The sequence below is a fragment of the Talpa occidentalis genome, unplaced genomic scaffold (assembly GCF_014898055.3).
Source record: "Talpa occidentalis isolate TD23 unplaced genomic scaffold, MPIMG_talOcc4v2.1 talOcc4.11, whole genome shotgun sequence".
Classification (NCBI taxonomy): domain Eukaryota; kingdom Metazoa; phylum Chordata; class Mammalia; order Eulipotyphla; family Talpidae; genus Talpa; species Talpa occidentalis.
This window is the reverse complement of record NW_023601104.1, coordinates 81,639,922-81,712,010: the sequence shown is the minus strand read 5'-3', so window position 1 is coordinate 81,712,010 and position 72,089 is coordinate 81,639,922. Positions and strand designations below refer to the sequence as shown.

Here is a 72,089-nt window from a genome sequence, read left to right as displayed (position 1 = left end):
CTCCATGTGCCTCCTCCAGGTCTTCTTTCTCCTCTTTCCTCCTGTTCACCCAAGTCCTTTGCCCAGTCTGTTCTAGTCTTCTCCCTGCCCAGGTCCACCCTTCCTGGGGTGCAGAGGGACCCTGGAGCCTCCCCTTTCTATGGATATCACGCGGTCTCACTATGACCTAAGCAAAGGTGGCTGTAACTTCTGCTTCATTTCAACTACCCACAAGATTTCTGGCTATTCATGTCTTTCTACACATTTGATTTTGAATACTGCTTCTGCAGAATTCAATAAATTTCCAGGTTGTCTTCGCATCTAATCCCTGTTCTGTAGTACAGCGACCCTCCTCCAGGGAATCAGTGCCTCTTGCATCCACACAAACACTTTGTCTCTCTCTCTGTCACACACACACATTTACATACAGAACGCAGACACACGTGCATGCACACACCCACACACACCAGCACACTACTTAGAAAAGGCAACAGAAGACACCTGACAAAAGTTCTCAACACACTGGGAGCGTTACATTGCAAAGATGTAGCCCCTTCAAATTAAAGCTCCATCACGTCTGTGCCAGTAATTCCTTGAGTTTCTCACCCAAAAGGGAACTGTGATAGTTCACGACATATGTCTTAACGTGTCTCTCTGCTCCACTGGGTTATGAGGTCTCATAATTGGGCTATGAGATCAATCCAGCCTTCTAGTTATTTTGGGGTGTGTCCATCAGGGAGTTTACCAAAGAGATTAGCACTTGAATTGATGGATTAAGCAAAGCAGAAGGCCCTCCCCATTGGCTAGGCATCTCCAATCTGTTAAGGGTGTGACTAGAACAAAAAAAGTGGAAGAAGTTTGAATTAACTATTTGAGTTGAGACACTGATCTTCTCCTACCTTTAGTGTCCCTGATTCTTGGGCCTCCAAACCTGGACTAGGACCCACACTATCTGCTCTCCAGCCCTCAGGACTTGAAATTACACCACTGGCAGCCCTGGGTCTCTAACTTGCAGATGGCAGCTAATGGGATTCCTCAGCCTCTGTAATCATGTAAGCCAATTCCTCACACAAATCTCTTTCTAGATATAGGTATAGATCTATGCATACCAATGGGTATGGAGGCAGAGAGCTAGACAAACATAGACAGAGACATAAACATAGAGACCCACATGCATACATACCTACCCATCTCCTCCTGGTTCTCTTTCTCTGCAGAACCTTAACTAATAAGACAGACACTCCGCTGGCCTGTGGACCCTTCTCCAGCTCCTTTCCTTCCTCCCCTTCCCTCCCAAACCTCCCCACCCCCCAAGTCTTATCCCCACCACTTATAAAAATCCATTGGTTGGGAGTCCCCCTGGTGGTGCAAGGGGTTAGGCACCACACTATGGGGCAATCCAGCCTAGCTACCCACGTGGCAAGGTAGACCTCTCCTGTCTCACCTGCTGCTCCCCTCAGCAGTGTATTTCAGTCAGTCTGCCTGTTCTGTTCCCCACTCTGTCTCTGGTGAATCCTCTCACCCCCCACATCTCAGGCCTGTGCCCCAGCTCTTGTATGCATAAATAAATAAATCTTAAAAGAAAAAAAAATCCACTGGTTGTCTTAACACCTGTAAGTCCTCACTTCTTCCCCTTCAAGTTCCAAATGACATGTCAAGATAGTTCCCTAGCACAGCTCCCTTCCTGGGAATAAATCTGGAAGCAAGTATTATGATCATGCGTTCTTACACCACTTCTTCCCGATCTCCTGATATCCAGGACAACAAGCTAATGCTGGACATGATAAAGCCCCATAACAACAAAGAAGCATCAGAGAACTTAAAAACCATTCCAATGTGATGGGTATCCCACTCATTTAAAGGTTACCCCTGTGTAAAACACAGGGTCGACCTGGATAGTCCTTACGTTGAGATCCAAACTATCCAGATGTCCCATCATTCCATGGCTCTCGGCTCTACTGTCGGCTGCTCATCCATCAACCACAAGATCGGAAGCTCAGAAACTCACCAACCCAAAGAGACATGGGGAGGTGGTGCACGGTTCTGTGCCAAAACAGAGATCTGTACTGACTATGCTTAGCGGGAACCAAAGGAAACCAAGGCATGAGCAGAGGCAGGCACGAGTGCCAAGTGCCATCTTTGCTGCAAAGAGAAAAGGAGAGAGACAGGAGGGGACCAATTTCCTGGATCCATGGCCTTAAATGTGAGCAATTCTAGGTCAAAGACACTCAAGGTGCTGCACAGAGAGGACTGTCACACCCTTTGCCACTGTTTTCAAGCGGGTCTTGCTCCTTTGCCAACCTCCTGGACATGCAGGCCATCTCCCTGCCCTCTGCCACTCTGCTTCTCACTCCACGTCAGCCCTACACACGCACCCACTCCTGAAAGGCCCTTCCTGCTGATTTGGCCTCCATGTGAAGCCAGAATGTGTCCTATACTGCTGGGGTGGGGGAGGGTCTTGAGGGGGGGGTTGCTGTGGGCGAAGCCTGTTTGTTCTGCCAGAGGAAAGCTGCAAACTTGGCCTGGAGATTCCATCCTGCCCTGAGGGAGAGAAGGAGGGAGGGAGCAGGGGAGGGGATAGCAAGTGCCTGTATTTTTGTCAGAAAATTGTCCTCTTCATTCCAGAAATCATTCTGTGACTACTCTCCTGGCTTCCTTTCTCAGTACAAAAGGAACAGCTTAGTCAAGGATTACGAGCAATTTGGGTTGGGAGGTACAATTTCCCTGCCAACTTGCCAAGTATCAAAGAAAATGCAACTTGTCTGGCAATAAAGGGTTCAGGAGAGGGTGAGGGCCAGAGGGAAGCCTCAGGAGGGAACCCAGAGGGACATGAAAGGCACTAAGAGGAAACACAAACAGCTCTGCTGCATTTAACCCCGGGAAGCCCAGTGTGATGGGGGTTGGAGAAGCAGAAGTTCTCAGCTGTGAGCATCCTGGTCGCCCTGCCAGCAACAGGGGACACCCCGTCACACTCACCATCCTGACCCCCTATGCCCCTGCCTGCCGCCCACCCCACAGTGCTGGCCACTCCTTCCCAGAGTCTTAGGCTAGTGCCTCCTCTCCCTGACCTTCAACCTTGACCTTGGAGCACCTCAGCTTTGCAGGGCTCCCTCCCTGGAAGTCCCTCCACCTCACTTCTCACTCCCCAGCCAGCCAGTGTCACCCATACTTGCAGTCCCATCCACAGGCTGATGACTCTCCAGTGGTAAGAGCAACATCGCCCCTTCATCTCAGACTCACATCCAGCTGCCTCCTCAATCTCGTTACCTGGGTGTCTGGCAGGCACCTCAAAGTTAGCAGGAGCAACACAGAACTCTCCATCCTCTGCCCAAAACCTGACCCTCAGGCTCACTCCTTCATCTCAGTCCAGTATGTCCTCCCTAAATGTCCTGGGAGGTTTTTGGAAACTGCAACTTTTAAACAAACATTGTAGAAAGGGCATGGCCCATCTTTTCGTTCAATGTCAGCTCAGGATTGTTTTCTTCTCATCCAGGTTATAACAAAACAACAGTGAACAAGGTGACATATGAACTGTGCGTGGGGCAGGCATGCCTTCAAACACTCACACTAAAATCTGAATGTCATCTTTGAACTTCCCTCTCTCTTGCACACCCTTTCTCTAAACCATCTGCAGGGCCTGTGGGCTCTAACTTCCCAGTCCATCTATAATAGGATCCAGGCAGCCACACCACCTCATCACTCTACCTGGATTCTGTGGTTCTACAGATTCCACACCACCTCATCACTCCCATCCTGGCCCCAACCACCACACTCTCCATCTGGACTGTGGCAATAACTGCCCTGGGCTCCAGGGTCCCCTCCAGCCCAAGTGTGCTTCCCACCACAGCCACATCTGGGAGTCAGATGGACCTTGTGCCTGTGCAGACCATTCACCTCCTGCTGTTGCCCACACCTTGATTTATCCTCAGCACTTGATCACAAATGCTGAGTAAGAGACCTCTTTTATGGTCTGTATTATTTATTTTTAGAACAGGGGATGGCAAACAACCACTCCCATACATATCCTCTATCCCCCCTCCCCACCCACTTTGGCCACCTGTTTGTAAATAAAGTTGTCCTGAAGACAATCGCGTCCATTCTTTTCCATCCTGTCTCTGGCCACTAGGGCTGAAATGGCCCAGGTGAGTCATCACATACCAGAGATCAATGACCTGCAAAGCGGAAAATATTTGCTTTCAGACTTACGTAACACGTTTGCAAATTCCTGCTCTACGAATGTGAACACCATGAAAACAGGGACTGTGTAAATGTTCAATAAGTATGTGTTAAATGAATAATAAACCAATAAAGGTGTGAAGTAGTGACTGGATTTCTAACAAAGGTATCAGAATGGAGCCAAAGGAGTGTGGTCCTGCAAAAGACAATACTTCTGGTAGTAAGTTAGTAAGAGGGAACTCACTGGAAAATAGATGCAAAAAGTTTTGATGTTGCAAATGGTTTATGCCCTGGAGGGGAGTTGTGTTGGATTTACTTTCAGGGAAGACTACATTTTGATTTAGCAAGCTGTCTCTCAGCAGGTTCTCACCTGATGCCCCTGGAGAAGTCCTTTGTGCAGTAGATAAAATGAGCGCTAATGTTCTAGAATGTTTCATTTAATAATGCAAGTGACCTGCATCTTTCAGTATATGTATAGATATGCTTCAGAATAACGTAAAAAAAAAAAAAAAAAGAAAGAAAGAAAAGAAAGAAACCTCTTCTTTCCAGAAGCAAAGGGAATGCCAAGGAAAGCTAGCCTGGACCTAGAGGCAGGGAGATGCTGAAAGAGAAGCTGCTCCCTGTTGGGAGGTGGCTCGCCAGGAGGTGGCAGGGAGAGGCCCATAGGGAGAGCTCTGAGGACAGGGCTAAGCCACGTTGTTCATGGGTTCTGAACACAAGGTCTGGTTTTAAGTTATTCTCTGTGGTTCCGGGTCTCTGGTGTGCTCCTGAGAATTAAAAGAGGTTGTCCCAGGCTAAGATGGAAGAACAAAGAAGAAAAAAGCAATCTATGCCCCCACGAAGCCAGATGAGATGCCAGAGAGGGACCCCCGCACCAGGAGTGATGTCCACCATAGGCCAAGCTATCCAGGTGTCCAGGAACTGAGGCAGCAATGCGAACACATTATGGTGGGGGTAAGGGGGCTGGAAAACACCAGCGAGAATGGGGTAAACTATCCTGAACCATTGAGAGACAGTCCCTTAGACAACTCCCAGAATTCTCCTGGGGAGGGAACTCCCAAGATCAAGTCAGAGATGGAATATTACAACATGGAGATTTGAAAGGGGAAGGTGACCTCATTTTGCATCGCAATTTTAGTGAGATCAGGACATTTCACTTGCAATAAAACTAGCAATTTAAAGACAGTATTTCAGTGACCACCATTGAGTGCTCATGTATTCATTCATCCAATAAGTGTTACGTGCCTGCCACATGCCCATCATCAGATGGGTAACAGATGGACCCAAAAGACAAGTTTAAGGTCCAGACGAAGTTTAGGTTGTGATGCCTAGAAGTTTAGGAGGCAGATGATAAAAATTAAACAAACATTCACGTACTTGTTATACATTCTACAAAGGAGAAGCATAAGGAGGGAAATATTGGATGGATAAATGAATGGATGGGTTTTTTGACTTGCCTGATTCCTAAGTTGCCCTGACTCTGGTCCATTATGGTTTTCTGGTCTAAGGAACATACCTCATTCAAGATTAGTTGCCTGGGGACTCCATCTTAGACTCCTATTGCATCTCCTTTCTTTGCCAGAAGTACCCCACTCCCTGAGGCCCATAAGGCCTGTTCCACACAATCAGATCTCGATGACCAGACAAAGTGATTTCAGGTGACTGTCTAGAAATGAGAGGGAGACCCAGCTCCCAGCAGCCTCCATGGTGTGCAGATGCATGGAGACCTCAGTGGTTGCAAACATTCCCAAAGAAGTCCATTCTCTGATCTCACTCACTAGTGGGGCAAATATGGAATGTTCTTTTTTTCCCCAGGAACTGCCCTCCCCGAGATAATGTGTCCTACAAGCACAACCCCATTGCAAAGAAGATTTTAGTAATATCTCAGCCCACTTTCATCATTTTGTGGCCACTTTCAATTATTGGAACAATATAATTCCAGTTCTTGGAGACATTTCTTCATTTTAACTCTTCATTCACATTTGATCAGAAGTCCTCTCCACAACAAGGAGAGATGGACAGCCCCAGGGAATCTGGGGATCAGAGAGAGACGGGGGCTCTTCTCCAACTTAGTGACTGTCAGTCTGATGAAAAAGACAGATCTGCAAAGAAATACCACCCCCACCTCCACCACCCCTACCCCGCCCCACCCCACTCCCACCACCCCCACCACCACCAAGAAAAAGTGTAGCTTCATAGGTGGGCAACACCCGAGAGAACCAAGTTCTTCTCAGGGACATTATTTGGCCTATTTTTGAAGACTCACTAGATCGAAAGGAAGATGCTAGGGGGAAAAGAGGAGAAATTAAATCAGTTCTTCAGACAAGACTATCAAGGGAGTGTGCCTGCTTTTTCTTGCTATCCCTAGTACTTAAAAATTCCTAAAATTCCCTATCACAGATAAATCAATGCCACTTTCCAAAAACAGTCTATGACAGTGACCTTTATCTATTTGAAGGCTCTTAAAGTGACAAAATACCCAAACTATATTGGAGTTGATTCTGATCTAGAACTAGAATCAATTGGTGGAAGTTCTAGAAAGGCAGATTTGGGGCTCCAAACAACTAATTCTCAATATTTGTCACTCTCCAGAATTGAAGACATCGCTGTAGACAAAGACCGTCACCTGACCCTGGCAGGGTCGGGCAGAAGGTAAAACCATCACCTGGCAGAGCTGCAGAAGGAGCCTCTGACACGCCTTCCAAATATGCAAAGATTTACTAATTGTTTTGAAGAGAGCACCACGAATTATGATGTCTCATTTTCAACATGTTTATTAAACAATAATCTCCAGAATCCACACATCATCAGAAAAGGAAAAATCTTCCAGAGGATTGCTTATGGGAAGAGCTGCTGCAACAAATCATTTGCAGTTTGAACCTAGAGGCAAAGGACTGAATTCTTGTTCTGGGACTTCGGTAATGGAGGAAAGAAGGTTGCTGTCAAATATATAAAAATTACAAGCTGCTTATTTTTATGCCCCTGATGATAAAGAGGTGCTTTTTCCACTCAAAACTACTTTTGAAACTTTCCACTGTGGTTGCCATGGTGATCTGAGCTGGTGCTGGACTCCTGCTAGGAGACCTGGCTCCCTGCTGTGGTCCAGTGTGTTTCCAAGCAAGACCCACACACCCAGCACCTCTGCAGGGACCTCGGGGCCAGTCTGCCAATAGGGGGCTGTGTCTTATTTTAGTCAAAGTAATAAAAGAGGGGAATTTAAACCCTGGCCTTTGGCATCTTTTCTTTTCTTTTCTTTTTTAAGATTTATTTATTTTACACATACAAGAACCGAGATACAGGCCAGATGTGCGGGAGGGTAAGAGGATTCACCAGAGACAGAGTGGGGAGCAGAACAGACGGATCTACCAAAATACATTGCAGAGAGGAGCAAGGGGCAAGACAGGAGAGGTCTGCAGCGCCATGTGGGTATGTCCCTGGCTGGCCGGGATTGAACCTGCGCTTCAGAGGCTGGGGACAGCTTCACAGCACTGCGCTCAACGGCCTGTGCCACCAGGGAGGTCCCTGGCATCTTTTCTTTTTAATAACTTTTTAAAAATGCTTTAAGACACATTATAAACACATATACATACATTCACACACACAAAGATAGGACAAAGCAATGAAAGCGCAAGCACCTGAAATTCCATTCAAAGGAAACCTGTTAATATCTTGAACACACTCTGGAAAATTCTGCTGTTGCTTCTATCACTTATGCTCATGTGCTCACACGTACACTGCCTTTTATATAAAATGGATCTAATGTGCCTGATCTTTTGAAGCCTTAATCACCCAAAATGTTAAGTCACGGTCATTGATCTCAAGCTAAAAAGGAGACATTAACTCACTTGATTTTCATAAAACCCCAGCCCAGAAGGTGATTGTCTGTTATTATGCCCACTTTACTGTTATTATCTCTAGTCGATAAATGGAAAAACTGATCAAGTTCCAGGATCACACAGCTAGTAAGTGGCATAATCAAGGTTCAAACCCAGGCCCTTTGGTTCTGAAGCCTATGTGCTGAATTGCCACAAGACATGGCCCTGGGTAATGCCTTTCTTTCTCAAAGGCACTGTGGTTTTGCAGACTAAATGCACCATCACTTATTTCTTCAGTACCTATGTGATGGGCACTTAATTGTTTGCAATGTTTTTCATTGAAGAGAAACACTCACTCTGTCACTGGTGCTTGGATGCGCCGCTTTTGCCTTCACAGATCATCTCCTTCTAGGGTACATGCTCCCTGCAGAAGGGTAGCTAAGTCAGGGTTTGACTCAGCCCTTTATGAAAGTCTTTGACTTTACAGTGGCCTGAGGGTGTCTCTTCCCATCAAATCCTTGATAAGACTGGGTTTGTCACTGGTGATTTCAGTTGCAATTCTTACCTACAATAAGGTTGAATAGCTTTTGAGGTTTTTCGACCCCTTGATTTTCTTCTTTTAAGTTTCCTGTCTTTCCCTTTGCCTGTATTTTGTTTTGTTTTGTTCTGTTTTTTAATTAGAGCACTTACCTTTTCCTGGTTAGCTTCTCACAGCTCTTCTGAGGTACCTGTGAGGGTGCATAGTTACAGACCATAGAGGTTCCTAGAGCATCGACCCTAACTTCCTTCTGTTCCAAAGAGCTAAAAACCAGACTGCCCAGACTCCCTTGCAGCTGAGATTTCAAATGTGATGTCTTTCAACCAATGGGACACATGGGCAGGAACTTGAGAAACTGAGTCAGCACAAGAGGCATATACTCATTCACGTTGGTCACTAGGCTTGCTGGGGCTCTTGAGCCAACACTTTCAGCTGCAGCTCCCAAATCTTGGCTCACAGCTTGTCTCCAGGACCCAGAGAGCAGCAGAGGAGACATCAACTTCCTTGAAGCTTCCCAAGTGAGCCAGAGCAGCAACTGCTCAGGCATCTCCAACTCTGGCCCATCCAGTGATTCAGTAACCACTTAATAATCCTTTGTATTAAATCCTTTCCTGCTTAATGAGGCACAGTAAGATCTGTTACCTGCAACTGAACTCTGACATCTAAATGCTAAGCCATGCTGAACACATATTATTTTTTCAAGTTTGCATTTGCATCCTTAAGTTCAAAATATTTCCACTGTTACTCTGCCATTATAAATAACTTTTTGTTTGTAGTCCTATTTTTAAAACTCTTTATCCTTTTTTACCATGCCTAAGAACACTTCTTCCATTCCAGGTTATTACAGTTATATTTTCTTTTAATGCAATTACAGCTTACTATTTGCAATTTGTATATGTGTATGGAGGGGTAGGTATAAGAAGTAAGACAAGTACTGTAATCAAATAGTCTCACTGATTTTTAAATGCCATCTATAGACACTGGAATGTGAACTTTATTCTATGCCAGGGGTTGGCAAACTTCTTCTGTTTGCCTTTGCTGACTTTGCTGGTCTGTGCTGCAACTACTCAGCTCTGCCTGTGCCAGGGGAGTAGTGTAGGTCTGTGTAAATGGATAGGCAGAACTGGGTGGGCCTGCTCGCCTTAGTTTGCCAACTCCTGTCCTCTGTGCCCCACTTGCTTTTTTCCTGGGACTTCACCATGCTTATTGCATTGACTATAAATTCCTTTCTCAATATATATATACTTTACAGATTTTTAATAGCTATTCTTGTATTTCTATTCCTCTAGGGGAACTTTAGAATCATTTCTCAAGTTAAGAAAATATTATTGGAATTATAATTGGAATATAACTTCACTTATTAATAAATTTAAAGAGAATGCCATACTTATAAAATTTTCTTCCACTCTCCATTTATTCACATCAACTGTTATCAAGAATTTGCTTCTTAGTGGGGCACAATAAGCACAGATTTTAATCCAGCTTTGCCACTTCCAGGCACTGTGTCTTTGGGCAAGTCACTTCTCTGGGTTTTTATTTTCTCATCAATAACCTGGAAATAGTAGCATCTTTCTTGGGACTTGGAAAGGGTTAAATGCTATACCTGGAACACAAGTAGCTCCATTCACTTGTGTTCCACATTTTGCGTTATGTCTGTTAAATCCCAGTGGTTACTGAGATGGGCATCCCTGTCTACTTCTGACTTAAAACTTGCTTCTCATCACTAAACAAAATGAAATAACTCCCTCCTACAATCTGTTACTGCTTTCTATATACCTAACACATATTGGCTTTCATCAAATGCCTTTGCTGCATCTGTTAAAAAGTAACATACTTTTGCCTTCCTTTATTAAAATGGAAATTTACATGAGCAGATTTCCACTGAGGACCCATCTTTGACTTGCTGAAGTGAACCTCAGTAGGCCATGGTGCTCTCCTTTTACGCACTGATGCATCCTATTTGCTTAGACTTAATTTGGGATTTCCATATCTCTGCTCATAGGAAAGATTAGATTGCTTTGCTGATTGTTTGAAGTGCCACACTCACCCATTATTTTATACCAATGTGGTGCTTCCTTCATACAGATAATTCAGAAACTTTACTTCTCTGTTCTCCAACATTTTTAAACAACTTCAAAACCATGTGCCCCTCAGTAATATAAAATTCTCCATCAGGCTGTTTGAGCCTGATGTTTTATGGCAAGAGTTTCATTTCTTCCATAATAATTGGTCTTTTATTTGTAAATTCCGCCTGCATCACTTTTATTAGAAACCTTTCTTAGAAAAGCACTTATATTTTCCACTGTTAGAAGATAATCTATGCTCAGACTTACTGGTTATAGAAAACACAAAACTTTTCTAATTCACACTTGTTCCATTTTCATTATCTATTTCCTTTGTTTAGTCACTAATTTGTAATGTGAAAGAAAAATAATCCATTGCTATATACAAGTCATTCCAAGGTTTCAATAAAAGTCCTCTGCCCTCCCTACCCCAATCTTTGATGTCCTCAGAAATGAGGTCCAATAAAAGGAGCAGCCCCCTGCCAGATAAGTCAGAACACAGGCAGAGGAGAAAGGCCAAACAAACAAAAAAACACACAACGGTTGTGGGGACAGGAGCCTTTGGAATCTATAATAAAGACTCTTAATCCCAGCTACATTTCAGAATCACCCGAGATGCTTCTAGAAGAAATATTGATGCCAAGTCACTCCCAAACCAATGAAATCAGACCTGACTCAGGCATTGAGATTTGGGGCCGCTTCAGACGATCCTAGCAGGCTGCCACGGTGGAAAATTAGAATAGAGAAATATGCACAGAGGGAAAAAACAAAACCTTTAAAGGAATGTGACCACCTAACCTCTGCTCCACACCCAGCACCCAAGGACAAGCCCTGGGCCAAATCTGTCTCCGGGGTCAGCTTCAGGAATCCTTTCTGGTCTTCTTGGCTTAGATTTCTCTGGAGAGGTCTGAGACACAGGATCACATCTTCACCCCCTACCTGGGTGTCTAGCATTAGAAATATCTCAGGGGCCTCCCCTGGTGGTACAGGCAGTTGAGCGCCGCACTGTGAAGCTGTCCACAGCCTCTGCAGTGCCGGTTCGATCCCGGCCGGCCAGCAAGGGTCCCACATGGCGTGGCAGACCTCTCCTGTCTCGCCCGCTGCTCAGCAGTGTATTTTGATAAGTCTGCCTGTTTTGCTCCCCACTCTGTTTCTGGTGAATCCTCTCACCCTCCTGCGCATCTGGCCTGTACCCCGGTTCTTGAATAAAAACAAATAAATAAATCTTTAAAAAAAAAATAGAAATGTCTCAGGAAAAGAAAATCACACTCACAAGAATACAGGCATTGTGACCCCGGAGGCGAGTGGGTAGTGCCCAAGGCATGAAGTCACAGAGGGTCCTTTCATGTAGCTCCTGCTCCTCCCACATTGAAACCTGCCATTTCTTTTGAACAAGATTTAACGTGATGGAAATAAATCCCTCTCATCCATGGTCCATAATACCACAGGATGGCATTTTCAGATTGGACATTTAGCTCATTGGAAAGTCTCGCCATTTCAAACCATTTCTCATCATTTCAAGAATAGTTAAACCTTTATTGAGTAACTAGTCTCCCCTTTACTTCACCCCACTCTCCAAAAAAATACCCAGTTCACTTTGGCCAAATTAACAGCTTCATCTTTTCCTATTTTCTTCTTCCATTTTTTGCTCAGGCTAACTAACTACTCTTGAAGGCTGGATAACATATAAGTTTATGAGACTTTTAAAGTTCCCCACGTGTAACCTGACAGTAGTTTGATACATTCCATGTGATAACCCAGCCTCCAGCTTCCCCGATAATTTGCCTGGAGTCAGATTGCTCCAAGTTTCCGCCACTCACTGTTTGAGTATCCTTGGGCACGTTTTCAAGTTTAGTTTCAAATATTACCTTTCTCATGGGGTTGTTCTGAGAAAGGCAGGTGATAACTCTTGTAAAGTGCTTAACGTGGCGTCTGCCACCTCGTAAACACCCCTCCCCCTCGGTCAGCGGGTATTTACTTGTTGTATCATAGATTATGCATCAAGGACCACACTAGGCCCCACAGACGTGGCAGTGCATCAAATCAAACTTGATCCCCACTTCCACGGAGCTTACAAAGGAATTCTCACTAGATGCAGGCTGTTATGAGTTCAAGATGCTCACAGTGGAAGCCATCTTGTCACGGTACAAGTCCTAGAGTGAGTAGAATGGCCAGAATTTGCAGCCTTTTCTCTGGGCTCCTGATTCCCCAAAGGCAGGTGCTTGTACACTGAAGCCTCAAGGAGAGAGACAGCGTGGAAGGGCTGTGTAACTTTCTGTCTTTGGAATGGAAATGACAGGCATCAAGGGTGTGAAGCCACAGCCAGGGGCCACCAACTTCCTGCTCCCAAAACATCTTCTCAGGGCATTTGAATGTCCATTCAGGCCACCTGCCCTGGCCGTGCTTTTGTTTTGTTTCTTCCTCTCTAAAATGAAGGGGCTGTGCCACGTTATATGGACCCCACCCCCACCCTCAGCCTCCACCACTGCCCCCCCAACCCCAGCTCCAACATGTTCCATTCATATTAAGTATGTGTGGGATATTTTTGTTTCCCTAAAGACAATAGCAATTCAGGTCTGCCAGCTTTAATACAGTAGATATGTGGGTCTGAAGTGCCAAATGCCTTTTGACAGATAGAGATTCTAAAGAACATTAACAAAAATAGGCCCCTGTGGCAGAGGCTGTGAGCTGCCCAACGTTTACTGTCTCATTTGTCCGTAGTAACTGAACCCCAATTGTATTTGAAGTGTCAATGTGTCTAGCTGAAAAACCTCCCTTCCAAGCCTCTGTGGCTCAGGCTAGAATTTTACTCAATTCCAGTCGGCAACATAAATTGGTGTTCCTGGCACCTCTTCTGAAGTGGGAAGCACAGCTCTTTCCCTCATGAACAGCAGCAGCAAAAGGAATATGCTGAAAGTAAAGTGCCCCTGATCATTGTGAAAGAGGAATTTTCAAAAGTCAACTTTTAAACAGATTTTAGTTTACTTAAACATCAGTGCCAGGGAGCTACCCACATGGTGCAGCAGACCTCTCCTGACTCGCCTGCTGCTCCCCTCAGCAGTGTATTTCAGTCAGTTTACCTGTTCTGCTCCCCACTCTGTCTCTGGTGACTCCTCTCACCCACCACACCTCTAGCTTGTACCCCAGTTCTTGTATGCACAAAAAAATAAATAAATCCTTAAAAAAAAAAACAGTGCAACCCTGCCAGCCGCGCATTCCTGCTAGACAAGCAAAGGAAAGGCTTAGTCAGACTGACGAGACACTTTCCTCCCCAGCTCATTCACAAATGTCTATTGAAGATTTCCCATGAACTCTGCTCTCCTCTGTAAAAAAGAGCCAAAATTCTTTTGCTCTAAGTTAGATTTTGATTAGAAAATATATTACAGTACTCCAAATAGAAGACTTTACCCACTTTCAGTGAGGAATTCCAAGATGCCCTTCTGGATGAGAAGGACCCTGTTTCCGTCAGGGTTCTCCAGAGGAACAGGACCACCAAGATGTAGGCATAGAGGGAAATTTATTCTAAGGAACTGGCTCACATGATTGTGGCAGCCTGGCAAATCCAGAAGCCTCAAGCTAGCTGGCCAGCTGGAGAGCCAGAGAAGCAGGACTGTTTGAGCCCCAGGCAGCCTGCTGGCAGAATTCCCTCTTCTCCCCAGGAGGTCTGTCTTTTTTAAATAAGGCCTTCAACTGATTGTGAGAGGCCCACCCACATGATGGAGGGTAATTTTAAATATTAATCCCTTAAAAACAAAAACCCTTCACAGAATCATCTTAATCGATTTTTGTCTAGAATGGTGAAATCTAGAATAATATTTCACCAAATTTGACCTAGCCAAGTAGACATACAAAATTATACATCGTAGTATCTTGATTTTTCAGAGGGAGTTTGATAAGAGACTTCTGGAGGATCTATGGTTTGGACTGAGAAAATTACCTTCAACTCACCCAGTCTTGCAGCAAATATTCATATTGTCCTGGGATTGCTGCCATGTATACAAAGGAAGGAGCCATGCTCCTATCTAGAGTCTTCAAAGCAATCAAAAAGAGGTAGGAGGGTAAAGGCACCCCAGATCCTCCCAGTCTGACTGGATTCCCACCTCCAACAGCAGAATCACCAGCAGCCAAGAAACCTGTGAGGCTTCAGGTCAGAAGTTGTGCAACCTCACTGGGAGGAAGCTACTGTGGGGACACAGGAGAGTTAACAACCTGCCGGTAAGTTTTAGCATCATTTATTTACATTTAGGGAACTTGTACCCCTGCCTCTGTCTAGGAGGGTCTTCCCCAATGACAGCTTCTGTGTGACTTAGAAAGCATATATCTGACTTAGAGAAATGAAACTTGCATCTGAAATATATAAAGAGTTCTTGCAACTCAATAATGAGACAAACAACCTGATTTTTAAAATGAGCAAAAGAGTTGAACAGATGTTTCAGAAAAGAAAATATATGAATGGCAAATAAGCCTGTGGGGCCTCCCCTGGTGGCTCAGCAGTTGAGCGCTGGGCTGTGAAGCTGCCCACAGCCTCTGCAGCACTGGTTCGATCCCCGGCCACTGGTGAGGGTCCCACATGGTGTGCAGACCTCTCCTGCTGCCCACTGCTCCCCTCAGCAGTGTACTTCATCAGTCTGTCTGTTCTGTTCCCCGCTCTGGCTCTGGTGAATTCTCTCACCCTCCCACGCTTCTGACTGTACCCAGTGCTTGTATAAATAAATAAATAAATCTTTAAAAAAAAAAAAGCCCATGGAAAGATGTTCAATAACTAATGCAACTACTATACCCCCACAAGAAAGGGGTTAGAATTTAAAAGAACAACAATATGAAGCAGTGATGAAAATGTGGAGCAACTAAAACTCCCAAAAATTGAGATGAGAGGATAAAATCATGCAATCATTTTGGAAAAGTTTGGCATTTTCTTATAAAGCTAAATATAATTCCCCTAAGATCCAGAATTTCACTCCTTGGCATTTACTCAAAAGAAATGAAAACATGTATATCCACACATGACCTGTATGCAAATGTTCCTCAGAGTTTTATTTGCAATACCAAAATCTGAGGGGGAAAATTGTAGCATAGCCATACAATAGATATTAAAAATATGGAGCAAGTCACTGAAATGCACAGCAACAAAGACAAATCTCAAAAGCAATTATGCTGACTGAAAGAAACCATTGACAAAAGAGTACACAGCATAAGATGCTGTTTTGGAACAAAAAAAACCTTATCGATAGGGCCTCCTTGGTGGTTCAGGGCTTAAAGTCTCAGCACTATCAAGCTATCACCAACACTGAGACATGAGTTTGATCCCCGGCCAGGGAGCTGACCCCACATGGCACAGCAGACCTCTCCTGTCTCGCCCACTGCTCCCTTCAGCAGTGTATTTCAGTAGATCTGCTTGTTCCGCTCCCCACTCTGTCTCTGGTGAATCCTCTCACACACACCCCCCCACACCTCTGGCCAGCACCCCAGCTCTTGTATGCATAAATAAATAAAATAAATCTTTAAAAAAACTTACCAATAATGAGAAAAATCAGATCAATGGCTGCCTGAGATGAGCAGAGGGAGGAGGGTAGGGAAATGACTAGACAGGTGAACAAGACAAATTTCTGGGGGTGGAAATGGTCACTATCTTAGAATGGAGTGTTGGTTTACAAGGTTGCACTTTAAGTAGTAATTTTTTGTATATAAATGCAACCTCAATAAAGTTAGTTTTTAAAACTATGCAGGAATCTGAACTGGAACTCATTTAGACATGGCTTTAAAATTTTTCTCTGTAATCTGATTTATTGTAATATTTGGCTTCTTGTGTTTAATAGCCTTACAAAACTTCCTGTCAGTTAAGTCTATGTTAAACCATTACAAATTCCCAAACTGTAGAACTAGTTCAATGAATTTGCAAATGTTCATAAGTTGTTCATTATCAGTCATTTCTAAGCAGTATACTAACGCTTATGTATAAATTATGTCACATGAGAAATATACTCACCTACACTTAAATATAAACACATTTGTATTTTAATGAAATTAATGCATTAATCACACAGAATATTAGGGATGATCCAATTCCATGAACTAGAAAAAAGTTAAGTGCTTCCCTCCTTCACACAAAAGGAGACACAAGACTTCAATAGCTATTTTCAGCTGTAACCAGTGCTACATGAGGAGTCAGACCAGGAAAGGCACAGTGAAATGAGACACAGCAAAACTACTACAAGTTTGTCTCTAGACCCACTAACAGCACTGATTTCATCGATTTTCCTTCTTCCTTCCAGCCACAGAGAATGTTCACAGAAAGGTATATGGGCAAGAAGACTAAAAGTCGGATCTGAAAGAATTAAAAATGCAGATAACCCAATTAGTCTGTTAGCAATCTGATATTCTTATTGCAGAAATAGCTTCAGAGGTAGTTTGTTAAGCAGGCATATTAAATTACCCCATTCACTACATCTATAATTCAAAAGTGTCATCTTTAAAAGAAAAGGTAAAAACACTTTGTAGAGTATACATATAACCTGTTGAAGTGGTTTTCAAAAAGCAGCACTTCCAGTGTCCTCCAGCTTCCTGTTACAGCAGCATTATGGTAAGACGAGGCCTCACCTCACAGATACACAGTCAGAGTTAATAAATCCACCAGCGCACTGACTGAGTTAGTGCCATCTGCATGATCACTTGCCAGGCCAGTAACGTGAAGAAAGCTACCTCAGTGCTAATGCTGAGGCCAGGAGGGCTGAAGCACCCAAAGCATCCTAACGACAAGGACCAAGTACAGTTTGAGTCTTAGGGCACACATCAGGGAATGTTAAAAGATTCATCTGTTTCTCCTTGAAATTATTTCTAAAATATCCTTCGAGGATCAAGCAAAACCAGAATGTCTACCCCATTTCTTCTTCATTATTTTATGCCTCCAAAAGGCTTATATATTGGTCCATCAAAACAAGAACTGGCTCTGAACCCAAATCAAAAAGGAAGAAAATCCAAAGCATGTGCTATGGTGCTGTGCATTAGTGTGAAGCGTTCACATAGAAGTTGTCAAACTGTGCAAATTCAAAGGAGTGCGTTCCAATGGCAGCCCAGCCATTCTTTGGGAAGTTCACATGGACATTTTTCCAGAGAATCTTGTCATTCAACATGCCAGAGGAGACATGACCCTGGAGTAGAGAAAATCATCCATTGAAAACATGAAAATGACCATCTGAAGTCTTTTTAACATGCACAACCCACTACTGTAATGAAGAAAACATCATTTTCCTCAAGAGTTAACTGCCCCAAGACATAATTCCACAAGTCTGAGAAAAAGTCTGAAATACAGGAAAAAATTTCCCAGAGCAAATTCTTATCTATGCATAAAAATAGCTTCTGTGGCACGTGGGATACCTCAGTACTTTTATATTCCACCAAAGATGCTGTAAAACAGAGAGAAACATAAAAATTTTTCCTAACATTAAACATCTATGAATCAGTAACTCGTGATCAACCAGTGATTTCTGACAAAAATCTTTAGATTTCCAGGATACAATTAATCTAGTATCTTCTCTGACAAAAAAAATATTAATGAAAAATAACTTGTAAAAAAGTGTTCTTAAAACTGAAAATCAAACTATTCTCAACCATCAAAGGTAAAAGTATAAAACTTTGCTTATAACTATAAATTCCACTTATGGTAGTGGTTCAAGCAAACATGCACAAATAGCTCAGTTATTGATTTTATCTACCAACTGGTCCCTAGTTTAACAAAATCTAAAAAATAGTGGGGTGATAAAGTCAACTGCTGGTGGTTCTCATGTGGGTCCTGCGTACACCCTGTCTTCCCAGGGACTAGTGGTTTGCTGGTATCAAGGCAGACCCTCTGCCTCTTTCCATTACTTATTACACTCTGCCCCTCTGAGTGGACAACACACAAAAAGGCCAGGCTCCCTGATCAGTTCTTACCTTAATAGTTAAAGTGAGAGTATACCATTCTCTTGCTGTAACATCAGCAGATCCTAAAGCATATACGATCCATCCAGCTGTAACACAGAAAGATTACTCTAACTGATATATCTTTGATACCTAAACCACAGAATCACATAACTCCATGCAGGTTTGCAGATGGCATCTGTATATAGTAAAGTTCACCTTAATAAAAAGTGAGGTTCCTTCATTTCCAGATCTGCAGCTGATTTCAAATGAAACATCTTTCACTCAGGCATACCTTCAACAGACATGGGCTAGGATCCTACTCTGAGCCCTAGACTACATGGGCGCTCACTAGAGAACCAGTGAAATAAACTCAGAAGCCAACCATAGTGCAATGTGGTCATACTTGTAGGTATAGATTTATACCCAGCTGGGTTAAATCTGGAGGAAGGGAGAAGTCAAAGACTATCAAAAGTGCTCCAGCTAGTCTACTTGGTTACATGGAAATGGCATTAACCAAGAATTAGAGCGAGAAAATAATAACTTGGGGATTTACTACATTCGAATACCTGAGGAAAACCCAGGATGAGAGTTAAGGTAGGCAGCTTAAAACATAAAACAATGGGGACTAAAGATATAGACTTAAATACCTAGTTCCAGTTCTGCCACTCACTCATTTTGAGGTCTTAGACAAATCAGTGCATCTCTCTGGTTTTCTGTTTTGGATTGGAAAAATCAGTCAAGTACCTTCTAGATCAGTTATTTTAAGATTATGCAATTCCTGCTCTAATGTCCTCACTGCCCATTCCCTCATTAATTTTTATTTCACGTGTGAGCCCTTTTCATCTCAGGAAGAGGCAAAGGGCAGCAAACTGCAGGAAAGAAGATTCTTTATTAATGTAGGAGGAAAGTCAAGAGGCTGAGTATCAAGAAGTCGCCACCAAAAAAAAAGGTCCAATTTCAATAGGGCAGTATGTACCAATATCAAAGTGAACAGGATAGATATTGACTTGAGTTTATTCTAAGCACCCACTCTGGGCAGAATCCTATGCTGTGTGAAATGATGGCTATTCGGATGAATGAAAAAAAAGTCAAGCTGTTTTCAAGTTATCCATTATAAAGAAATCCCATTAAACTGGGAAATGAGATTTCTCCATGTTGAGCCCATCAATCCCGCTCCTTACACTCCCATAAGCATAACAGCAGCACGTTCTTTTGTCTTGCGGTTATTTATGGCATTTGCCCTCCACCACCTTAACTCTGGCTATGCAAATCCCACCCTGACACCACGTTCAACTCTCTAACACCCCATAAAGCTTTGTGCAATTTCCTCTTTTCCCGAGCTTCTTCTCTCTGTTACTTATTAAATAAAACTTTAATTTTGAATTGTTATATCTTACATGTGTTGAATCTCCTCCCAATGAGATGTCCTAAAGGTAAATACCAAGCAGCGGCTCACAGTACCATATTACATAGTAAGTTATGTGCTATCAAAGTCACTTACCTAGATCACCTGTAACTCTGTATGATCCATTTGCAAAAATCCAGAAGAAAACACCTCTGGCACTTCTGATCAAAATTCCACCTTTATTTACTCTTCCTGCAATGAACACACCTCCATTGTCAGGGTTCTCTATGTAAACATCACACCTTACAGTCAGATCCGACCTGTAGAATGAAACTGCTGGTCAGTGCACTCCATATGCCAGTCCTAATGCAGCACAAATGTGCCATTTTCACAGCATGTGCTTCCAACCTGTCAGGGAGGCGAGTGTGTGACACACTGAGCCTGCACTTGTAGCAGGACGGGTTCTAAGAGTCTGCATTGATGATGGTTTTAAATGTTACCTGATTTAAGTCATTTCACTGACTCCTTTCAATGAACCACTGAAAAATAATATTTACTCTTTTAAAGTTTCTTAACAATGTATTTCTTGTCTCTCTATGATAAAAAAACAACTTCTCATGCCAAGACTACACGAATACAGGTCAATTTTGCTAGGGATCCATAAAAGACACATTGCACACAATTTTCAAGAAAATGGCTTCTTAAATTTCCATCAGCAAAGAGAGGCAGTGAAGACAAAATCAGGAGCTTCTGGGAGAAAAGAAACTACCTCTAACCCTAAAAAGAATTAAAACACAGAAGATCTAAAATTATCTCTCTACTAAGACAGTCAACCCTGTTGAATCTAAAGTTGAGATTTTTAGACTTGAGCACCACTGAAACCACCTGGAAGGCTTTCCTCTGACCCCCAACAGTGCCTGATGCAGTAGGTCTAGGGTAGGCCCTGGAAGCTGCATTATGAAAACATTCCCAGGAGATGCTGATACTGCTGGTGGGAATACCACGGTGAGAAACATTTCCCCATACAGAACATCTGTCCACAGAGAGACACCCAGTTCTAAATCCCTGCTGGCTGGAGTACCTCCATCTGAGGAGAATGCAGCCAGCCGGAAAGCACTGGCACTTTAACAAGGAGCCCCTCCCAGGCCCTCTTTTACAAATGCTACAGGTACGTTCTGTATTGAGAAGAAAAACCCAAAACATCAGGATCTCTGAAAATATCTGACCTCCCACTCAAAATCTAATTACAAATGCCAATGAAACCTGCACACAGTCAAGTTGAAACTCAAGCAAGAAACTCATCTAAAAAGTCAAACTAAGAACGTCAAGAAATACACTTTGGAAATGGGGGGTGGGGACTGGATCTAGAATGATGTGACTTCTACATCTCTTAAAGTTTCTTCTTGTAGGTGAAGTTTTGCACAGTGAAACTTTTATGTAGAGAAAGATATTCTTGAAAAGCACATGCAACAGGAAAATAACAATCAGGAAAAGCCACATTGAATCATCTAATCCAAGGTGGGCTATGGGACAGGAAAAATCAAACTTTAAGCAACTAGAGCCAGTTTCTCCTGCATGCCCTCATGTCCTCCCACCTTAGAGGGAGCTTTTCTCTGTGGATTATCACCAGCACAAAACCACCACGAGGGATCAATTCCTTACATCCCCTGCCTAGTTTCTGGCTCATCTGAAATTTGAAAGGGCTCCAGGTCCTGTCAGCGCTGTAAATTTGTTAGATTCAGAGTAGAGAAAATAATATTTTTCCCTTTATTTTACTTCACATGCCTAAATATGTGATTCCTGCATCAGCACTTGCAGGCTTACAGATAATAATTGAAATAGAATAAAAGTGTGGTTTAGTATTCCACAGCCACAACCTCTTGCTAAGAGAATGAAAAACAATGTAAGAAAATTGGGTCAGAAGGAATGCAGGTTGAGATGTATGCAGCAAAAGGTACTTTTGTGATTGTCTTCAGATCCTAAGCAAAATTTACTGGCAAGAAGGGAAGTATTACTTAACTTTGGTAAAATTTTCCTTTTGCAGTCAAATTACTGTGCTGGTACTTAAATCCAAGTATGAGAGAAGGTCTATGGCAAATACACTTCTAGAAACTGATGGAGATGTGTACAAATCAAGAGCAAAAATACTAAAACAGGGCCTCCCTGGTGGCACAAGGGGTTAAGTACCACACTATGAAGCAATCTGCAGCCTCTGCAGCACAAGTTTGATCCCCTGCCTGCCAGATAGAAACCCACATGGTGAAGCAGACCTCTCCTGTCTCGCCCGCTGCTCCCCTCAGCAGTGTATTTCAGTCGGTCTGCCTGTTCTGTTCCCCTGTCTCTGTCTCTGGTGAATCCTCTCACCCCCCACATCTCTGGCCTGTGCCCCAGTTCTTGTATGCATAAATAAATAAATCTTTTAAAAAATAAAATAAAATAAACTGCCTTAAAAAAAACATACTAAAACCGCATCACAGAAACTACACTACTTTCTCCTTCTCTACTCTATGAGAAAGACAGTAATTAAAACAAGGCTGTGAGGTACAAGCCAAAGAATGGCAGTGCCACAGCGCGAGGCAGACCAGGCCTCTCATTCTGGTTCAGGCATTCACAGGAATCAGATCTTAGGCAAATTTTCTCCCCAAGTCTATTCTATTTCCCAGTATTGGTGGTACAGAGGCTGTTACTTCTGCAAAGAACAGAAAAAAAACATGGGATATGTGTGGCTCTCTGAACAGACCTGGCTCCCTCCTACACAGGATGAAATATTGGGAAATAACACACAATAAATAGGACAAGACCAGATTTCCAAGATAAAAGGGCATATCTGATTCAGTAGCAGGAAAGTGGCTATAGACGCCTAAGCAATGGAATAACATATCCAAGGAAGGCTCAGGAAGATGACAGTCCCCTTCTTGATGTGTGGAACTGCTAGTCCCTGGTTTTTTCTTTCAGAATGTGTTGTTCTCTCCACCCACCCCCCTTCCCTCTAGCCTCTGCTTCCCTACCCATTGCCCATTGCAACAGACCCTGGTAAAGACTGAGTTACAGTCTTCAAGGTTATGAAGAGCTTTGGTTAGTCCTTGGATGGAGTTCTAGCTCATCTCTCTGCTGCACTTACAGAGCCTCTCAATGTTCTTAGGGTTCCAGCCAGAAATAAGAGAAAAACTCCATGATCATGGGGGACAGAAGAAGTGACAGAAAATGAAAGGTGTTCTATGGAGTCTGACTTGCAAACTGGTGGTCAAAATAATGGAGCCCATTCCCTGGAAACTTCTACGCAGGCACCTGTCTTATCTATTGATCATTAGTAACAGGTGAGGATTTGAAATCACAACCCCGACGACCACACGATCAGAAAATCCAGGTGAAGTGTTTACTACAGAGATGGGGGAATAAATGGCATTTCTGTTGTGTATAAATGAAGGCCAGCAAAGCGATCCTAAGTAAGGCAATTCACTCTACTTCTGAAACTTTCTGTGGTATCCACCGATTCTATACAAATGAAAGCTTCTCAAATCTTCTGTCAGAGTCTGGGACTAGCACTGTAATTCATAATAGGGAGTAAGAAAATACAGAAGACTCCCTGCAACATTCCTCTGATAAACAATCCAAGGCTCTTTTCTGAACTATTTTTCTTCTCTGTCCAATTTCTAAGCTACAGATATGGCTGTTTGGTTACTTGCCACTAACAGTTACCATCACTAAGCTTGTATTGCCTGTGTATTAGGTTTTAGTGGAATTACATTAGCTAAAAGGAAAAATTGCAAAGAAACACCTACATCAGGTTTATGAAGTCAATACACTGGAATTCCATAATGGCTTAAAGGAGAAAGTAAAATTTATCATTATATCTCAAGTAAAGAATAAGTACAATTTGTCTCTTTACCAAATGCATAAAGAAAAGAGTTGAATTTGCTCGTCAACTAAATCTGATGTGCTTTTTACTACCGCCACCTACTGTCACCAGGTAAACAGATTTTCCACAAAGGCTGTAAGGAAGTGCAATTTTAGTATGGATCCAGCAGGTGGCAGTACCAGATCAACAAATCCATTCAATCTCCGGCAAAGGAAAATTCTGAAAATGAAATGCAAATCAGTGTGCTCATAAATAAATATTAAATTACAATTGAATTTGAAAGCCCTTAATTTTTATATTAAAGTCAATCTTCTCCTGCAATAATCACTATTAAATTGAACAAATCTGAGGACAGGACACTGAGGCAGCAAAACAATTTGTGACTACGACTCTCAACAATTATCACACACCTCTCAGATTCCTGGGCAAGGAGGACCACTGAAAAGTCTTCACTTCCAAACAGACCAGACAGCATTATAGCATGACCAGCTTATTCACCCAGGGCACCAAGGACAGCACTGTACTTACCACTTGTAATCCCCTATGACACTGATGGTGTTGTACGCGTCTGCAGCCCAGGTGATGGGCCGCTGATTGAGAACCTGGCGGAGTGTGAAGCGATGTTCTCCGGGGTCTTCAATGTTCACAAAGTATTCAAATACTCCAGTCTGATCGGCAAAATTCGGGGCTTCGCTAAAAAATGGGTACTCTGTTCAAGAACACATTACATTCTCTGTTTAGCATCAAATCCTTATAGACTCTTCTTTCTGATATTTTATGGTGTATTTGGAAACACCAAAGTTTAGGATATAGGTCTAATAAAGAAATGCTGACTTTTAAATCATCATTAAATAAATATCAATATGATCAGTTATACAGACTGAGCAGAGAATGTGAATTTGGGAGGAAGGCAGATGTGGATTCAAATTCTGGCTTAGCCTGTCCCCTTGGACACGTTAACTGTCCTGTGTCTTGAGTGTCTGCATCTCTAAGTGGGCGAGAGGACAAGGGAATAAATTAAAGAAGGCAGATAAAATGACATAAGCCAGCACCCAGCCAGGGCCAAATAACACACAGTTTGGTTATTTGACTGTATCTGTTCAATGAGATTCCGAATCACTGGTTACAGTCATCAGCTGGGAGGCTTACTATATCAGGCAGTTTCCAGTGACAAACTTGCTTCTGTTTCCAACAAGGGGCAAAAGCCAGTTTTGACCCAAGCTATCTATCAACCTCTTTTTAGTTTCATTAAGTGATGAAGCCCATAGAGGAGCCATTTTCACCACAATATCTTACCACAATATCATACTTCATGCTTTTTAAAATGTTTCCACATTCATGACATCATTCGAAATATTAAAAACCCCAATAAAGTAGTTCTAAAGGTTAGTCTACAGTTTTTTTACTTAGTTTTTAGTTTATTTTGTAGTCAATAAATCATTTTAGATTTAAAAGGTCTAGAACCGCCTTTCTGCCTTCATGATCCCAGGACAGAGAGTCCTGGGGTTGTTGTGTCTTTCAGTCTCATGAACTAGGCCCTCTCCCACACAGACTCCTCACCTACTCAGTCAAGAAAAGCGACCTTTGCCAACAGATAGCTGAGCAACAGATTGTTAACATGCTTGTGGTGGGCAAAATTAATTTGGATGCATCTAAATCCAGATGCATCTAATGCAGCTTTTCAGAGAGCTACAGGAAAACTAAACACCAAGCTCCCCTGACAGTCACAGCTGTCCGTGATTTCCAAATAGTTGCGAGGATGACAGAATCCAGTCCAAAGGGTCTTGAATGCTGATCAAGCAGGAGATCACTTCCTGGGGAAAGACACCGAGCCCCTGGGGGGGTGGGGGCCTGGGGTACTTGGGGGTCGTCCATAGTGAAGAGTAGACCTGCAGTAGCAGGTGGCTCTGGTTGCTCTCTCACGGAGCAGTCTCCTGTCTTCTCTTTCACAGCTATGGGTTTTAGAAGCAGGAAGCAGAGACGCCTGACTGGTCTGTGAGGGCCGCTATCCTCTCCAAGGACGTCTATTAGACCCGTGTTGTCACTTACCGAGCAATCTAGGAACATGACCACAAAGACCATGTCTTCTAAATATAATTTCCCTAAATTATAATGACTGTAGGACAGATCTTCCTAGAAAACCAGGAGCACTCAAATTTAAAACTCCCAGGCCCAGTTAGAGGGTGTGTAATGGGTAGACTGACCCATGGACAAGGTAACTCCCCATTTACCCTCAGTCCCCAGGGGCTGTAGAAAGAGATATTAACATGCCTTCCCCTCCTCACTAAAAAAAGCTGTCAGAAATGACCTTTGGGAGAAATGGCTAAAGGACGGAGGCAGTCTACAAATCTAAAGTTACCCCAAAAAGTTAGAACTTTCACTCTGACAGCGACCTCAATGTTTTTGCTGGCAGTAAAAAAAAACACAGGGTCTTCAAGTTGAGACTTTCCTGTCGTAACACAAAATAAGTCACCGTCACCATGTAGAAATTCACACAAACGTGCTTTGCCCAGCCACTCTGCCATGTGCTGTTTGACCGCAGAAATCTGCTCGCTGCCGCTAGAGATGGAAACCAAGGTAAGCTTAAGTGAAAAGAACTTACCAACGTCAAAGTCTTCCTCATAGATTCGTGGGAAGGGCCTGGATTCTGGAGGAAGTGGGTAGCTGCCCTTGTTCCCGGTGGTGACGGTGGTGAGCGTGAACAGCTCGTCCTCCTGGAGCTCCAGGGTGAAGTTGCCGTTGGTGTCGAGGGGCTGAAAAGGGAGGCAACACTGTACTCAAGCCAGGGGCTTCGGTTCATCTCCTTTGGGCAAAACAGCTTTTTAAAAAGTGAGCTTAAAGCTAAGTCAAACTCATATCTGTTAGAACGCCCAAACAGAACACTTGCAAAGGGCACCCGACATCGAGGCCCACAGAATCTAAGATTTAGAAGACTTACAAAATTACAATTTATAGGAAGAATTTTTAAAATTCACTACATAAAGAGGAGAACTAGGTGATCCCCAGTTTGTTTCTATTAGTCTATTCTTTTTCATTTGACTGTAAGTTTCTTAAAGCTTGTGTGGACTCCATACATGCAACTAAGAGGTCTACTTGCATGACTGAAAGAAGCAGTAGCAGTAGAATGGAAAATAAGGAATGGGTACAAAAATTATGTGCATGATAGTTTGTTTGTGTTTGCTCTCTGGTGAATGGGAAAGATAGTCTCAAATGAGACCAAATTTCTGACTTGGGGAGCCAAGTAATGGTGGTGCCCTTCCTCAAGGAAAACTAAATACCTGAGAGCAAACACACAAACTCCCATACTGCCTTGCAGTGGATTTGCATTAGCAAAAAAAGAAAAAAACAGTTGGGGACAAATTTACCTCTTCTATACTTCAGCCATAAAATCAATTACAAAATTGAAAAATGCATAATTCATTAATTAAAGTCCTGTTCCCTTTTCCTGTTGCAATACTCAAAATATAAGAATTTATTTTAATACTACCCATATAGATTCCAGCTGTTTAAATAGAAAGTCCTTAGATGGTATTCCAAGTTTTGTATACCACACCTGTAGCTCTGGTATTTCACTCTGAAAACACACAAAAAAAGCTTAGATGAGTAATTTATCACATTCTCGCTGAGAATTTCTAAAGTCAGTACCAGCAAGAATGAACCAATGACAACTGGCACTCTTTGTCTAGTTACCGAAGGACCCAAATTTTAAATGGTAACATTTTTAAAGTAGAAAGATATTATTCAAGCAAATACTTTATTTCCTAAAAATACCATAGATTCGTGGCAAATGTTAAAAAAGATTTTAGAGCCTTTGTTTCAAAAATACTCTTTTGTACTTGTGTAAAGATTTTTAAAAATTTTCTAGTATTGCAAACCAATTCATTTGCAATTCGTAGTCAGAAAAGGCACTGCATTTTCTGTTCTCAAATATAACAACAGGGAAGAAGCAAGAATCCCCTTTTTTTTTTTTTAAATTCAGAAAGGTCAGTGCTTCCAAGACACCTAGACCACAAAACTGATGTTTCCACCAGTAACAACTTTCTTACAAGTGAATTTTATTAGTGGTCCTCAAAAATCACAGAGAACATTACCTCCTACTGGCTTCTGTTTTGTTTGACTGAAACCAGTCAGGAGACAGAAGATACCAGAACATTTGTCCATTCACACATAAACTTTTAATAGTTCATAAGATAAGACTTCACTTAAGAACTGCTGCTTCTGAGGCCTCCTGGTGGCGCAAGGGATTAAGCCCCAGCACTATCAAACTGTCAGCAGCCACTGCAGCAAGAGTCCATCCCAGGCCAAGGAGCTGACCCACAAGGCGCAGCAGACCTCTCCTGTCTTGCCCGCTGCTCCCCTCAGCAGTGTATTTCAGTAGATCTCCCTGTTCTGCTCACTGCTTTGCCTCTGGTGAATTCCCTCCCTCCCCAAACCTCTGGCCCACACCCCCGCTCTTGTATGCATAAATAAATAAAATAAATCTTAAAAAAAAAAAACTGCTGCTTCATGAAAAAATAAATTCTTAAATCAAAAACCAAAATAAAAGTCCATATTATTTACTTACAAAAGAACCTTGGAGAACAAAGGTAGCCAATTGTTGTGACACATTGAAATAAGGAAGATAAGGCCGTATACACATAGAGTGTTTATGGCTCTGAAGGGAAAAAAAAAAAATCACATGAAGTTACCCAAGTGATGTACAAAGCACCTTAAGAAAAATTAAACATTCAACATCCCAAGATTAATAGAAATGGCATGCACTGGGTGAAAAACATGAGTTTATTTCAAAATTTTAAAACTTTTTTTCTGATCTTACATTTATTAAATATCTACTCTGTATGGTCAAAGAAAAACTCAATAACTATGATCAACTGAATCAAACTGAATTCATAAACTCTAGTCACTTTATAGCACATATAGTTTAGCTTTTAAAACTATTTTCCAAATAAAATGTATCATAAAAGTGAAACATGTTTTCACTGAAAAGACATTCATCTAAATATAATCCTCAAATACACAACTGAAGTCAGCTAAATACTTATAACAAATAGTTTTCATACTGCCAACATCATTTCCTACTAATCACTGCAGGCAAACCTCATTAGTATTATGCATCACAGATAGTGAGCTTACAAATTGAAGGTTTGCGGAAATATCAGTTCAAACATGCCCATTGGTGCCATTTTTCCAATGGCATGTGCTCACTTCGTGTCTGTGTCACATTTGATTACAGTACATTGTTTTTTTTTAGACATAATGCAAGTAAAAGACTAGTATAAACACAACTTTCACATGCATTGAGAAAAAATTTTGTGTAACCTGCTTTATCTCAATATTCACTTTATTGTGGTGGTCTGGAATAGAACCTGCACTATCTCCTATGTGTATCTGTAATAGGGGTTGGGAAAATGAGAATAAGACATAATCCCTAGGTAATTCAACAATCACAGAGCACTTAACAGGACAAGGTTCTGGACCAGGCATCATGAACAGTAATGAAATTACTATTATAATTGAAATGTCAGTATTTTACCCTCAGTAATTAATACACAACTAGACAGAAAATCAACAAGGATAAGGTGATTGGAACTTTGAATTACCAAGTACATGACCTCGATTAGCATCTACAGAAAACTTCATCCCATGACAGCAGAATACATATTCTTTGAAGTGCAGAAGGAACATTTATCAAGGCATTCTGAACCATAATAAAAGTCTCAATAGTCAAAAAGATTAAAGTCATACAAACCATTGTCTCTGATCACACCAGAATTAAATTTTAAAAATAACAGAAAAACCTCTGGAAAACTCCCAAAAAAGTAAAAACTAAATAACAAATTTCAAATAATCCATGACTCAAAGAAAAAATAAAAAGGGAAGTCAGAAAGAATTTTGTGCTGTATTAAAATAAAACACAAAGTATTAGGCGTTGGAGAATACCACTAGAGCAATACTTAGGAGAAAGTTTACAGTACTAAACAACTAAATTCGGAATGAAGAAAGGATCTGAGACTTCAGCTTCCATATTAAGACACCAGGAAAAGAAGAACACATCAAAACAATAGTCAGCAGGAGTTCAAAGGAGAATTCAGTTAAGAAAAACTCAAAAAGACAAGAAAGACACTAACTTCAAAGCCAAGTCTGCAAGTCAACTAGAATTAAATTGAATCAGTTTGGGGAGCAATTTAAGCCCCAGAGCATTATTGACAAAAATAAGAGTAATCCACCAACAATTAATGAAGCAATTAACAAAGAGGTGTGATTAACCAGCAATTAACAGACAGGTGTGATAAAGGAAAGGAACAAAGAGGGTCCTGGGAAAACACTGTCCTCCCAGTGTGATTGTACACAAGCCCCAGACCTCAGCACTAGCAGCAATATCTAGGGCTTTACAGTGCAGGGGGAATAAACATGACTAAATACTCCCACCCATCATTAAATGAACAAGCAAGAAACAACACCAAACATCAAGGGAGGAGGGAAACAGTCCCCACAGTTGCTACATTATATAAAAGGTCTAGCTCTGAACACAAAATTATGAGACATTCCAAGAAACAGGGAAGTATGATCCAAATACAAAGACAACAGAAACTGCATGTGGGACAGACCAAATCTGAGTAGCCAATATAATATATGTTCAAAGAATTAAAGGAAACATGGTTTACATAAGTAAAGGAAGTTATGATCACAATTTGTCATTAAGCAGACAATATCACTTACAAGGAAACTTCAATACTGATAGTTGATTTATCACCACAAAAATGAAAGATAACACATTCAAAGTGCTCCAAGCAAAAACTGTCAACCAAAAATTTTCTATTCAGCAAAATTATCTTTATAAAAATGAAGGTAAAATAAAGGCATTTCCAGATTTTAAAAAAAGCTAAGAGAATTTGTTGATAGCAGAGAGGGCTTTCATAAAATAAAACTAACAGAATTAGGGAAAGAGAATAAATAATTTGCTAACAATAGCTGAAGATTTCAAGTAACCACTATGAAAAATACAACAATAGCAGAATTGAATAACACTATTAGGCAACTATACCTAACATCTGTAGAATAACACTCTTCCCAAGAATTACAGAACATACATTCTTCTCAAGGATGCACAGAACATTCTCCAGGATAGTTCATGTGTGAAGTAATGAAATAAACAGTAATAAAATTGAAAGGAATGAAATTATACCAAATATATCTCCAATCATAATGGAAATTAAAAATAACAAAAAACTAGGAAAACTCGTAAATAAAAAACAATATACTCCTTAAACATGCATACTGCTTACAAGCAATTCATAGCAATGAATGCCTGTATTAAAAAGAAATAAACTAATATTTTACTTTTTAAGAAATTAATGTTTTAATTATAACATAAAGCCAAAGGAAAGAGAGAAAGAAAATAAATTTTAGAGAGGAAATTATTGAAATAGAGAAAATCAACAAAAATCTGTTTCTTTGAAAAATTAAACGACTATGAACAATTGTATGCAAACAAATTAGCTAACATAGATAAAATAGATGAATTCAGAAAAACACAAACCACCAACAAAAGTGTCAAAATCTGAGTAGATCTAAAGCAAGAGATTGAATCAATAAACTGAAACTTTTTTAAAGGAAAATCCCAGACCTTGATGGTCTCCCTGATGACTTCTACTAAACATTTAAAAATGTATATAATCCTTCATAAATTCTTTTTAATAATAAAAAGAAACGTTTTCCTAAACTGGGTATAAAACGCAGATTCTAACTACCCCTTTGAGGTACTTACTACTCATCACTGAATTGCATCCACATACATTTGTACAACTCAACTCTTTTCTTTTTCTCCTGTTAATCTGTCTTCTGTCAATTTAATTTGTAGGATCCCATGTGCTGAATCCAAGAGAGTATAGAAAACTGTTTCCTCATCCCATATGTGTTACTTACTATATGTCAATTATATTTCAGGAAAGCTAGTTAAAAAAAAAATGTTCTGTTGTATTTCATGCTTTCTCCCAATGCTGACAAAGTGAGTTACCCAATAAAACAACAAAGATTTACCATAGTTTCAATGATGATGGTGAGGTTACCTAAGCCATCAGTCAGAGCTACATAGCTTCCTCCTTTCTCTAAATGGCCAACTGTTTTCAGGTAATACCAACCTGGTTGAGTAAACTGAGTAGTATGAGCTATTAAAAAAAAAAAACAGAATAAAATAAGATTAAAATGGTGATAACAGGCTTTCTTTAAAAAAAATTGTCTACTGATTTGAGTATGATGGAGTTTAACAAACTACTTTCTATTTCAGAGGAAAATCCCATGTTTCAACTTTTGAAAAATTAGTCTAGTTAAATGGTATTACTGCGAAACTTAGAATACCTATTAAAATAAATGGAGCACACTGTAAGCTCATAAATACAAAATCTTTATTTTTCCCGAGAATATATAAAATTATCCCCTCTCAACCTTTGTTCATTTCTATTTAATTAAATCTAACATAACTATAAAAAATAAGGTTAAAACATCATAAGGGATTTCAAAAGTGCATCTTTATGGCTTCAAAAAAGTTTACTTCCACAATAGATACCTATTGGCCCCCTCTACAGCTGGTCCTGAAAATGTCTTGAGCAATATTCCAGGTTCCCCAGTCGACCATCTTCCAAAAAAACAGTGACAAAATTTAAAGAGCACTTTAGTTCATTTAGATAATGTGGGTCCAACAATTTCAACACTTAAGGGGTTAAACAATAAGGACATACACGTCCAAATTAACTTTTCCATGCTTTCAGAAAAACAAATTAAGGAATTTAGAATAATGTCATGATTATAGAGCTAATATCGTAACTACAAATCTGATAAAAACACCACAATTAAAAATGAAAATCACCAATATGAAGGTTTAAAGTCAAAATGAAGTCACTTTCAATTTACAGTTTTCCTATGAAAGCATACTTTAGAAGAAATCAATTTTTTAAGATAGCAGTTACGATGTTAAAACAAAATGGTCATATATATTTTAGCAAAACAAAATTGTAGAAAGAAGTCAAATATTCACCAAATGGATTTTTTTATTTAATTATATTATTAGTGTGGTCACACCACTTAATGAAAAGTGGTATCAACCATCAACATCCCTTGTGACAGATGAATGATACCGTGAAAAAAAAAAAAGTCTAGTGTTTACGAGGAAAGGAAGGCATTGCCCACACACTTGCCCACATATCTGTTCATCACCTTCAAACTATTATTAGTGGGCCTCCCCAGTGGCGCAGTGGTTGAGCGCTGGGCTGCAAAGCTGCCCGCAGCCTCTGCAGTGCCAGTTCGATCCCTGGCCACCGGCGAGGATCTCACATGGCGCGAAGACCTCTCCGGCAGCGCCTGCTGCTCCCCTCAGCAGTGTCTTCTGTCTGTCTGCCTGCTCTGCTCCCCACTCTGGATCTTGTGAATTCTCTCACCCTCCCACGCTTCTGACTGTACCCAGTGTTTGTATAAATAAATAAATAAATCTTAAAAAAAAAACAAAAAAACTATTATTAGTGTGGTCACACCACTTCATGAAAAGTGGTATCAACCATCAACATCCCTTGTGACAGATGAATGATACTGTAAAGAAAGAAAAGTCTAGTGATTCCAAGAAAAGGAAGGCATCCCACACACATCCTTCATCACCTTCAAACTATTTTGTAACTCTTTATAAGTTTTTGGTAACTGACAGATATGCAAATTATGTCTGTGTGGTAAGAATTTCAATGATTTCCTCTTTTCCCTGCTGTGGTAAACCCAGTCTGTCTCCATTTGCGAATTACCTCAAATTGCCTTACTCCAAATAAATCTGTACTCGAATCCTGACTTTTCCTTTGAATTGATTGGTACATCTGCCTTGCCACTTCCTATTGAAGGACAGATCACCCCAAGATGTGTCACTTTGGCATGTGGATTATTTGAGCTAAGGTCAATTGAGGTCCTGCAGGCTCATGAGAAACTTTATCATTCTCTTAACTATCTAATTAACATTCATTCTGGAATGAAAACTGGGGTCTTACCAAGAATTAGGATTGTTACCGAAAATAATTGTCCTACCAGAGAAACCTATCTACATAGCAGGAAAAACATGTCATTACAGAGCACTTGATCATGAGTCACCTGCTTCTTGTCCTGTGATCCCTCTCATTTCTACCCCATTCTTTAGATATACATCTCCATTTTGCCACTGGCTTTGGAATCCTTATTTCTGTCAATTCCACAAAGGTATTTATTCAATTTTGTTTTTTCCTCCAAATCTATCTGATGTTAATTTGATTATCCAACCAGTTCAAAAACTCAGAGGGGTAGGGAGACATTTTCCCTCCTCCCAAAAGATGAGTAACATACAATCTTTAATGGGCTCATCGTTTTTTGTGTATGATAGTCATGGTTTTATCTTTTTTCAAATTATCTTTAACAACACTCATCAATAGATATAGAGGAGAACCTATGATATTTCATATAACTTTTACATTTACTTATCCATTTAAAAACTCAATGAATACATTTATTAATCACCTAAAATCTGTTAATCATCTACTTTTGATTTTCAGCACATTATTCTATAAGCAATAAAACTGATATGAATGTAAAAGTATATAATGTCTCTCACACTAATTTTAATTAGCATAATTAAATTTTATTAGCATAAAATAAAGTATTATAATATGTAATTATTTAAATACTAATATTTAATTTGTTTCTGCCTCCAGACAGCAATCCTTTTCTCTCCCCCTTTTCCCTTTCTTTTAGAAGAGTCTGATCTCAAAATAATGAAGAATGGAATACAGAAAGTACTCTAGTCAACTGAAGAGATTCTTACAAAAATACTTATGGCAACTCTTGCTTCAAAAAGATTTAAAATTAAAATTAAAATACTTAAAATTTAGGAACACACATACATGCACAAGGGCACGCACACACGGTTTGTGTAATTCCCTTTACGTATTTTCTGCCTTGTCTCTGAGAGAGGAATTTAGGGAGTAAGAGATGGAATTGGAGCCATACCTGATACCCAGATGGGAGACTCCACCACGTAGTGCCCGCTCCACGGCTCCTGGGCGGTCATCAGTCCACATCGCCCATAGGGCAGCTGTTCGTAGTAACTAGCCACCAAATTCCAAGCAATCGTGCTACAAGATTGTTTGAGAAAAGAGAAACACCAAAAACCGCTTGTTATAAAAATATAAATATATAGAAACCTGGAATAAAAAGACCTTGTCAGAGTTCATATACATCTATGCCAATGACCACCCAAAACAAGAAAATATAAGTTGCCTAAATTCACTCATAATTTTGAAAATTCTGGGGTTGGATGCATCTAAATGTTTTTAATGGTGAGTTACATAGCAAAGAAATAAAAAGGTATTTCTACTAAAAAATGGTGTAGCCAGGAGACCAAGCAAATCATGCCCTACCAGTACCAGACATCATAAAGTTGAGTGAAGTCAAATTAAGGCTCTATCCATACCTGCTTTCCTCTGACAGTCAGGCTTCTTAATGTGCCAGTTTGATTGCACAACTTTATGAACTGGCCTCTAAGCTACTGCAAAGCTTTACAACTGAGAACTCTTCGCCTCAGACAGCCTGGGTTCAAATCATGGCTCAACCACGGAACCTATCAGGACCTCAGTTTCTGCATCTGTAAAATGAGGGTAATTATTGTACCCTGCTCATGTGATGGTTGTGAGGATGAAGTGTGCTGACATGTATGAAGAGTACAGAATAAGTCTGGGCTGTCATGCTGCTAAGATTCTGCTTCTTCTACAAGTACTAACTGGATCAACTTGCTGCTCTATATTTTGGTCCCTTCTTTCAGATGGTACTGAACCCTAAGATTACCACACTAAGATTGGAGTTCTCAAGAAAAATCCCAGGGCAAAGCAAAAGTTGTGGTACTGGTACCCTGGTATTGCTGGGCTCCTCACAACAACAACAACAACAACAAAAAAAAAAAAAAAAAAAAAAAAAAAACACAAAAACAGAATTTACCCACGAATTTCTCTTATCAAGTCCTCATCCATTATAAAATGAGACTGACAGTCTTAATGAAAGCCTCCATTTCTGTCAACACAAAGCAGTTTCAATTCCAAAAATCCTAATCCTCCCTTACTACTGGTGAAAGTGTTAAATTTCATGATTATACCCATGGATTGGAAGATGCCTGATGTCTTTTCTGGCTAATGATAGAAGTAAAAATTGGGATGAACTCTCTGGAGAGCATTCTAGAGCATATCCAAGCCTTTAAACTAAACCCAGATAGTCCATTTCTAAGAGTACACCCTAAGGAATAATTGTAAATGCTTAAAGGTTGATCATTTAATCATAAATGCTTAAATGATCAAAATACAATTGATCATTTTAGTTTGTTTAAAGTTATCATTAAAATAGACACAACTTTCACTTCTAGGAAGAAGAAAGCATCCAAAGAGGTGGACTATGTTTCACCACGAGTGTTTCCTCCACTTGCATGGCCTCAGAACCAGCAGGGCACTGACTAGACAGACAGAGGTCAGAAGCCTTCCCTTCCTGAGGGATCCTCAACCAAGTAAGTCTGGGCAGCAATATGGAATCAGTGTAATAGGTGCTTAGGACAAGGCAAATCTGGGCAATTCTGTTTTATGTAACAGAATATACAGAAGAATTAAAAATAATGTAGTAAAAGTAAATTTGAGAAAAAGTTCATAATGTTAAATGGAAAGCAGGGGCCTCCCTATTGGTGCAAGGGGTTAAGCACCGCACTATGAAGCAATGGGCAGCCTCTGCAGCAGAGTTTAATCCCTAGGGAACAGCCCACATGGCGCATCAGACCTCTCCAGTCTGGCAGGCTACTCCCCTCAGCAGTGTGTTTCAGTAGATCCACCTGCTCTATTCCCCACTCTGTCTCTGGTGAATCCTCTCAATCACCCCCTGCACCTCTGGCCTGCACCCAAACTCTTGTATGCATAAATAATCTTTAAAAATAAAAATTAAAAATGAATGGAAAGCAGCTCATGTGCTACACATTATATAGTTTAGTGTCAATTCTGTACTAAAATTTTATACATATAAAATGAACGGGAGGCCATTTATCAAAAGTACTAAGGACCTTTACTCCTGGATGGTAAGATTATGGGTGATTTTGTTGCCATCTTTGTACTTATATACACTTACTAAATTATATACACTTATATACACTTACTAAATTATATGCATCTTTCTTAATACCCAATTAAGTTATTAGAACAAAACTCCTTGGAGATGTATCTTTTCTTTCCAAAACAAGGAAGAAAAAAAACAAGAGATGTAAAAAAGTATTTGGCTCTCATTAACATCACAAAAGCATGTGCTGCCTTGCTTTGTTCTATTTACCATTGTTTCAGAAAACTAATTTGAATCTAATTACAATTAGAGCTCCTCAAAGCATTTAAGAAATGCTTCCTTGGGAAATAAAAAGAGTTACATTCTCCCTTAAGAAACTCTGTTTGGTAAACAGACAATCACATACAAATTAAGTGATGATATGACACAGCAGTCAGGCAGACTGAGAAGTGAACCATCCAAAAGACAACTTGCCTGGTCTTTTCAAAAAGGTCACAGTCATAAGAAATGAGGAAGGACTCTATCCTAGACTATGGGGCCTTATGGTAAAATATTGAAGGGTCATAATGTCTGAAATTTACTCTATAATTATTTATTAACATGTATGGCTTGTCAAAAATCACAGAACTGGATGGCCTTTACTATCAAATAATCAAATCTCAATAAGTGATTTTATTCAATACAGACTAAATGATAGAAAAATAGAGCTTAAGTATAGATGAAGCTAATAAAGCAAATTATTTACAATCATTGAATCTAGGTTGTGAGAAATTTAGTGTACTTTTTTCTACTTAATGTGTTTTCTGATATTTTTCAAAATAAAAACCTTGAGAAATTTTTAGTAACGTACGAAGTCATGTAGCCATTGATATAATTCTGATTCAATATTCGACCCCAGCAGCCTGCACCCACATCACTATTTACAGTGCTAAAATCTTCAGAAGACCAAAGCTTCTTCTTAGTCAACCTCGCATCCTTTACTGAACGGGTCCCAGGATAATGAGCTCTAAAAAAGAAAGAATGAGAGAAATGGGAAAATGTCAGAATGTGGCTTGTTGAGTGAATAAAACGCACGTCTTCTCCAAGATTTTCCATCTTAATAATGGGCAATGTCCAGCTAGATGACAGCCTCACTGTGAGCATCTGTTCCTATCCTGTGTCTCAGGATGTCCTTAAAATGAGGTAAACCTGTAACACACGCAGGATGGAAGGGAGCTCATTAATAGACAAGAAATTTATGTGTATCAGGCCTCCCTGGTGGCGCAAAGGTTTGAGCAGAGCACTGTGAAGCTGTCTGCAGCCTCTGCAGCAAGAGTTCGATCCCTGGCCAGGGAGCTACTCACATGGCGCAGCAGACCTCTCCTGTCTCACCTGCTGCTCCCCTCAGCAGTGTATTTCAGTCTGCCTGTTCTGTCCCCTACTCTGTCTCTGGTGGATCCTCTCACCCCCACCCTCACCCTTGCACCTCTGGCATGTGCCCCGGTTCTTGTATGCATAAATAAATAAATCTTTAAAAAAAAAAAAAAAGAAATTTCTGTGTGTCAAATGTCCTTCAAGTACAAAGGCCACAGAAAACAGTAATAAACTTTAGCACTTTCTGAGAAATAGAGTCGATATTAGGCTTCTGACACCCAAGATACTAAAGGAGAAATTCCAGCAGTAGACTTCAAGGTGAGCATGAACATGCTTCGTGGTGCAGCCAGACTAAAAGAAAGCAATTAAACAGTACCTAAATATCAAATGTTCTAGAAATGTATAATATTGTTGACTCAAAATAGCAGATGGGAGAAAGTAAAATCTAAACTGAGTTTGCAAGCTGGTGGGAGTTTAAGGTTACAACTTGACAAATGAAGAGAGTAGAAGCTTTAACTAATCTAAGATTACAAAGATTAAGAAATTCTGATAATTAAAATTCCATCATAGGAGCAAGAAGGGAAGGAACATGAGGTTGTGAAATAATTTAGTAAGCTAACAGACAATATCTAAATAGAGAGGGAACTAAAAATACTAGTAAAAAAGCAATTTCTCAACTTCAGCATTGCTGAGTGTTTTTTAAGATTTTATTTATTTACTTTGCATAGAAGGACTGGGGTGTAGGCCAGTGGTGGAGGTGGGTGAAGAGGTAGAGGTGAAAGGATTCACCAGAAACAGAGTCGGGACAGAACAGGCAGATCTACTGAAATACACTGCTAAGGGGAGCAGCAGGCAAGACAGCAGAGGTCTGCTGTGCCATGTGGGTAGCTCCCTGGCTGGGGATTGAATGCAGACTGTAGTGGTGGTTGTGCTAGGCCAACATGTGGTTGTTCTAGGCCACCAGGGAGACCCAGCACTGCTGATATTTAACTGACTTTCTTTGTGGTGGGCAAGTCATCTTATGCATCGGAGGATCTTTAGAAGCATCCCCAGCCACCACCCATCAGACACCAGTAGCATCTACACTAGTGATAACATTTTTTCCTGACATTGTAAAATGTCCTCTAGAAGACAAAATTATTCTCAGCTGAGAACAACTGGTTTAAAGGTGTCAATATAAATATAATAAATGGAACCAAAAACCAAACTTTGGTAAAGAACAAAAAAGACAAGTCCTTTAAAAGAGCAAAAGAAACAAATCACATAGGAAAGACTTTGATATGTATATTTTATAATATTGTAAGTCATTAGATAACAAAAGGTAATACAGAAAACAAAACCTTCAGTTACATGAATAAATATGAGTTTGCTCACTCGTTAAAATATGCTTTTTTAAAACAGCTAAAAAAGAAAAATCTATGTTATATGCAAGAGACATAAAACAAAAATGCCTCTGAAAGTAGGAGCAAAGACATAGCAGACAAATACAAATGAAAGGAAAGCGTGGGTCTCTAGCTTAGTCACATGCAAAGCAAAATTCAATCCGAAATCATCATATGAGTGAAAGAACGACATTTTGTAATTTTGTTACAAACCATGAGGAAAATGAAACTTGAATGCTCAGGTACCAAATAAAACAGCAACAACATTCATATAGCAGAACCTGCATGAGAATGAAAGGAGAAACAAAAAGAAACTAACACTTTGATAACCTTTGATAGTTCAAGGGAACAAAATAATTAGGACACAGAATATCTGCAGTAGGGTAGGTAACATCCACTTCTGTTTCAGTTTCTGAAGTGAACACGTGCTTCCTTACCCTATGACATCCACCACCTCAAAGAGCTCGGGGTCGAGCAGCATAGAAGCAGAGATGGGCTCCCAGAGATTATCACTTGCTATGATTTTCACTTGGTAGAGACCTTGATAGTTCAGCATTCTTCTTAACACCTTCCAGTGGGACAAAGAGAACAGCGAGAAGGCCACACATCAGTCCTCCAATCTTGAGTTGCATCACCCTGAAACTTATCCCTGTTCTTACAGAGAGGAAGAACAGCCACTTCGCCAAATTTTCATTTATCACTGCGAACATATTTAGTTTCCCAGTGCTATTCCTAGACCATCGCCTCTATGATGGCTTACTTTTTAATAATGAATTATGCAAATCACACTCCCAGGTACTCACCTCTGTTCGCTGTTTTATAAATAAGTTTCCATCCCAAAATCAGTATAAATTTCAGTAATCTTTGAGCAAAATTTTATCTAATATATTTTCAAATGATTTTGTTGTGGAATCCTTTGGGGGGAAATCCCCACCCCCCAAAACAAAGCATGGGTGGAAACCTGGTTTATAAGATAAATGAAAAGGAGGCTGTTAACGCCGAAGTGAGTGAGGGCCCCCAGAGTCACACACCCATTTCCATGCACCACCCTCAGCTCCCACATGGGATTTTCCATACACAATTTAAAAGTCACATCACTGAAAACAGAGTAAGTGACAAACACAGCATAAACAGCAAAAATAAACAACAGCCCTGCCATCTTTACATAAATCACTCACTTGTAGTGTATTCGTTTCTACTATTAAAGATAAATTCTTGTTATTTCCAGGGGCCATCTTACTTTACTGTATGGAATATGGTCATTAAACTTATCAAACCCAAATACCTACATTCATGTGCCCATCACTGAACTCTTCCAACAGGCATTTTAGCAAACAGAATACAGATTCCAGTAAAATGCTGCAACAAATAATGGCAAATACAAACTAGACCTTTTCATTTCCTGAGCTGTTTTACTGCAGGTAAACTAAAGATCAAGCGAAAAAGAAATGTATATGGTACTGCTTAAAATACTGTAAGTCAGAACAGCAATCAGTTTTTCAAACCAAGTAAGTCAAATTAGAACACAGTGGAATCCAGTATCAGACACTTAGTTATAAAAGAATAAAATAAAACCATTTAGTTGCAAGTTTAAAAGGAAAGGGAAACCAGATTCTAGTATTTCTCCTTCAAATGAAACGAGGCCAACTAGAGAGGCTAAAGTATAACCACAAGGAAAGGAAAAAAAAAACAAAGCTGTGAAATGTCAAGACTCAGCAGATAAAATATTCAGACTTTCCACTATTAAGACCCTGCAGTGGCCCCGCCCCTGATCATAGGGTGTGCCTCACACCTGCACCCCATCCCCGATCACAGGGTTTGCCACACACCTGCACAGCATGGCCTCTGCTCTGCCCTCTCACTGCCCTCAGCAGACCCACACTCATGGCAGTCACGACTTCTACTACCAAACCTTGTGCTTCAAACTGGCTCCACTGTCCCTCTCTTGTAGCCACCCAACCCTGCCCCCGGCACTCTTGACCACTCTACTGCCAAAGCCTGCAGGCTGGAGCTGACTTTGAGTTACCTGGCTCTGGTTGCGTTCAGCTACTTCCACTGTGCCATTACCCCAGGGCACATAGCCTCATCCTGGCTCAGTTGCCCCCACTTTTCCTCCCTTCTTGCACCACTTTCACCCCTGGCTCTGCCCCCAAATCTCTTCACTGCTCAATCTTCACTTCTTTGTGGTGTTCTGCTCCTGCTTTAGGAATTGGGGTTTCCCATGTATCCGTCTTGAAGATTCTTAACTACCTGCCCCTCTTCTAACAGTCTTCCCTGACACCCTGGCACAGGGTGCCTCTGCGCCTTCTGACATGTGCAAAATGATATTCTGCTACAGAAATTATGACTGATATTTTCATTGTCCATAATGGCCTCTAGAGACCCCAAATGTGGCCTCCTTTTGGGCAGAAACAGTACTTTTTACAACTCATATGCTAAGCAAGTGCACAAATGCCTAACAAACTAGGCACTCAGTAAGTGTTTGCTGACTGGATGGATGAGTAAAGAAATAAAAGAAATTTAGTGCACATATCTGCTGAAAAACATAAACTCAATTTAGAGGAAAAAAATTTTAAATGAAACACAATATCAACACAAACTATATTTCTTAGCAATAAGACACAAAATGAGACAAAAAAAGTGAACTAAGGGGCTATATGCACCTGAAAAGGGAAACTATTATCTCCCAATGACAGAAGTTGTTCTCAATTTTTCCCTTCTGAAAAATAGCAGTAAAAGTATTTTCCCCATAAAAGAGGTGGCAATAATGCAGGTAAATATTTAGGAAAAAGGACTAAAAAAAAACACACCTTGCAAATAGTAGTTGCTACCTACTTGCTGATCATGAGTGGAAACATATACCACCCTCCAATATAACAGACATGCCAAAGGAGAAGGTGAAACTACATACTAGAAGCTTTCACAAAAGACAGTGAAGGAATAAAGCAACATTTCCTAAAGTCTTCAAAGATTAATTTTCACATAACTATTTATGATTATCATAATTCCACAAATTTTAACACGACTTCAGAAAATGGTAAGTCAGGACTTATAAGGAATTAGATACAGTTTAATATATTATTAAGATGTTGCTTGAATTTATGTCACAACTAGCAAAATAATTAACTTTGCTGTAAAAAATAAGGCAGTCAGACCACTAATTTCCATGGAACCATAAAGGAATTATTCACTAAGAACTTACAGAGCAATAGTTTAAATTTGTACAGACCTTGATATAACTGATGTCAAATGTCCTCTCATTCCAAATCTGCAGAAGAAAAAGTCAAGAAGTCTGAATTGGAAGTTTTTAAGTGTCAGAAAGTTGGCATTATCTTTAAGATGCCATTTCTCTCATCATCTTTCATATCATCTGAAAAGCCATTTTTCTTACTTTATGGAACATCCTGTTATGGGATTTATAGATATTAGACAACATAACTTTTAATGAATGTATAATTCATTAAATTAATGTATTAATTAATTAATTAATTAAATTAATGAATGTATAATTCATTAATACATTCATTTTAATGAATGTGTAACTTATAATGAATGTATAATTTTTAGAAATCTTAAAGAATTCGTGGGTACTTTTCTAACAATCATTTATTCCAGAGGTTTTTTTAGAAACAGAATATTCATTCAATCCTTCAACAAATACTGACACATGTGTGGGGAACTAGCCAGACCTTGGAGATCAGATAGACCTGGGTTGTTGTAGTTAAGTCTCACAAGATCCCCCAAGCACCTGAAAAGCAGATACTGATAAGTACACTGTACAGAAGTAATTCTTCTAGCACTCACAGCCTCTCAACCATGAGCCACACCACAAAAGCAAACTCTCAATGAAGATAAGAGACCTGCACACAACTGTCTTCAACTTAGAACCAGAAAGCATGAAATTTGAGAGTTGAAAGAGAACTTCTATGACTTGATTTTGCAGTTGAGATAACTGTAACTATAGGGCTGTAACTCTTTCTATTCCAGTGGATACTGGAAAGAATTTCTTATCAATCAGTTCTCCACCGGAGCATGTGATTAGCACAAGTCTAAAAGAGATGTGACTCACCCATTAATTACATGAAACATTTTCAGCATGACTTTACCACAACAGAATGCTATTCAACATAAACCTACATTTGGTCTCACTGTGGGTTAGAAATATGCTAACGTTATAAAGTTCTAGTATAAGAATACCCTCATATAAGAAAGTTTTCAAGTACATGCTAACATTCAATTATAATTTGGAGGATAACAAAAAACATCCACATTCTAGCTTCTGGTATCATCCAGCCACTGACTCATCACCACGTCCTATACCGTCCTGTGATACTGCAGTTTATCTGCTCCAGTTTCTATCGAACTCCTCAAAAGTGCATTAATCTTGTTATCCCAGAAAATAATGTTACAGTGTGTACAACACAGTTGGACTAAATAACTGCTTGCCGATTCTATGAAAACTTTTAAAAAACAGTTTTCACAAATGGCCTATTTTTAAGACGCTGAAGTTCACGGAGACACTGTGGGTGCGAGTCTCTGTGGGGTACAGTGCAGACTGAGGTGCCCCTCCAGCCTACAAATAGACCAGCTAGAAAGACAACAGACCATATTTTACACTTTTAAAATATTAAAAGGTGTCAAATAATAGTTTAGGGCAAGGGCAAGTGAATATGAAATATACATTTTGTACAGTTTTCAAAAGTGGGGAGAAACTAGATGGGCAAAGTGGAGGACTAGAAGGTTACATGTAGTTAATTTATCATCAGACACCAACAGAATGAATCATTTTCGTGGTACAAAATGTTAGCCAACAAAGTACTGCAGAATCAAATTATTTTTAAAAGTTACAAGTTAACTCCAGGAATTTTTCATGCTTTATGTATATTACTAACCCCAATATAATCAATGTCCAAATCATGATAATTCTTGGCACCCACAATCCAGGTCACAATATAGTAGGCAGTCAGCTGAAGATTCACGTAAGGCCAGTTGAAACCTTTCCCCAGCCATCCAGGGAAAGACCATGGTAACCCTGCAGAAAGGAAGAGGCAGAGCTGGGAGGGGTATAAAGTGCTGACACTGTTAGAGACTAGCAAAGTAAGCCAAAAGAACACAGGCTAAGCAAAAAGTCAATATGGATCAAACTAAAGGCAAGATTATATACCAGACACAATTCTCAGCCTGTGTATACCATGATTCCCCACCGACCCTAAAGTCAGGTTCTAAATGTTCTTTCAAGAAGAAAAAACAAACAAAAGAAACAAACTACAACCAAGAAAAAAACAAAAAACAAAAAACCCACCTCTCTGAAAGATGCTTAGCAACAGAACGAAATTAAGACAATTTAATGTAAATCTCCACCACTTGCTATAGGGATGTTTGATAATTCAATTCTGTTGTCTGAGGTCAAATCAAAGCATGCTGCCAGGCTTATGCCAATTACCCTAATAAATAATACTGACTCCTCATTCATTAGCACATTTTATTACAACTAAAGGTTACTTAAAAAATTAGGTAATCAAATTTAACAAAGTTAGTTTGTCTTCCTATCAATATACATGCCAATGATTCAATAAGAAAGTACATCTGTGTTGAATGTTATAAAGTAACCCACATTCTTCCAATGATTTTATTTAATAATTATTTAATTTATAATTAATTCTCCCAATTTTCAAGTCCAAAATTAAAATAGAAAAGTCCTAAGTACAACTCAAATCCTACTTCTGTGTCTACTATATTAAAATAAGCTCAAAAGCTAAGTTCCTTAACTGCTCATATATATTACCAATGTAGCTCATCACTGAAAAAAAATCAAACTAATCTGACAAAATGCTTATTTTTCTAAACTCAGGAGGAAGGCCTAAGTGTCTCTACATAAGAAATGTGACCCTAATTAATGGAACATTTTAAAACAAGGAAATATCAAATACATTCTGAGTGTCCTCCTTCGTGAGGACATGGCTCAGCATGCCAGATTTTCCACATATAAATGAGGACTGACCTTGAAAGTTGCCCAACAGCCAAGTATGTGCTGAAGTCAATGAGGCCTTTTACTGCTCAAAACATTTCTGGAATCTCATACAAGAGTCCATTTAGAGGGAATACATTGATCCTTACTTTCATTAATTTAGAAAAACGTGTTTGTCTTTGTGAAAAATGAATCTGAAAACAACTTGAAATCAAATCTTTAAAATGGATCATTAATCTTACTTAGTCTAAATGTTTGAACCTTGGGCCTCCCTGGTGGCGCAGGCGGTTAAGCACAGCGCTATGACTCTGCAGTGCCAGTTCAATCCCCGCTGGCCTCTCGGAGCAACCCACGTGGCGCAGCAGACCTCTCCTGTCTCGCCCACTGCTCCGCTCAGCAGTGTATTTCGTCACTCTGCCTGTTCTGTTCCCCACTCTGTCTCTGGTGAATGCTCTCACCCTCCCACATATCTGGCCTGTATCCCAGTTCTTGTATAAATAAATCTTTAAAAAAAATTTATAAAAAAAATAAATATTTGAGCCTATTTCAAGAAATCAAATTCATTTCAAATGGTGAAAGTATGCCCTGCTGTGGATGTTAGCAACACTCCACAGGCCAGCATGCTGCTGCTGGAGAAGTATAGAATAAATAGTCTCATTTGAGAAATCACTCAGTGATCCTGTCACTAGGACCTAAGCATGATGAGAACCAGAGTGGGGGCTGGGTTGTTCAGTGTCCCCAGTGCCTGAAACAGTGACCCTCCTGCCACATAGATGAGGTTCAAAACAACAGTAAAAAGCAACCACTTCTGTATATGCCTCCTCTAGAAATGCTGTCTACTTCTTTGAGCAATATACAATTGCGCAAATAGCTGGGATCTACTACTACATGGAATATAACATTTTATAAGTAATACTGCCCTTTTATTAGGTAAGAAATCGTGTGGAAGAAAGCAGTTTATCACAAATAAAACCCAGAATGGAATTGGATTCTAAATCTGACATTGCAGTTTACTAATTATCTGAGCTTAAAGTCAGATGAATAACCTCTCTAAGCCTCCACTGACGCCTCTGCAAATGGAAAGAATATCACATTCTCTTACTCCAGAGCACTATAAAGAGCAGATATAATATATAAGAGCAAAGAAAGGATCCTGTCTGACACATACTTGGCTGCTGGTAGCTTACAGGTAGTTGGAACAGTATTATTAGTACCTCAGTATTACTGGAGACTCAACAAACATGACTCCAAATTTACAAGCTAAAGGAGAACAGACTGAGAAGCATGGCAAACTTCACTTCTCACCCATGAGCGTAATATTAGGGTTCCGCTTCTTAGCTTCCTTCATTAACCACCACTCATATCCTCGGAAATAATTCTCATCTAAAGCATAATGCATGTGGGAGGGCTCAGTGCCATCTGAAGGGGAGTGAGCAAGAGAGAAAGGAAAGCATCTGTTAATGGTGGACTGTAAGGTCACTTACCTCCACACGTATACACACAAGTAGCAGTATTCTACTTCCAACCCTGAAGTGAGGCAATCAGAACAATCTCAAACTTCAGGGTAGATGAACAAAGCGTATTATTTCATCTTTTTCCATGGCCCTAACATAAAGGTCTTAAATAATAAAACCATGACCTACTATTATAAACAGTACTAAGAGAAGTATTATCACATCAAATAACAGAAAATTGGAACTACTTTCTGTTGGGTTGTTGATATCTCTTGGGTTTGTAAAGTCCCATGTCCAACTTTAAGTTCAGATCACCTTAGCATCCAGCTTTTAAATTCTAAATGTGAATCCCAGGCCCCTAAGTCCCAATTCTCAAGCCACATGCTTTGAACCTATATAGCATGTGTTTTATACTGAGATAACAGTTTTTAGAGAAAAAGGAATGCATACACATCCCCACTCTAAAAAATTCTATACTAACCCTCTGTGATGTTGCAAGGTAGAGAACTGATATCAAAGTCCTCGTGTGTGATCATGTTTTACAAACATCTGCCTTTGCTTAGGAGGGTCTCACCAGGAGAGGAACCCAGGCCCAATTCTTAAAGGCAAGCCTCAGAATTCACAAGGGCTACCAGCTTCTGTATCTCTACCTTTAAGTTAGCTTCAGCAAATGAAGACGGCCATTGGTTATCGATTCCACATAAATGTACTCTAGACACACCGTCTTAGGACAATGTACATATCCTCTTATATAAGAGGCCAGAGAAAGTTTTTGTTACCGAGCTTTCTTTCGTTTTTAAATAAGGGTATTTTTTTTTTCTTTTAACAGAAATTAAACGCAAATACCACCACACAGATAACTCAATTTACCAAACATCACTTCCAAACATGACATGGCATACAGACAAATCTAAAGTTCACTGTAATGGAATCTGACTATACTTATATAATAAGTAATCAGTGATGCTTTTCTTGGAAACCGAAGACCTGTGAGCTTTTAATTGGCTACTTGTACTATACAAAGTCAATCAAAATAGGAATAATGAAGATTAAAAATTAAGTGGTTAAGAATAATTTTTAAAGAAAAAAAGCAGTATCTCTGAAACATTGATCACTTATTTTTGCCACTTTTATTCAATGCTAATGACCTCTTCCATAATTTTCACATTAAAAGATTTCTTTTTCTAACCTCTCATTAAAATTCAAGGCTGTTTCTATGCTGTGCAATGAATATAGTTTTAATACAACCATGGATTTGTTTACTGTTAATTATTTCCACTAAATAAGCAATCTAAAGCCCAAATGCTATTTTTGATGGAAAACTGCATATTTTAATTGAGTTTTTGAAACCTACTGAGAATAAAGGAACAATAAAGAATAATCTAGTAAGCAATAATATCAAAATTGTTACCACTTATATTCTAAAATCACAGTACTTATGTTTAGGTATAAATAAAATGTTGGGGAAAACAATCCCAATCCCCAAATACTCCTACCTGTTGTCTGCCCATCGCCACCTATTTCAACTTTTAGAATATGCAAAGAGGCACCGAAGTTTGGCTGGGGAAAAAAGTAACAGCATTAACACTGTGCTTCACTGTACGAAGGACTGAGCACTTCCAGACAATTACTAATTACTGCCGTTGGTCTTACAGATGCCAAAACCAAAGCAGTATTTAAATAAATAACAACTTATCCCAACAGTAAATTGACATTTTATTTAACAAAACTAAAACTGTGAAGATGAACTATTCAATAGGTGAAATTCACCATACAGCTTCTAAAATATCACAGATGTATTAAATAATTATTTCCCATTACCTTAAAGAGATAATCCAATATTTGAGAACGAAAGGGCTCTGGGTAATTTACAAGAAGTCGAGAGGTTGCCTAAAAAACAAGTTTTCAAAAGTTTATAAAAAAGCAAATCCAATCGTGAACACTTTGTCATAGTACCACCAAGCACATACATATTTGAACAGCCCTTGAGTAAAGCTGAGCTGTGGAAAGTCATTTCCCAGGTTATGTGCTTGTCTGCCTTTGTTTGCCCAATAGCTAAAATACAAGGTCTGAGTAACCAGCCAGTTTCTCTTGTTCTGAGAGGAGGGTTGGCTGGGAGGAAGCTTGCTAAGGCTACTGACGAACCTCATGATTTTAAGTTTGCCTTGAGGAATCTTGACTTAGAGAGAGGTTATTAAAAGAAATGAAACATTTAAAAAATTTCTTCTTTTGCAAAAATGCTCCATTAGAAAGAATTTACTCAAAAAAACAAAATCAACAGGCAACTATAAACCAGAGACATTCTGCAGGGAGAGGAGGGAGAAAGATCAAAACAGGGGTGGGAAAAGCACAAGGGACTAGGGTGATGGTGCACGGGTGAAATGGTGGTGGGAATTTCATGGGGACTACACCCGAGATGAGAAAGCAAACATCGCACAAAAATGAAGAATGATGTAAAAAATATATAAAATAATAAAAAGGGGGAAAAGAAAAAATAGAAATGAAACACAGGTTATCTGTCTTAAGGCCACCTGTCAATTAAAATGTCTGAGGGCAAGGATGAGAAAGATGAATCTCAGGTAAAATTTTCCCATACTACTTCATAGGAAAATTTACAAGCAGCTATGCTAAAAGGAACTGTTATAGAGCATCCCCGATATTAAACGGGTTCCTGGCTGTGGGTCCTCACCCGCGCGCTTTAAAGGGACTTATGAATACTCTACTACAGACACATGCAAAAGGGTTAATAAAAGGTTTATTTACAAGAGAAAAGGAAATAAGGAAAATGTACAACTCAGGGAGAAAATAGGGAAATAAAGTCTTTAATGCGTCCTACCCGATCCGACGACCTGGAAACCCCAAAGTCACTCTCAGAGCTGACCAGACGCTGCTGCTGGCCAAGAGCCCAAAAATGGAGAGAGCCCCAAAGCCCACGTGTCTGCCTTTTGTATCCACCTGGCTGCTTAACCCCACCCTCAGGTCCCAGCCACCTTCCCTTTGGTGGTGATGGGATTTGGAGTTCCCAGTGTCTTTGGCTTTGGCCTGGAGTGGGGGTGGAGTCCACAAAGCCTATATGGAATTTGCTTTGGGACATCCTTTTCCCCCTAACAGAACCACTACTCCCACTCTCATTCTTATCAGAGATCCTGAGTGTTAATCTGTCACCATTAAGAATGACCACACAGTGATCTCCACACTGTACTAAGGAACCCTCACACAAGATCAACATCTGACTGCACAGACAGAGAGGTAAAAGGTGCAGGGGCGAATACCTGATCACACTTTAACCATGGCTGATGACTACTTGAACAAAGAAATCATTAAGCCAGTAAGTGACCCAAAGTATCTTTGGGAACAATATATTCAAGGGGAATAAGAAGGGTTGGTTTTAACATGAAACAGTTTATTTCCTATACTTGAAAACCACTCAGATTCTAGGTTCAAGGCACTGACACCTTACCCAATATATGACAAGGCAGACACTTGACTTACGAGGCTCAAGGTTCTATTTTATATCTCATATATGCTACCTCTAACATTCTGACAGTGTCCACGATGCACCCACACGCCCCGAAAATTTCCCCAGATGCTGCAACTGAGCCACAGATCTGCGGAGCTCCTCTCTAACCACCTCTAACCACCGAGGTCTTTCTCAACTTGAGTATGGCCTCAGTGACCACAATGTCTTCCACGTGGTTTTCTGCTGTCTACCAGCCGCACTGCTTTCCAGACTGATGCTCCCCAAACACAAATCTAACCAAGAAACTGCTGTTTAAACCTATCAAGACCTCCCCACCTCCAAGAGTTTCCAATATAAAGTTCAAATTGCCCAGTTGACATCCAAATCCCTTATTTGGATGCTAACTCTGACATTTTATACCTAATCACTCTAATCACTCACACCTTCTCTCTAACTGTAGAATGCCACTTTTTTTCCTCTTTTTTTCTGTCTGGCATGCATACCATACCCTGATTTGACTAATCCTTCAGTTTTAGCTCAAACTCTACCAATTCAAAGGATACCTTCTGTTCTTCCTCCCCGATGAGAAGCAGGAGCTGCTCCTGCAGACTCCCTGGGCACCAGGTCCAGCTCTCCACCATAACCCTTCCAGCCCTGAGCCCTCATCACTGCTTTACTCTTCTGTCTGTCCTACCTCTATGTTCTTTGAGAAGAGACTGTGTCTTCCCCAAGACCATAACCTGATACAGAATTTTAGTCAATAAGCATTTACTCAGTGTCTCTCACGTTATCACGTGTTGCACTGGTACAGGCAACTTAATACAGAAGACTGAGCCAGGAGCTTCCCTGCTGACATTATTTGCAAACTACATTATTTAAAAATTATTGTAAAGTAGGTTATCTTACTTGTTCAGTTGATGCCAGACTATAAGAAAATGTATGTAAAGGATCTAGCACAGTAGATAGCACATAGTAAGTTCCCAATAAATGGAAGGTATTGAAAAACTTGTTTTTAAGTGTTGTCACTGTTCTCAAAGAGCAGTCTAGCAGAGGCTCAAATACTAAAGTAGAAAACTCTTAAGTATATGAGTTAGCCACATGAACCTATCCTTGAGTCAAGGTAAACAATGCTTCCTGCCCGGCATTATGCTACTAGAATTGTGTATTTTGCTGTTTCTGGGTTATTTTGTACTCTGTGCACTCATATCCTTAATTTAGAAAGTGTCAATGCTAAGCAAACACACCACATCATTATGCTCTTGGAAGCCAAGTCATCTCCAGTGCAACGGCATTGGTCAATAGCAATAGTTAGTTAAAAGTAGTAGAACCAGATGTTGAAATGCACCATCAAGCAATGACATATTACCAAATTATTCATCCCAAACAAGCACAAGAGTGGTTTATAACCAAACCAGAAGAAATCTTAGCACAACAGCTAGAACACAGTAAGCTGTCAGCAAATGGCAAGCATTGTATACCTACCTGATTTGGAACAAGGTTTTCATTTAAAGTCCTTGGGCTAACTTCCTCCTCCCTAATCTCGGATACAGAGCATTAACCAAGATGAGTCACAAACCAGCCACCATTTTAAGCACTTAACATCTATCCTCACAATTCTATCAGGCAGGAATTACCAAGTCCCTAGAGAAAAAACTGAGACAAAGAGGTTAAACATTGTGTGGCACAATGGACCCTTGGAGATCTGCTCTGAAGTCCACATTCTTAACTACTGCACCCAGCTGCCTTTCCTGTCCTAGCAGACAGGAAGACCAAATGAAAATATTCCACTCTGCCACAGACTTTGCTAGGTGCCAGTGTCTCCACGAACAGGTTTAAAGAGTTGCAACCATCTTCATTCAATCAGCACTTACTGAACTTCTAAGATAACTGACGCAGTGTACACAAATGACTGTTGGCTAGCTTGTAAGATGGGCTAAGAGTCTACTACTCTGACTTATAAAACAATTCTCATTTTAACAATTTTCAACTGAGCCAAATTAAAATAACTCCAGTTTGGGGCAAGTTTAAACACTGGATTTAATGTATTAAGTAAACATATCCTATAGGCCAAATGGGTACTCTACTTATGAAATACTGACAATTTCAAATTTAAACCACAAAAATACAAGAGAATGACAGGAATAAAGAAAAAAATACATTAGCCCATTAGCCCACAGGTTACTATGAAATAGGTGCCAATGAAGTAGCAACATTAGTTAATAAAAGTGTGAATCAGTTGGTTAGGAAAAGATATTTTCCCCCCAGGTCAGAATCTGTGATCACAGTGTTAGGGGGAAAAAGATGTCCTAAAGCTAATTCCATACAGGCTTTGTGGACTCCACCCCCACCCCAGGCCAAAGCCAAAGACACTGGGAACTCCAAATTCCATCACCACCAAAGGGAAGGTGGCTGGGACCTGAGGGTGGGGTTAAGCAGCCAAGTTGGTATAAAGGCAGACACGTGGGCTTTGGAGGGGTCCCCCATTTTGGCTCTCCACCAGCTAGCAGCGTCTGGCCAGCTCGGAGAGTGACTTTGGGTTTCCTGGTTGGCGGATCGGGTAGGACGCATTAAAGACTTTATTTCCCTATTTTCTCCCTGAGTTGTACATTTTCCTTATTTCCTTTTCCCTTGTAAATAAACCTTTTATTAACCTTTTGTGTGTGCCTGCAGTGGAGTATTAATAAGTCCCTTGTAAGCACGCGGGTGAGGACCCACAGCCAGGCAACCCGTTCAATATCGGGGCTGCTCTATAACAGCAGTACAGACCAAGTTTGACAAAGCCTCACAACTGGCTTTTTCTTTTTGTAATGCAAGTGCCTGACTTAAGCTTTGATTGCTAGGGCATTAACTTCAAAGAAGCCTCCACTCAAATGATGGCTAGCTCCAATACACACACACACACACACACATCACCAGCCACATGACTAGGTAGAGAGCCAGGTCAAGTAGGGGGGGCAGCCCAAGTTCCTGAGTTGTAGAAATCTCAAGGTTGAGTTTCGTAACTATGTGGGGCCCTTGTTTTGTCTCCATCTTAGGTTTTTAATTTAAAGTGAGGCCATGAAAAAGTAGTTTCCCCCCACTTTTACCCCATTAAAAGCAGAATTGTAGGCCCACGTTTTCTATCAACTGTGACCCCACTATGTGGCTCCAGTTATGTGGTCCCATGTGTGCCATGTGCTTTCCAAAACCTGAGAATAAGAAATCTTTTTTCCAGAGTTTCCTGATAGTTATAGCTGAGGGTGTCCTGCAATCATAATAAAAACAGGGCTCATCCAGGCCTCCCCTGGTGGCGCAGCAGTTGAGCGCTGGGTTGCAAGGCTGCCTGCAGCCTCTGCAGCGCCAGTTCGATCCACGGCCACCGGCAGCGAGGATCCCACAGAAAAAAAAAAAAGAAAGAACAGGGCTCATCCACTCACCTGGGACTGGCACAAAACCACTCAGCAAGCAAGCACTTAAACTCGTGTGAATTGCTTCTGAGCATAAAAGTTCCATCTGACTCAACCCAACAAACAGCCTATTCAAGATTCCACCTTAATGCTTTCAAATTAGCTCTAGCACTGATCTGGGATACAAAAAAAAAACCTTTCACCTAAAGGCCTGGCGCCATAAACCCCACAAACCCATAGGTTACAAAGAGGGGAATGAGACAAAAATCAAGATTACAGAGAATGGGGCAGAAACAACTACATTTTATTAGGAGCCAAGAACAAACGTACTGAGGAAAGCTCTCAGGCCTGGAAGTCACCTGTTGTTGCAGAAATAAATTCTAGCCTTTTACCCAGACAGGGGAAGAACAAGCGGTACTTCAGGAATGGTGGGGTCAGGAGCAGCTTTATTACTCATGCATGAGGTCTCATAACTGGATAGCCCCGTAAGGTCTGAGCACCAGTCTAGGGACAAAGGGTTTCTTTTACACATAACCATCTTACATTGATAACATCGGTCAGTAAGCACAAAGGTTTGTGACAAAAGACAGGTATTGGAGGATGCCCTGGGAGATCAATCAGCCTGGCTGGCAGGCTGGCTGGCCTTGTTAAAATGTAACCTCTTTTAGGTAATCTCATCTAGATAGGCTTTAGAGATGCAAAACTTGTTTACATTTACTTTGCATTATTAACTGCACTAGACCTATGACTCTTTTAGCAGGAAACAGGAAAGATTTCATTTGCTTAGCAGCTCCATTTCACTGTCAGCATGAGCAGAAGCTAAAGAAACATCAGCCAGTGCCCACACCAACACTGCAGAAACCTAGGATTCCTTTCAAGCCTCCCTTTACATAAAATCTTATGGAATGCCCCAAATAACAAGAACCCCTTTCAACTGTCACAGCCAAGAAAGGCATGCCAATGAAATGTAATTGTATCCTGGATGGGATCCCAGAACTGAAAAGAGCATTCAGTAAAAAAGTAAATAAATACGAAAGGCAGTATAAACTTCCATTAATGTTAACTATGTTGGTTGTGACCAATGTACCATGTTAATATGGGATGCTGATTAACAGGAGAAACTGCCTGCAGGGTATATAAGCAATGTATTGGTAACTTTTTTTGTAAATCTGAAACTACTCTAAAATGTAAAGTTCCTATTTTTAAAGCAGCAATTCATCCCCTGCTCTTGAGATCCTTGAATCAAGAAGGTCTCTCAATAGTATTTGTGTGTAAAGCAGATTCTCAGGTCACACCCAAAACTACAAAGTCGGGCAGGGGGGCTAGGAGACAGAATCTGCATTTTTACAAGCAAACACCTGGTGATTGTTCTGCACCCTAAGGTGGCAAGCCAACTATTCCTCCTCCTCAAACTCAAAAGCAGCCACCAATAAGGAACAGTCACTGGCCCATCCAAAGGGTAATTCATCCTCTTGGTCTCGACCATCTATGGGTAACACAGGTCCCCTCAATAGTTTAAAAACAAAACCCAGACCATCATTCGATACTACTGGAGCCTACCATTAATTTAAAAAAGAAAGACAAAGAAGTCCCAGAAAGTTTCAGAACTCTTATCTTCCTAAAAAGGTCTTGAGGCACCTGTCCTGCCTCCAACAAAAATCACGGGGCTCTTGCCCTCAGGAAGCGCCCAACCGCCGCCCCCGAACTAAAGGCTCCGACTCCCCATCCAACCCCAGTCTAAAAAGGAAGCGCCCCGGTCAAAGCACCCCACCGGGGGCGCCCCTCCTGCAGGCGAAGGCTCCGCGGCTCTCGGGCGGGTTCAGGAGCGCCCCTCCCGGAGTGCGCGCTCCGAGGGGAGCCCAGGATGAGGGTTCGAGCCCCGCTCTGGCCATTCACTAGCCCTGTCCCTCGGCGGCTCCCGCAGCCTCATCTGCTAATCCTAAACGTCTCCCCAGGTTCATCTTACACGAGCAACCGCCCGTCCCCGCCCCCCAGCGGTGCGCCCGACCCCCGGTCGAGGGGCGTCCGAGGAGCCTAGCGACGACGTGGGGGGCGCGGAAACTAGGGGCTGCGCCGCGGGGGCTTGTGGGGCGGGACGGGGCGGACCCCGGCGCCCTCCGCGCACCCCACCGCCTGCCGCTCACCCCGCCGCCGCTGACCGCGCCGATGCCGTCGAACTCCCGGCCCAGCCCGTCGGAGTCGTCGAGCACGTATGTGCCGCCGGGCGCCAGCAGCGCGCACAGCAGCAGGGGCACCGCGGCGCGGCCCGCCGAACCCGCGGCGGCCGTCATGGCTTTCTTTCGGCGTTGCTGGGAAGCCAGGACTAGGCGCTCAGCCATTGTGTGGGTCACATGACTCCGGCGCCCGGGGAGGCGGGTCCCGTGGCCGCCATGATGGAGAAGGGCAGGAGGCCGCTGACGCCTCTGCCGCCATCTTGAGTGCGGGTCACAGGTCGCCCTCGCACCCGCCCTGGTGTGCTGGCCTGGCAGAGCGAGCCTCGGCTGGCGCTCCCAGGGCAGGTGTGGCTCGGGCCAGGGGCTTCACTTCGGTGCTCCTTGCTGGAGCACTTGAGGTAAGGGAGGGTGGGTTTCCGAACAGGGCAATGAGTGGGCTGCCAGGACCTTCTCCAGCATTACATGGTACACACGGCGGAGCAAGGGAGAGGATCTGCCTGCGGCCCCTCACCAAATCTCAGTTCTGGTTTCTCCATGGCCGAGTGACTTAGCCGTCATCATATGTCGTGGGAGACATAGGGTTAAGGAAAAACAAAGGAGAATGGCAGTAATGCGTAGTCTAATGCGCGTCACTTGGGGCAAACGTTAGCTGACATGGTTCTCCATAGTGGTAACTGTAAGGTCGAGGCCGGGGCAGTGATGAGGCAGAGGGAGGAACTTGAAACTGTGGCCACCCACATCCTGGGAGCTGGCTCTACCCAGTTTGCACCTGCCTGATAAGCAGCCATGAAAGAACAATAAGCTCCAAGAGAGAACAACTTCTTTGAAAAGCAAGACATAAGGCCAGATGCTGTCCTGTAAAAGATTTATCCTCATCCCCTGAGGGGTGCGACTTCTCCGACCCCCGGGGGTTGGTGAACTTTGCCTGGTCAATAAACTTTTTGCCTGGGAGAAATTTAGCCTGGCTTTCCTTTTCTTTACTGCGCCAAACCTTTCAGTAACTACTCTGTGTGTTTAGATATTAGCTTCATAAAGCATCTTCCACGTCCAGTTGAAATGGGTCCAGGGAGAAAACTCGAACTGGCAGGAGAGTTGTGAATCCCAAATCCCTGGGATTTGACACATCCAACATTGCACTGAGATTTCTGATTTCCTTGTTATTGGAGCAAATTGAAGCTACTCAGAAGTAGCAGATCAAGCATTCTGACTCCCAAGATTACATTTAGCAGAGCTGAGGAAGGTTATCAGTGTTTGCACAAGCCTGGGAGACACCAAGATGGCAGGGAGAATACCCAGAGGCTATCCAACATGTGAGCCTTTGTCTTCAGGGTCATACTTGCAATCAGATTATGTTGTTCAGACTGTTTTGGGACCACAGTTGTACTAGGAGGGAGTACTCTCTCTGGGCAGTACCATTAACACAGTCATCAGGCCCCTCTGATATCCCTGGGTTTTTAATAGACAATAGCTCTATGTTCCTTGCCCTTTCTTTCTTTACGTTACTATTGGTCTATTTTGAATTACCAAGAACAGTCCCAGCTGATCTCTACTGTCCCAACATAATTAGTAATAGTGCCCCTTTCACCCTCAAAGTGTACTGGTATACATGATGAATAATATCATCCGCTATTATCTGGGTCCATTGTTTTCTTCCATTTCTTTTCCCAGTACAGTACAAACCTGAATTATCTACTTTCCCTCACACCACCATTCTATGATTAAAGCCAATAACTATCTAAGAGCCATAAATTTGCCTTCCTAGAATTGACTCCGCTCCATTCTAACAATTTTTTAATTATGAGCTGGCTACCAGTATTGGGGCCTACAAGCCCCCAATAATGCTAAGCTTCCTACCAATCCTGAGATTTTATGTCTGTGATATACATATAACAAATGTGATATACATATAACAAATGCTTAATAATGTGACTAAGAAGGGAAATACAAAGGTAATAATACAGGAAAGTAGCCATACACATAAGATTTAAGTTCAAACCCAGTTTATGCCATCCTTGCATGCATCATTCTTGCACCTTGCATGTGGAAGGTGAGGGTGTGGCACAAATATTTGTGCAATGTGTGAAAACTATAAGAGGAAATGGAATATTTAACAGAAAAAGTGGCCACACCCCAGTGATATACCACTAGTTCCTGTCAGTTCATACCAAAATTAATCCTTATTCCCCCCACACCAAAAAAAAAAAACCCTGTGGTTTCAAATTTCTAATCTATGCTCAGGAAACCATTAGACAAGAAAGTTCCTAATAAACCTATAATACAAACTGAGAAAGCCAGCTCTCTTGGGCAGTGGGCATAGTACTCTAGTACTCTAGTTTGCTCAAGAGGTGAGGTAAAGGGAAATGGTGGTTATCAGACCAGTGAGCAAGTGTTCAGTTTCCTTCACTTTGGTGGTTTTGTAACAGGGTGGTCCCCAGGAAAGGGGAAAGTTCCAGGTTCCCTGCCCCACCCAAGGGAGGGTGGAGCTGAGCAGGGAGAGAAGAAGCTGCAGAGGAGACTGAGGGAGGAAGGAAGCAGGATGGAGCCAGGAGACACGTGAAGAAACTGCGCTTGCCTTTTGGTCATGGACTGGGTGACACAGATGTGGGTGAGACCCGTGGGGAGGTGACAATGGCAGCTTTTATCTTGATGTTGATTTTGCTCTTTTCCTTCCGGGCTTGTCTGGTTGTTTCTGACCCTTTTCTGTGGGTCCCCACTGGAAGGTGCTTTAGACTTGTAGCAGGCTTTGGGGCCTTTCTCTGGGCCAATCCCATATGGATGGACTTTTACCCACGAGGGGACGGGTAACTTTGGGTGCTTCATTTAGAAACTAGACTCTTTGCCTTACTGTATTGTTTCCTAGTTTTATTAAAGTTCCTTCCCATTAAAGTCTCATATGTTTTGTGTTGACGTGGCGGATGGCAGAACCCATTTAGAATAGGCAGGTCTGCGGGGTTTGGGCTGCCCCTCTCCCTGTCCTGTAATAGATTCAGCATCCTTGAGATTTGACAAATGAATACCTCTAATTCTCATATTTTGGTTGATTTTTAAAAGAAAGGGATAGTTTTTCTCTTAAATAACAGTGTTTCTCGAGCATCACTCTCTCTCTCTCAAACCCCTTCAAAGCTGTTGTTTCTCTAAAGTGAAAAAATGTGATCAAAGTCAGATGGTCCCTTGAGAAAGATGAGATACTTGTGCTTGAATGAAAAGTTGTTGATAAAGCCTGATAGCACCATGTCACCTCACTTTAAGAAATGTTTTTACTTTCAGAAATCTGAATTTGGCTTCCAGAAATTCAAAGGCAAAAGCCAAGTCTCTTTCTGCCTTAAATGCCATATCCAACCCATGGTAGGTATTCAGTATATATTAGTTGAATTGAACTTTTTAAAGTCTCACTCTAAGGTACCTCAGATCCCTAGAGATAGGGTGGAATTATTGAAACAATGTTGGGACAACTTGATAACCATTTGGAAAAAGATCCAATTAGAGTCATGCCTCATACCAAATTTAAGTATATATTCCAAATGGATAAAGTTCTATTGAGAAAAATGAAATCTTCCAAGTCCTAGTAGAAAACATGGGTGAATTCCTGTATTACCTAGAGGTCTGACTATAACTCAATCTCTCCACACCACAAAAAAAAAAAGAAAAAAAAGAAAAAATATAAAGGAGACAAGAAAAAAGGATTATTTACAAAAGGAGTTGGCGACATTCCAGAACTTGTTTCAGTGCCTTATCTCTAAAATATAGGTAGGGGTTCTCTTAAATCAGACAATACAAGGAAATAAAATCATTTGTTCCTCAAACCTGCAAGTTGAATCGTAGAAGACAGACTTGACATGTGGCCAGCTGAGAAAGCACACTGACATCATGTGGGAATCCAGAGTCCCGAGGAGGCAGCTGCACACCGGCCCCATGAGAGGCACTCTCCCAGCTGAGTGCTCAGGCAGGGTGACCAGTCTTTCCAGACCTTTGGTGCTAGCCCATTCACAAGCCTGGTTCAGCAACCTCAGCAGCAATTCTGTGTCCTGTACCAGTTTCTTTCCATGTCTTTCCTTTCCTGCTCAGGTTTGGCATAGATAGTGCTGTTGTCTACAGCAAGAACCCTGCTGTTACCTACCCTAGGTTACCATCCCTAGCTTATGATCATGAAGAGAATTATTAACCTCTATACCTGTATCTCCCCAGCTTGAAACCTGACCTTCGCCACCTGTAGTTCTTTCCTTGGTCATTGTTACTGCTTGGATTTACTCAGCTAAAAGAACTCCAGGAAGTTTTTCTTTTCTTCTATGCTTCACCCATGATATACCTGTACCTTGGATTGTCAAAAATCCATATTTTTGTATTTCCACAGAAGAAGACTATTAGAATCCACCTAGCCCCAAATCCTAGGCTTATTCAAGATCCTTTTGAAGACTGGAAGTTCAAGATCAAGGTGCAGGGAATTATGGTTTCTTCTGAGACCTCTCTCCTTGTGTTGTCTTTTCTGTGTGTCCTCACATGGTCTTTCTTGTGTGCGGGTACACCTCTAGGATCCCCTTGTGTGTCCAAATTCCCTCTTCTTACAAAGACATTAGTCATATTGAATTAAGGTATATGCTAATGACTTCATTTTGACTGAAACACCCTTTTAAAGTTCTTCAAACACAATTAATTATGAGGTCCTGAGGATTAGAAATCAGCATCTGACTTGGGGAGAAACAGTTCAGCCTATAACAATATCGAATGGTGGCTAAGAATCAGCCCAGTGCTCAACAATAACACAGCATGGGGTATATGGTTGGTGCTCAGCCCATAAACTTACAATCATTGAGTCATCAGAAAAACTTGGAATTATTTAAAAAAAAATTTAACTCTACACTTTGGTATCCCAGGAAAAGTCTGTTGCATACACATCATTAAAGTATTCTCATTTATGATCCATCTCAATGCTACCTCCTGCTTAAGTAACCTTCCCTTGATTTACATGCTGAGAGTAACCTTCCCTTTAGTTTCTCATGTGTCTTCTTTACAAGACTATGAAATTGGACAAAAGTTAAGTCCTCTGTCTGACTCACTGTGATTCCTGTCACAGCAGCATGGTATTTGTTTATAATAAACAATTAAACATGTTTGTTCATAAACACTTGTGGGATGAATGGTAAAATACAAAATAAAGATATGTGTAATGAATGTTTAATCACCAGGTTCAAAATAACACCTCTTTAACCTGATGGCAAAAATTCCACCCTAGGGGATTTAGCTCACATGCTTAAGAGTATTGTCAAAAAATCATGTATACCTTAATTTGAATTTGCCCTACAATCTATCAAGAAAATGCATTTGAATTGGAGATGAAGAAGTAGAGCAAGTAGGTCTGGGCAGGGAAGAGGTGGAACCAATGAATAGCATTGAGAAGTTTAACCCATTTTATCACTGTACTGAGTTGACCCAGAGCAGAACAAAGACCCTACAGAAAAATGAGCTTGAAGACTGACTACCCCAGCCACTCATCATACATTGTTGACTCACTCAGATGACCACCATGTGGCACTGTCTTGTGTGCTGGTGGCTGGCTAGCCTCAGCAAGTGATGGAAGAGAAAGAAGGAAGTTCTGGGATTTTTTTGGACCTAGTCTCCAAATAGTACCACCGTCACTTTTGCTTTATGCTGTCGTCAGGAATGAGTCACTAAGCCAAGCACACACTCAAAGGGAAGGGATATTAAGTTTCACCTTTTGAAAGGTGGTCATGAGCATATTTAAGTTACACATACCCATTATGCATTTCAACAAACTACTCATATAATATTAAACGTTGCAGTTACTCTTTAATATCTGGTGGAGTTACTTAAATGAGTATTGTAAAGCACCATAAGGAATTTGCTTCATGGCTATCCATTTGCAAAGATATTTCAAGCACCACATCTAAGCCCTCATTACATCCTCCCTTACAATCCCAAGCCCCAGTACTACCAGGTGATAACACATTTTCTGTTCTTGGGCGTGAGAGAAGTTTTGCAGGTATCACCCCCGGTGTCTATGCTCAGCCCTTTCCATCCTCCTGAGTTACCTAAATTTTTAGAAACTCAAAAGTAGGATTGTCTTCTTTACCCCACCACCACCCACTTTTCTGACAAGAATCTCTTCTCTAACACGATAAATGCAAAGCGATGAATTGAGTGCATGAAGGTTGGTCTGGGGCAAAAGGTGATATGGATGAGAAAGTAACTCACTACCTCAAAACATGCCCTGCTGTGTTTAGTTGTGGCTATAAGAGTGAAACTGCCTCAAAAGGACAATGGAGCTTTCTTTGCAAAGGACCCTTCGTGAGCAATTAGTTTCTTTTCTTGCACTGTCTGCCTCATAGAGAAGTTGGAACCAAACAGACCCATATTCTCTTCCCTTTTTCCCCATGTGTGACCCAATTTCGTGCCACAGATCAGTTTGGGGTATTCCTTTTGTGGTCTCAGAAGACCAGACGACTGACAGGCCAGGAAGGTGACACCCCACAATGCCAGACTGTGAATAACTGTTCATTCATCTTCTCAACTTTGAGACTTTTAATATCACGGAGACTCAATGCTGTGAAATATCCACTTGCTCTTTAGGTGATGCGGCGGTTGAGAGTTCAGAGAGTCCTATAGTTGACAGGATTACCATCTATTCTAAACTAAGTAAGAAGCAAATAAATTATATGACTTACTGTGTAGAATTAGCATGGTGTTGGCATAAGTCATCGACTTTAATCAGAAGTAGATGTTTGATTATTTCTTATCTATGCCTTCTTAATAGCAAAACACTTAGATTTTTAGATGGATATGAAATTACCCTTTCCATAAAAGCTAAATTAGGCTCAGTAAAATAAGAGATGGTGAGAATGAGGAATTAACCATATATAGAAGCCACAGATAAGTGAATGTACAAAAGCAAGCCAAAGTGACTGCATTGAATTAGAATCAAGAATAAACTGAAATCATTACTTTTATTTTTGTAAAAGCTTAAGGCTTTATTATTCACTTAAATTTTTTCATTACTTAAATTTTTTCATTACTTCAATAAACATATGAAGTATTCTGAATTCTAAGTTACTATAAGCTAATTACCTTATAACCTGTTGTGTACTTTATAAATGCAAATGATTGCATTTATTATTCTCCATGAAATACTCACAAAGAAGGCAGAGACAATCTCCCCATCCCTGTTATGTCTTGAATAACCCCAAGATTTAAATGCTTTGGTTATAGCACAACATCCTCTTTTTCATCTCTATGAAGATATAACAAAACCTACCAACAGCCACCTCTTGTGTTCTTTTACAAAGACCGACTCAAACTGTCCTTATTACAGTTTTTAAAATTCTTAAATTTTTCCTTCCCAAATTAATTTAGTCCCTCTCAAGGAATACTTTGCCCCCTCATTTGTAGTAGATATCCATGAGGGCAAGGTTTGAAAGTTATGTCTCTGACACTTCTAATATCTCCAAAAGCAGGAAGTTGTAGGAGTTAATTCCATTTCATATTAAGCCACCCATAGATTTAGCAATTGTCAATATATTGAAGTCTACATGAGTTTTATAATAGCAGTCTAGGTCTTTCACAAATAAATTGGCAAATTTCATAACATGATTGATTTACTTAAGTTGATTAGTTCAACTGTTTTTAGCATGGTTTTAACAATATTTGCCTTCTATTCCAAGAGGAAAATCAAAGGAGAAAATGGTTCTACAATAAAATACTTCATAGCTGATTCCATTGGTCCCTCAAAAAAAAAAAAAAAAGACTTTGCAAAGTTGGCTACCTCTGCCCTGCCATCACTGCCAGTAACCAATAAAACCGACTCATTCTCCACCCAGCCCTCTTCCAGCCTCTGCTATTTTTCTCCCAGGAAATTGCTCACCCTAAATCCATTAACAACATTCACTCCTACCCCACACATCCTAAGACTCATCCTCTCTGCTTTATTCTTCTTTTGTAGTATGTATCCCCCTTTACCATTGTATCATGGTTATTATTGAGTGTGCCTTTCTCCTTTGCTAAGTGATAAGCTCCTTATGGTGTAGAGATTGGTCCTATATTAGATATCTCAGCACAGAAACTTAAGAACATAAATAAATGTATGTGTAGACAGGATAAATGAATGAGTGAATGAACCAATCAATAAATGAAATTCTAATACACATTATAGTGAACAAAATTCATGTAATACCCACCTATGACTATCACTCAAATGCAAAGAAGAAAGTGCATTATCAAAAATATATTTCTACAGTAAATAATAAATTAAGAATCTCTTTGAGTTCAGAGATTTCTTTGTTTAAACGTGGATAATGTACATTCTTCTCATCAAGATGCTGCTTCCTCAAACTTCTGAAGAAATATGAGTGTTATTTCCTGTCTCATTACGAGTTTAGTTTCTCTTCTTGATGCCAGCAGATTTATCTAGCTCCTCGGTCCTCAGTCGACAAAATCGTCACCCCAAGAGACATGGGTAAGTATAAATTTAAAGTAGAATATTTTAGTAGATAGCATACTTTGGCATGGTTGTGGGTAACGGTTGCAACATTTTATCTAGTTTAGGATGTATGTACAAGGTATTGCAAAACATGATGAGAGAGGAAGAGGGATGCACGTTTCCTCTACTTTAAGTGGTGGTAAGACATTTAAAAAATCGATATTTATAAAGAGTTAGGTTAAACTATCGGTGTACAAAAGAGGAATTTTTACATTCTGCATCCTCTTCAAAAAACAGTGTATTGGCAAACGAAATTAAGGTTTTAGGAAGAAATCTACCAGCTCCTTGTCATAAAATTATCTGGCACTGTTTCTTCATCAGTACAGATATCACGTGCTACTTATTGTAGCCAGCAGAAATAATGTGAATTTGGAAACATTTTCAATATTTGTAAATATTCATTAGTAATTCTTGCTTAATAAATGACTATCATGGTACCTGATACACAGTAGAGTTTTAATAAGCATCTGTTGAACTGAGAAATGGAAGCAAATATTTCCTGTAACACTGTAGGGAAATGTTTTATCTTTTGATCATTGTCATCAATAACACGACTCTTGCAGGAGCCGATTAATGTAGGTCTACTTTAATATTATGTGGGTCATCATCTTTGGGCATTTGGTAAAAATTAAAATTAAAAACTTATGCAAATTTCTTGGCACTGATTCTAAAATCAATTTTATTAGAATTTGATGATTATTGTCAAAATGATATCTGCAAAGATATATGTATACTAAGAATTATGTATTTTTTCCATTAAGATCTCAGATTCACAGAAATAATCTTAACAGTTATGACGGGCAGAGTGTGGTATCATAGATGAAATATTACTCTGAGAGTCCCTGGCTTATATGCCATGCTCTGGGTAGATGGTCAAAGATGACCTCCTTTCAGGAAATGTAGGAGATTGCACCAAGGGCAGCTGTGGGTTGACAGCAAATCGCTGAAGCAATCCACAGCTAACCTACAGCGATGGCTTTCCTTGTGCAAGAATTCTGCTTATCTCTAACTCACACCACTCAGTGAAAGGGTGCAGCTTACACAAGGGAAGGCTGAATCTAAGAGAGATGAGGCAGCACCATTATCCCAGATCCCCAGGGGGCTGTTGAGAGGCTGTCAAAGCCACTCCAACACACCCATAACCATAAGTCCCCATGACCACTGACTGTTACCTAGAGCAAAGACACCCAGTCTCCATTTCATCATACCTCCCTGTCTTGTGGTTTTACTCAAGGAGGGAACATGTTTTTATAGAGTAAGACATTTATTCCATTGAAAACTTTATAAATCCTCTTGAAATCACTCTCCATTTGGTCCACCTTATTTTTTGAGAGAAAAGAGGCATGTTTATTAAGTGAGCATGGATGAAAGCGGAAGGGCACCATCACCCAGCTCTCCTAGTGTTGTCCCAAGGAAGGATATTTCTGTGGTTCAGACATTTTCAGGTAGATGAGCCTCTTGATGGAAGGGGAATAGACACCCATCAAATTTCACCCTCAGTAGTTTATTCAATCCTTTGTGCACCTCAGATTTTTTCCTAGTGCTATTTTTCCCTTTTCAATTATATCCTTTAGAAGTTTCCTTAATGAGAATTTTAGGGGTATAATTTCTCAATGGTAGTTTATCTAAAAAAAAGTCCTTATTTTTGTTCTTTTCAAATATTGGCTCTTCCCTATTGTCCCTGCACAACTCCAGTGATAAATATGTGGTCTTTCACTTTATCCTCCAAGTCTCTGTTATTTACCCAGCTCTTTAACACGCTGATAGTTTTGTTATTTCTTTAGAGCAAGCTTGTAATACACTAATTCTCTCCTCAGCTGGAGCTCATCGTTCCATGCTTTCATTTTTCAGTTTAGATTAGTATGTTTATTATTTCTACAAAGTCTATTTCAGTTCTCTTAAAATATGCCTGGACATCTTTTATAGTCTTTTATTCCTTATTCGTGTATTCCAATTCTTCCTTTCATTTCTATAAACACATTAAATACTTCTTGTGTTATTTATCTATTAATTTTTACCTCTAAAGCTTTTGTGGATCTGATACACTTCTTTCTTGTTTTTGTTAAATCTCACATATAGTTGCTGATTTGTGTCTATGCACACACATGCGTGTGTATGAATGTGGTCATATTTGTTAGAACTCTAGCTATGAGAAGTCTTTGAATCCTGGATTGAGAAGGTTGTTCTCAAAGGAGGATTTATGTTCATTTCTGCATGTCTGGAACATTTACTTTTTCATATAGTATATCTTTATTTTGGTGAATTCATTTCATATTACTTAAGTTATGTATAGTTTGTCTTGTTTCTACAATTATTTTTTATATGAGGAAAGATGTAAAATTCTATCATTTCTAAGAAAGGTATATGTGCTTCATGTGCAGGTAAAACATGGATTGGGAGTTTGTCAAGATTCTTTACATCTCATTTCTTTTTATTTTAAAGATTCATTTATTTATGCATACAAGAGCTGGGGTACAGGCTAGAGGTTTGAGAGGTGAGAGGATTCACCAGAGACAGAGTGGGGAGCAGAACAGGCAGACTGACTGAAACACACTGCTGAGGGGAGCAGCAGACAAGACAGGAGAGGTCTGCTCTGCCATGTGGGTAGCTCCCTGGCAGGCCGGAATCGAACTCATGCTGTAGAGGTTGTGGATTGCTTCATAGTGCGGTGCTTTACCCCTTGCACCACCAGGGAGGCCCCCAAGATTCTTTACATCTCATTTCATTCAGTCTTTTGATTCCATTCTTAAACTTATTCATTGCAATATAACGCAGGCAGAAAAAATACCTATCTTAAGTGCACAGCAAGACAAACTTTTACAGACTAAACACACTTTCAGAATCAACACTCATTATCAAGAAGCAGCACATACTAATTCTCAGAAGTCTCTCTAGTGCCTGGCCACTCCCCAGTGGTGGTTAACAGCTTTCTCCCTTTCTCTCCCCTCAACCCTGCCCCCTCTTGCACCATCTCCCTTAGCTCCTTCCTCTGTGTGTTTGTGTGTATGTGTGTGTGTGTATGTGTCTCCCTTTTCTTTCCTCCCCCTCCCTTCTTCCAATCCCTCTCTTCTCTCCTCCATCCCGCCCCCACTCAAACAATGAAATGTTTAATTTGACACTCTACCTGGTATTTACAACTGTACAGATGGGCTTTGTTAAGAGAGAAGGAAAATGCCTAGATTCTTCCTACTTGTCATGATTCTATACAATCAGTCTTATTTACATTTCCTTCACTACCACTTCGTGAGGAGTGCAGGATAATTCATTTTGACTTTGAAACAATTCACAGAAGATTCCTGAACTAAACAATAGACGCTTCAAAATGCAGTCTCATGACCCTCTGGGCTGCGAGTTTGTTTCCTTTGGTGCAGTAACAGCTTTTTTGTTCTTTGTAACCATCTAGCTCTAAAATTGAGGGCAATGACAACAAAAAACCTGTCTAAAACCATTGCATTCTCCACTGTAAGGTACACCGGGACAATAAAAGTGAGTAAGAAATCAAGGGGCTCTTACCCATCATAACTTACTGCGATGGAACACTTTCAACTTTTCCCAAAAATCACGTGGAAAGATACATGGAAACACTCAGCACACTGTCATTGAGGATGGGCGAGGATGTCAGATGATGGTTTTCACAAGTTTATGTGTAGCTCATGTAATGGAGCTCATTAAAGTGTTGTCTCCTAGGAAACATGGTGGTACCACATCTAATTTGCAGAAATGATTGTTCACAAGTCATTTTATTTCATTGCCACTGTTTTATAACAAGAAGACTTGAACTAATCTTTGGACGGTACACTTTAGGTGGAAAATAGACTATTTTAAGCTGGTTGGATACCTTAAGTATTTTTGGATAAAAGGAAGAAAATAATAGAGTCAAAAAGCTTAAGCATTATAACCAAGGATTGTCATTGATTTGTAGCACAACAATGACATAGGTTATTTGGTGTTAATTTTTTAAGATATGGCCCAATTCTTCACATGTAGTATATAGAGTTATAATAAATAGTACACAGATATGAAACATAAATTATAAAATGTGTGTAAGACATTTACTATTGTGCCCAGAGCATCAAAAGTCCTTAATAAATGCTTAATAAATGACTCCCGCCCTCATTTCTGACTGTATATTTATCTTTACCTAGTTAGTAATCAGATAGTAGATACCTTTTTGTGCCTGCCTTTTTCTATCACTGTCTTATGTTTCTGAACATCAACCATGTTAACGTATAGGAAAAACTTACTCATCTTTTTTTGACGTATAGATTTCAATTCTATCAATGTACCACAGTTTACTTATCTACTCTACTGCTAGGGGATATGACAAATGCTACTGTGAGCATTCTCATGCTCCCACACATCTTTGGGGAAGCAATGTATAGATGCATTTCTGTAGAGCAGATGTCTAGGAGTGGAGTTGCTACGCCATATGTTGTGCAAACACGCCAACAGTTCTCCAGCCAAGAGTATGCAAGTGCTCTGGGGACTTTCCATCCTCACCCACACTTGATATTTCCTGTCTTTCCCATTTTATTTGTTCCTCTGGGTGTGCTATGACCTGGGTTTGTATTTCCTTGATGACTAAGGAAGTCGACCACAGTCATCCAAAATTAATTTATTGTTGGGCTGAAGTTTGTGGGACCAAACCTGGAGCGTAGACACAGTTCCCATGCCCCAGGGAGGCCCCATCAGCGGCCATGAATACTCAGGATTTTTTATTATAGCTCCACACAGAAACAAACCCAAGATAGGACCTGGCCAACTTTACCACTATCTGCAAAAGTCATGAAGTGTGTTACTTTGTTTTATTTTCTGCTTTGTCCTTTGCCTGAGGGCGGAGATGCTGGTACCCCAATAGGTCTGGGGTGACTGAGGGCTGCCTACTTGCTCTGTCCCTGGTGTCTCTGCATCCAGAGGCTCCAGTTAGTTCCTCCAGACCCATACTTGACCCTAGCATATCCAGAGATTTACTGCTCTCTTACCTTCCTAAACTCTGTTACCTCAGCTCCCACTTTCTTTGTTTTCTATCTAAATTTATCACACATTTTTTCCCCCTCTCTGGGAATTTCATTCAATGATTTAAAAGGTTTTTCATATTTTAGGCATATTTTGGTGTAGTAAAACTGGAAGATTTCAGAAATTTTAGTTCCCCATTTTGTTCTAAGAGTGTGAGTGACATACCATATGTAATAAGGATATTTGTGGATTACCTATAGCAGGACCCTTACGTCTTGAAGTGGCCTATCTCTTTTGGGCTTAGAAGTCATTCACACTTAGAAGAAGGTGGTTCTGACAACTTAGGTTCTACTGCACACAGGAAGAAAGCCAATCTTCCTTCCCCTGCATGGTGACTACAAAGTTTTCTGTGCAAAACACCAATAGGTTTTAACAGCAAGGAAAAATAGAAGTATTTCTCAACTCCAAAAGGAAGATTTTTCTCTATTCCTGCTTGCAGCTATAACATCAAAACTTAAAAAAGGAATGAACCTAATAAAGAATCAGAAAGGTGGGGGCCTCCCTGGTGGTGCAAGGGGTTAAGCACTGCACTATGAAGCAATCCGCATCCTCTGCAGCACGAGTTCAATCCCTGGCCAGCCAGGGAGCTACCCACATGGCACAGCAGACCTCTCCTGACTCGCCCTCTGCTCCCCTCAACAGTGTACTTCGGTCAATCCACCTTTCCTGTTCCCCACTCTGTCTCTGGTGAATCCTCTCACAACCGCCCCCCCACATCTCTGGCCTGTACCCCTGCTCTTGTATGCACAAATAAATCTTCTAAAAAAATAAAAATAAAGAATCAGAAAGGCAGAAATTGATGATCACAATATTTTGTACACAATTGAGAACATTCTGTCCTCTCTTTCATAAGAGCATGAAAAAGATAAAGCTAGCCCACAAAGGAAGCAAAGGAACAGAAGAGGTAGTATTCTCCAATTACTATGAAGACTCAGCTAGCTGCTACATTTTAAAATTCTTCATTTTATCATATTTCTTGTAACTGTTTTCTAGGCTAATAGATTGTTTTTCAAAGTGCCATATCCTTGCATTGCATATGAAATTTAAATTTTAGAATCATATAATTGTGGCTTTTCAAAACTTACTGATTACAAACACATAATTTAATTTGCCATCTTTTTTGTTGGCTCCTAACATGGCTTTTCAACTTTGGTTTTATGTGCTTACCAAATACAGTTCCATCTACGCTAGCCTTCCTAGGTAGTCCTTATTTGAAATAGGTGAAATATCTCAGATGGACTTCATTTACAAAAGTCAATTAGAAAGAGAAAATCAGTAACTTTCTCTTTGTAAACACTTTCATTGTCATTTAATGCAAAGGGCCTAACAAAATAAGTTTGCTTCAGAACCAGAATGCTTTTTAAACATCTAAACTATTCTAGTTCCTCTTTCATTGCAGAAACAAAGACGTTTAAAAAGAAATGCCAATCTCAATGAAAATAAAGTATCGCATTTTCATATTTGCACCAATCTCCCTTGCATTTCATGAAAATAAATTGTGAACAACAATCTATGAAAGCTGAGGGACAACATGCTTGATCCTTGAGGATTCTTCATCTGTTTTCTGTGATAATAAGCACATGGATTTCTGGTCATTAAAATCAACTGACCACTTCAGCTACCTGCCAGGATCCTGCATTCTAACTTCCAACCATTTTTATCTGCAAGAAAATGGATCTACACCCAGCTTTAAAAGCACAGATGAATTAATCAGAAGTTTAGAGAACAAAGAAGAACAAAAGAAATCTTAGTAAAAGAGAATTAGAAAACCAATTACAGTGAAGCAAGACTGACATTTCTATTTCATTTCTGCAAGTGAATGTAATTGCCACCCTGTAAAGTTAGAAAAAATGAACAGCACTTGTATTGAAGACCAGCATGACCTGGATCATTATTTGTTTCCAATTGTTTACATATTTGTGGTAATAGTCAGCATCCCAGCCAACATTGGGTCTCTCTGTGTGTCTTTGCTGCAAGCTAAGAAGAAAAATGAACTAGGGATTTACCTCTTCAGTTTGTCACTGTCAGACTTGCTGTATGCATTAACACTTCCCCTGTGGATTGATTACACTTGGAATAAAGACAACTGGACTTTCTCTCCTGCCTTGTGCAAAGGGAGTACTTTCTTCATGTTCATGAACTTCTACAGCAGCACAGCATTTCTCACCTGTATCGCTGTGGACCGGTATCTAGCTGTGGTCCACCCTTTGAAGTTTTCCTTCCTAAGGACAAGAAAGTTTGCCTTCATGGTCAGCCTCTCTGTGTGGCTATTGGAGACCATCATCAATAGTGTCACTTTGTGGGAAGAAGACATAGCTACAGAACATTGCCCCAGAAAGACTTCTTTTACTTTATGCTATGACAAATACCCTTTGGAGAAGTGGCAGGTCAGGCATAACTTGATCAGGACGTGTACAGGCTATGCCATCCCTTTGGTCATCATTGTGATTTGCAACCAGAAGGTCTACCGAGCTGTGTGGCATAATCAAGCCACAGAAAACCAGGAGAAGAAGAGAATCATAAAGCTACTGTTCAGTATCACAGTGACTTTTGTCTTGTGCTTCACTCCTTTTCATGTGATGCTGCTGATTCGCAGCATTTTAGAAAATGATGTAAGTTTTACCCAACAGTTTTTAGAACAGAACTCATCT

The 72,089-nt window shown here is 40.5% G+C and overlaps 2 protein-coding genes across 4 annotated transcripts in view; one reads left to right on the top strand and one right to left on the bottom strand.

Annotated features, from left to right (window-relative positions):
- Positions 1–15,584: 15,584 nt before the first annotated feature.
- GALC (galactosylceramidase) lies at positions 15,585–56,234 on the bottom strand. 3 transcript variants are annotated; one of them, XR_008550437.1, is made up of 18 exons: positions 55,905–56,136; positions 48,736–48,804; positions 48,411–48,474; positions 46,766–46,879; positions 44,385–44,524; positions 42,722–42,760; positions 39,930–40,060; positions 37,608–37,763; positions 34,685–34,809; positions 31,715–31,842; positions 28,239–28,328; positions 27,162–27,248; positions 26,277–26,427; positions 24,203–24,383; positions 19,972–20,135; positions 18,501–18,577; positions 17,084–17,719; positions 15,585–16,896 (listed from the first exon to the last, which is right to left on the bottom strand). XR_008550437.1 is itself a non-coding variant. In XM_037503749.2 (17 exons), exons 1-17 carry the CDS (start codon positions 56,097–56,099, stop codon positions 17,573–17,575), a joined length of 2,058 nt encoding a protein of 685 aa, XP_037359646.1. In that variant the 5' UTR covers positions 56,100–56,234; the 3' UTR covers positions 15,585–17,572. The 3 variants fall into 3 exon arrangements, 2 of the variants coding, with proteins under 2 accessions (XP_037359646.1, XP_054547795.1); XM_037503749.2 differs by having other exon boundaries at positions 15,585–17,719; positions 55,905–56,234; XM_054691820.1 differs by lacking the exon at positions 55,905–56,136 and adding an exon at positions 55,321–55,469 and having other exon boundaries at positions 15,585–17,719.
- An 8,093-nt stretch (positions 56,235–64,327) lies between these two features.
- GPR65 (G protein-coupled receptor 65) overlaps positions 64,328–72,089 on the top strand; it is an 8,213-nt gene continuing 451 nt past the window's right edge. Inside the window, exons 1-2 of the mRNA XM_037501989.2 lie at positions 64,328–64,398; positions 70,838–72,089. The exon at positions 70,838–72,089 is cut by the window's right edge and continues 451 nt beyond it. Coding sequence (XP_037357886.1) covers positions 71,289–72,089 — 801 coding nt within the window. The 5' untranslated portion in view covers positions 64,328–64,398; positions 70,838–71,288. The remainder of the gene's footprint in view (positions 64,399–70,837) is intronic.

What these genes read in the sequence shown, in the direction of transcription:
- GALC (XM_037503749.2), bottom strand. Translation starts at nt 56,099, where the DNA reads ATGGCTGAGCGCCTAGTCCTGGCTTCCCAGCAACGCCGAAAGAAAGCC. An exon ending in TATTGGATTATCTCTTTAAG is followed by an intron (nt 48,475 to 48,735) that starts GTAATGGGAAAT and finishes TTTTTTCCCCAG; the next exon opens with CCAAACTTCGGTGCCTCTTT. An exon ending in CCCTAATATTACGCTCATGG is followed by an intron (nt 44,525 to 46,765) that starts GTGAGAAGTGAA and finishes TCCTTTCTGCAG; the next exon opens with GGTTACCATGGTCTTTCCCT.